At 42.3% G+C, this 72,089-nt stretch overlaps 1 protein-coding gene across 1 annotated transcript; it reads right to left on the reverse strand.

Moving 5' to 3' along the window:
• Positions 1-2,101: 2,101 nt before the first annotated feature.
• On the reverse strand, positions 2,102-36,129 carry SLC30A5 (solute carrier family 30 member 5). The gene is made up of 16 exons (XM_006119161.5): positions 35,836-36,129; positions 35,469-35,591; positions 29,780-29,846; positions 27,212-27,297; positions 23,576-23,663; positions 22,624-22,711; positions 19,031-19,107; positions 17,218-17,388; positions 16,258-16,546; positions 15,670-15,878; positions 13,832-13,989; positions 12,798-12,927; positions 9,099-9,330; positions 7,350-7,576; positions 5,423-5,551; positions 2,102-3,807 (listed from the first exon to the last, which is right to left on the reverse strand). Exons 1-16 carry the CDS (start codon positions 35,907-35,909, stop codon positions 3,637-3,639), a joined length of 2,319 nt encoding a protein of 772 aa, XP_006119223.2. The 5' UTR covers positions 35,910-36,129; the 3' UTR covers positions 2,102-3,636.
• Between the last annotated feature and the right edge of the window lie 35,960 nt (positions 36,130-72,089).

Consider the following 72,089-nt stretch of genomic DNA (forward strand, 5'->3'; position numbering starts at 1 on the left):
GCAGCTGGGGCGCTGCCGATTGGTCCTGCAGCGCCCGTGGGCACTACTGGACCAACCCGGCAGCACCCCAGCTGCTCTGCCCCAGGTCCTGATTCAGCCGCTGCTGGTCAGTTTCAGCAGCGGCTGTATCAGGACGTCTGGGGCAGAGCAGATGGGGTGCTGCTGGGTTGGTCCAGTAGCACCCCAGCTGCTCTGCCCCAGGCGTCCCCAAGTCAGCTTCTGCTGAAACTGACCAGCGCTGACTACAGGAAGCCCCAGGCAGAGTTGCTCTGCCCCGGGCTTCCTGGAATCAGCTGCTGATCAGTTTCAGCAGCAGCTGACTTGGGGACGCCTGGGGTTCTTAAGTTGATTCTGTATGTAAGTCAGAACTGGCGGTCAGTTTCAGCAGTGTCTGAATCTGGACGCCAGTTCCGACTTACATACAGATTCAACTTAAGAACAAACCTACAGTCCCTATCTTGTATGTAACCCGGGGACTGCCTGTATTTATAAAAAGTCTTCGTTTCCCTTTATTCCCGTAGCTAGTTTGAGCTTATTTTGTGCCTTTGTCTTTCTAATCTTGCCCCTGTATTCCTGTGTTGTTTGCCTATATTCATCCTTTGTAATTTGTCCTACTTTCCATTTTTTATAGGACTCCTTTTTTATTTTTAGATCATGCAAGATCTCGTGGTTAAGCCAAGGCAGTCTTTTGCCGTATTTTCAATCTTTCTGACGTAGCAGAATAGCTTGCTTTGGGCCTTTAATAATGTCCCTTTGAAAAACTGCCAACTCTCCTCAGTTGTTTTTCCCCTCAGTCTTGATTCCCATGGGACCTTACCTATCAGCTCTCTGAGTTTACCAAAATCCACTCAGATATATATACATATAAATACAACATATACACATGTGTAAGATTACCGGAATAAGGAAATGCCATTTTTACATTCTTTCGGCCATAGCTACTTTTTAAACGATCAGTCCAGTAACTGCAGAAATTATTCTAATTCAGCACTATTGGAACTGAAGGAAATGGTACAGAATAGGAATACCAACATGTAGATGACTACAGGATTAACCGATAAACCTAGTCTTATCCATTCATCCTGTTGACTACATTCATTCTCTCCTTCCTTGCTGCTTCTGTATCAGGGGCAACAAGGGTGGGGGATAAGGTAGGAGCTGGTGCCTGTGGGGAGCCAGCTTTAAGCACTGGATCCACCTGCCCTCCACCACTGCTGCCTCTGATAGAGAGGCAACAGTGCAGAGGATGAGAGGGAAAGCGGGAGCCAAATTTTAACATGCCCTCCCCCCCCCACACCACCCCAGCTGCCTCTGTAGGAGGCAGCAAAGTTGGGGCAGGTAGATCTAGGGAACCAGCATGCGGGGAGAGCTGACTGCTCCCACTGTGCTGCTGCTGAGCAGTCGCCTTGATTCACACCGCGCTTGGGTCCCCTGTGGACAGGGGCTGATGCCACCATGCGCTGCTGCCTCTATATCAGAGGTAGCAGCACGGGGCAGCAGGTGGGAGCTGATCTGCATGGGAAGCTGGTTTTGCATCAGAGGCAGCAGTGTTGGGTGGCAGGGGGCTTCCTGGGAGCACACTGGCTGTTGCCCTGCCCTCACGACTATCAAATAGTCATGTAATTGCTAACATTTGATCCAGTTACATCACTATTCATTTACATGCTAGCTAACATCCCTAGTATGGAACTTCATTGTTTAAACACACACATGCTGGAAGTTAATGAAAAAGGCAAGAAAAATTCTGATAGCATGAGAAGCTGGTTTGCTAAATGATATTTTAAATTATATTGTTAAATTTGATATATAATAGTTACTATGTCATTGTATGCTAAATTCCACCAGAACTAATTAAAAAAAAATTTTTTTTTTTAAATGAAAGTAGTAAGAATTCTGGTATTTTCCCCAAAATGTAGAAACAGGACAAGCTTTGTGCCACAATAAGAATAATGGGTAAATGTAAACTAAATGATGAAAGAACTACATTAACAATTGCATTCAGTGATTGCTGAGGTTTAAAGGACATATTTATGAGATTTTAGTTTAGAAAGGCAGCAAGTATGAGTATAGCACTCGGAAATAATAGGTTTAAGAAAGTCTGTCTCCAACAATATACATTTTATTACCATGGCCAGGCTCCTGCTAAACAGAATGGTGAACTAAAGTTTTTCCTCTTATGTATATATTTGCTAAAATAAATATTTCACCTATATTTACACATTTTGCCTTCTATTGCAAAGCCCTAGATTGTTAATATGGATTAAGGGACATCTTCCTTAGTACTGTACATAAAATGTTATAACAAGAGACACCCACAGACTGGAATTAAGGTTTTTTGAACTAGGTAACAGCTTTAGGATAGGCTTCATTATCTAGCCACAACAGAAAGCCTTGCTTTTTCATCTATATGTGATACATTCTCAGTTGATGGAAAAGTACTGTTGAGTGCCTGAACAACACTGTGAGCTTCTTCACACCTAATCCAGAGTCTTCAATTATAAACAAGACAGTGAAGAATTCACTACCAGCTCATTCATCTGCTCCTCTCAGACATGAATTATCCTCCCTCCTTATGAATCAACTTCAGTTGACTATGAAATAGCTCTTGGCACAATAGTAAGATATTCCACAATTTTCTGTTCAATGCCACAAAAACTTACATATCTCAATTGCATGAAATTCCGCAATTAGTTTTCCTGAAAAGGAGGAATTAATCTACTAATCTAAAAATAAGTGGATTATACTAATTTCAAGAAAAAACACAGCCAGAGGAGAGACAGAGAGAAAGAGGATTAGGATGTTTAGTGATGAAGTACTTTTTACACTTCAAACAATAATATGTCACTTGCAATTATAAAAATGTATAAAATATTTATTTTACATAGTGGTTCAATTTGATCTGCAGCCTCCCCAGAAAATAAGAACACAAAATAATGCAAGAGCAAAACTTGCAATTCTGTTCTTCCCTACATCCACACTGCTAGCATGAGTACCACTTGATTTTTTTTCCTTACAAAAATGTGTTATTTTGATATAAATTTAAAATGATAGCCTCTATTTGCCTTGATGTAGTAAAATTTTGGTTAGAAATCAATATTATATACAGAGTGAATAAATAAAAACAAACTGTATATTCCTTTTTGTACCTAAAATGCAAAAAACTTGACTTCATATACTGCTTAAGTTTTATCTTCATTATAAATGTGTAAACACACACATTCTTCAAAAGAATTTTGAAGGAAAAAATATTTTTGGAGGCAATTTTGTTTTTGTTGCGAAGCATTTTCTTTTCCCATTAGTTTTGACATGAATATGATTCTTGATTTGATGTTCCATTCTTTAGGGAAGCTAGGGAATACATTTGTGCCCATCCACACACACGTAGAAAGTTTTCTGTTTAATAAACACCAACTACAGTATTCAGATTTACATTATTTCCATATATACAGCAAATGTTCTAATCCATCTGATTTCCTTTATAAAAGCACCCTGATCCAGTCTTAAGATATTAAGTTTTTTTAAAAAATCAAATATATAGTATATTTTTTTCTGTACATTTATGTGCAAGTTCTCCTGACAAAATAATACAAATATTGAATACTACAGCTTTATCCCAGCAGTGAATATAACTTCACATTACATGATGTAAGTGCCATCTTTGTAGTATTTCATGGATTCCATTTGTTGTGTCATAGCAATGACTTCATGGAATCCTGTACTGAGGCCAGACATATGTTGAAAATAGGCTTCTTTTTCCACCTGGACAGTTAAATTGTTCACTCCAGCATCTTTCAGAACTGCTGTTACCTGAGCATAACAGAAATTCAATATTAAAGCTCTTGTAATTGTAACTTGTGGTTATACTCAGACACTAGAACAGTAGTTAGACTTGAGAAAGAAGTCACATCAGTTTCTAAATACTACATTTATTATGACCCAAGAAATTTTTTTTTTAATTGACTCAATTTTTAGCTAGAATTTCTCAAGGAAAATATAATCATTTATGCCATCGTGTGCTTAACGTGTCCATCTGCTATGTATATTGGACAAACTTCTCAGACACTTTGCTAAAGAATCAATGCACATAAAATAGACATCAGGCTCTCTCACAGAGGGAAAACTTATTTGCCATTTTAACCAGACTGACCATTCTCTCAATGACCTTAAAACATGCATATTGCTTCAAAGAGATTTTAACTCCAGACTTCAAAGAGAAGCCTCAGAACTGTCATTCATGCTTAAATTTGACACTTTACGTATGGGTCTTCACAAAGATGCTAAATATCTCACCCATTACAAAGATAGCTTCCCCAATTATCACCCCTAATGTCATTACCTCACAGACACTAACCTTCACCCCTCCTCTGTTCTTAAATCTGATTCGTCAATTTTATATGTGTTCACTTTTTTTTTTATTGTATCACTTTGGTATATATGGTCGTGCCAGTTTTCTTCCACAAATTGATCTGAGGAAGTGGGTCTGGCCCATGAAAGCTCATCACCTAATAAACCATCTTGTTAGTCTTTAAAGTGCTGCATAGTCTTGTCTTTTGTTTCAGCTAGACCAGACTAACACGGCTGCATCTCTATCACTATAACATAAAAAAGATGGCCTGGAAAAAAAAGTTGCTTTAAAAACCATTATAATTCTGGTCTCATCTAACCTGGAACAGTTTACAGCATGAAGAGAACCAGTGAAATTGTATTTACAAGAATAAAAATGAGCTGTTGAAAAGGTTAGGAATTTTTATTCAGATATTTAAAACTGTTTCTTATTTTTGGTACCTATTTAACTATACTAATTAATGAACACTTTGGAGAGAATGTTTTAAAAACTCATTACTCTTGCCCCTTCATTTAAATGAGAGGATGTAAAACATCTCTCAGACCCCCAGGAACTCCTCCAACAAAACAAAACAAAACAAAACAAAACAAAACAAAACAAAACAAAAAACAACAAAAAACAAAAAAACAAAAAACAAAAAACAAAAAACAAAACAAAACAAAAAACAAAACAAAACAAAACAGGTTTAACACACTGATATTTTAAAGATTAAAAACAAGCAGAAAAAAGAGCCCCATCCCACCACCCATTTTTTTGAGTAATTTGTTCAGGCTTTTGTTATATCATGAAAAAATGGCACAAAACCAGTATTCCCCTAACCTCCCTTCCTTTAGGCATGTCACCTTTCAAGCAAGGCAAAATAAACTTGCTGATCAGTTTTCAAATGTTGAAAGACTACCGCCAAACGTACATTTTACAGGATAGCAGCAGAAAAAGGATCAGAGCAATATTGACAAGGCCTATCCTGGAACATTATGTACTTGCTATAGAAATAGTTACAGCAGCAGCTTCAAACTAAGGTTAATCAAGAGGTGGTAAAATATGAAGAGCCAAAGATTTCTGAAATTGTACGGTTACCTGCTGAATAATTCTCTGTTCCATCACATCTGACATCACCTGTACATGTATAGTGCCTGCCACAACAGTAGCAGAGTGACACCAGAAATGAGGATCTCTGTAGGATATTAAACCATCTATTTTCTGGATCTGTAAAAAAAAATTGCATTAACAACAAGAATTACTTTTGCAGTTTTCCACTTTATGCCTTCCTGCACACTTAATTATTGGTGGAAATTATTTCATGCTGCAGACAAAATACTATTATACAGTAATAATCTACCATCATTTTACATAATGAGAGAGAAATTGTGGATTTGGGACAGTGTTCCATCCTGACCAAAAATAGAAGGTAAAATGAAAAATTAGTAGGGAGTGGCTAAAAAGGAGGGACAAAGACACTGAAGTGGAATCTCCAACTGATAGACTATAGTAGCATCAAAGGAGAAACTAGGAGAGAGTGGCTTTGGGCACCCAACCATTTCTAAGGATCTATCTCCAAGATAACCAAGAAAAACAAGTTTCAGAGGGTTAGCCATGTTTGTTGTTTCTGCAGATGTAGACTAAGAGCCTTGTGGCACCTTAAAGACTAACAGATTTATTTGGGCATAAGTTTTTGTGGGTAAAATACTTCCAGGCACCTGGTGAAGTGGGTTTTATCCACACAAGCTTATGCCCAAATAAATCTGTTTGTCTGTGTAGTGCCACAGGACTCCTTGTGGATTTTGCAAGAAAAATAGGCACTTCAGTATCCTTGTTGTACTCAATATGTACACGTTTCCTCTCCCTCATTGTTCACTTGAGTTTTTTTCCAAAGTGAACCTCATTAGGATATTTTTTGTAAGATTTCTTTACTACGTTTCATATGAGTTAATTTTTCCCTCCCCACTCCTAGCATTCTGATTATTTTCTGATTTTGTTTATTTTTATTTATCCTGCCTCTAGGTCACCCAAACCTCAATTCCTTCTTCTATCTCCTCACTAAATCCACAATCCTCATCTTCCTCCTCCTCTTGCTCTCTATGGATCTTCTTCACCTAAATTTAATTTTGTCCTCTCATACCCTGTTCACTGGAATCCATCACCACCATTCCCTGGTGACAGGCAGTGTTAAATATTTGCTGGAGTCTCTCTCTTACTCTTGCTGATGGAATCCTAGAACATCCTAGGCCAGTTTCCCAATTTAGAACCATCTAGCAAGCACTCAATGTACTTCAGGATTCACTTCTGGACTATGCCTATGGGGGTTCTGGGCATGGAATTCACAAGAGCTAACACTGGGAGTGACAATTAGTAGATAAAAGTGAACAGTGAGAGAGGAGTGCTGCCACAGGCTATAAGCTGGGACTGATTTAGTAGCAGAAAGTCTGGATTGAAGGGGAAAGAAAAACATCAATAGAGACTGCAAATGGGAAGAAAAGAACCAGCTTAAGTGTTGCAGTACCATTCACTACAAGCCACCTGTCCTACAGGAGAAGTGGAAAACTGGTCAATCTGAAACTACATGCCCAGGAAAAAAAATATTGCAGTCAAAATTATATCTGGTTTAAAAAAAGATTTATTGGGTTTAATAATTACAATTAAGTAGTAAACAGTCCTCCCTTATTCTGCTACCTACGTACAGAGTTACCAAATCAGTCTAGAATTAAGAGCTGTCCATAAAAGCAAAAACAACATACCGCTGCCACTGTTATTTAAACACTTTATTCTGCTAAAGTCAGATTTTAAAAGCTGTAAGTGCTGAACTAATAAATAAAAAACCTTATGTACCTTTATGAAGCTGATGAACATAGAAAAACCATTTAGGATGCCCAAGAGTCCTAGTCAAAGGACACTGGCAGAGTGAAGAATGATTCCATATAAAATGAATCGTTCTCAGAAATTCATTATAAATCTATATTTTATATAAACAAACAAAGTAAAATAAAATACAAGTTTAACTTCCAACCTTTTCCAGAGCAATGTGCAGATCTCTCTCACATTCCAGTGGTATCCTCAGCAAAAGTACTTGACAGGCATCTTTTATCAGTGGGATAACACTGAGAAAAATTAATGTAGCAATAAAAAGAGAGCACAGAGGATCAGCTATCAGCCATCCAAACTGTTGAATAAATATCGTAGATATGATCACACCAACACTACCAAGGGTGTCTGCCAACACATGTAAAAACACACCTGAAACAAAATAAGACTTTGAATGATTGAGTACCTGCATTTAAATGCCATCAGCACATGGCCTATATAGCATGAGTATTAAAATAAAATCTCTCAGTACAGGGATAATTTTCTCAGAGAATAAATTTGTTGTAGTCTTATCTAAAACAGTGTGTTTTGACTAAAGAGCTTGGGGAATCTCTATTCAGGCCAGGTCTATACTAGAGCTGGAAGGTCGTCTTAAGGCACACAACAAATGTCCCTAAAACTGAGCTTAGCACTGTGTCCACAGCGGGAGGTTGATGGTAGCAAATATTCCCATTGACTTTTCTTACTCCTTGATTTTCAAGGAGTACCAGTACTGACTGGGGCACCCTCAATGTTTGATTTCATAGGTCCTTATTAGACCCACTGAATTGAATGCCAGAAGATCGATCTCCAATGCAGTAAATATAGACATGGCCTAAGTTTAATAAAGACTGGTGTATAATAATTCCCTCTGATGGAATGACTTATTGGGGGTGAAGGAGCACTGAGTCCTAACCAGTGCAAGAACACATTTCTGGGATGCAATTGCCAGGACTAGGGACTTTGTGGGTTTTGCATAGTTCATGCTGGGAGGGCATTCGTATTTTCAGCTGGGTTTGATTTTGTACATTGAAGGCTCTATAAGCAGGCCAAAGTGGCTGTTCTGACAGCACAGCAGTCTAAAAGCACCTCAGACTAGAGAGTTTGAGACACAGAGGCTCCACAGTCCAGACTGTATCCTTTGGGATGTCACATCATAAGCAGCAAGTTAAGTTTTAAAAACCTCAACACTAACTGAACCAAAAGTTCAAGCCTATAGACACTATCCCAAGTACAAAAATTTAAATAGGTGAATGTATCTAAATAGAGTACCTATTTAAGTGTATTGCGGTTAACCTTGGCTCTTCCACTCTCTATCCCTTTTCCTAGTTATTGCAACTAACCAGCTGACATGTGTCATCTAAAATTAGATGAAGGAATCTTGGAGTACTGTATGTCTTAAAGACCAAGTAGTACATTTTGGGTACTGTAAAAGAGTTATGGATTAAACAATAATGAAAACAAAACATTAAGTGCCTCTAGGACCAGTAGCACTGCAACTCTGAGAACATTAAGCATGAAATAAGAAGGTAGTGCAATATTTCACTAGTAGGGTGGTAAAGCACTGGAATGGGTTACCTAAGGAGGTGGTAGAATCTCTATCCCTAGAGGTTTTTAAGCCCCAGCTTGACAAAGCTCTGGCTGGAATGATTTATAGTTAGGGTTGGTCCCGCTTTGGCCAGGGGACTGGACTTGACCTCCTGAGGTCTCTTCCAACCCTATGATTCTATGATCCCAAATTATGTTTTATTCTTTAAAACATTTTAGCTAGAAAGTGTTTCCAAAAAGTTCTCTGTGCAATATAAAAAGACTGCCAGACAACAAGGTTTAGTGAGATTAAATAGACAAGAGGATTTGATTTAAAAGGTTTTTTCAAAGATTAGGTTACTTTCAAAATTAAACAATTTGTACTTACCTCTCATGTTAGTATTCATGCCTCCTCCAGAAAACCCATGAGAATGTCCATGACTGTGACTGTGCCCATGGTCACTGTGGGAATGGCCATGACTGTGTCCATGTCCATGACTATGGTGTGAATGGCTGTGATCATGTGAATGACAGCCTCCACGAGAACCTCCATGGGAGTGGGCATGGCTAAAGGCACAGATACCAACAAGGTTTACTATCAGCCCTCCAACTGAGACTGGCTATGAGAGGAAGGAAAAAAAAAAGAAACCTTTAAATCCAATATTTCTTCCTAATTAGATTCATTTGCTTGATAGAAAACTATATAGTTTTTCTGTTAACTGCGTCCAATATACTTCCAAAGCATGTCCAATTAGCAGCAGTTAACAATGACAATCACAAGGACTTCTCTTTTCTTAAAATTTTAGTATTCACAGGTATAGACATAAAAACAACTTTTGCTTTCAACAAAGTGAGACAGTTTCTCCCATAAGAAACAAAGCAAACATTTCATAACCCTCCAGGATCACTCATCAGGTAAAACACACTTCACCTTAAATTGTAAATGTTTTGGAGTAGGGACTCTCTCCTTATGGTTTTGTGCAGTACACTGTGGGTGTTACCAGAATACAAATATTTCTCCACTGATCTTTCATGAAGGGACTAGAAAACTAATGGGATAATGCCAATTAGAAAGGAGACAAAGAAACTCAACCTCCTTTCAGAGGGTACAGGGGTTGGAGGTTCTCCTTTGGAGAATATGGCTACAAAGCTCATCTGAAAGTAGTACAAAAGATAGCAGAGTGATATTTTTAACAATAGGCCTCAACTCCAGCTAAGTATCTCAAATTATACACTACATTTTAATAGTATAATTTTAGTGTCATATAAACATAGAAATTCAATTACTTACTTCAAGGAGAGGAAAGATGTAACTCTAACATTTGTTGAAAAAAACAAAAAAAGTAAATTTTATTTTTTGCTAAGTCTAAACTTTTGCTTCTTTAAAAAAAGGTAAAACTGAAAAAAGGCTCTATGGTTTTGATCTCATGATTTAAGGCTGCTGGCGGTAATCAGCACCTGTTTAAACTGTAAGCCAACGATGACAGGACCTCTGGAGGGACGGTAACCACAGTATCAATGTGGTCATGAGCTGGCCTGTAGGACCCTTGCCAACCAACATAAGCACACGCCGCCATGTGGCTCAATAACCTCAAGTAGTGCCTCACAGTTGTCATCGGGGTGGCCTGGAAGCACTGAATAATGTCTTTTAAGGCCAGAAATCTGGAGCTCGGGAGGGACACTGGCCCCATCATGGCGTCTAACCTTGCCCCCATGAATTCTATTATTTGAGTGGGGATAAGGGTCGATTTTGTTTTGTTCAACATAAGACCCAGCTGGGAGAAGGATTTCCTGACTAGTGCAATGTGGGACAGTACCTGATTTCTGGAACGACCTCTGATGAGCCAGTCGTCCAGGTAGGGGTAGACATGCAGCCCCCTCCTCTTTAGGAAGGCGGCTACCACTGCCATGCATTTGGTGAACACCTTGGTGGCAATGAAAAGGCAGCACTGCAAACTGGTAATGGTTCCCACCCACTAGGAAATGCAGGAACTTCCTGTGGTGAGGGACAATTTAAATGTGGAAGTACGCATCCTTCAAATTGAGGGCAGCGTACCAGTCTCCTAGATCAAGAGATGGAATGATGGAGGCTAACGTCAGCATCCTGAACCTCGAATTCCTTATGAAGGAGTTGAGCCACCTGAGGTCTAGGATGGGGCAAAGGCCCCCTTTGAACTTCAGGGTGAGAAATTAATGGGAATAAAACCCCTTTCCTCTGAATGAAAGGGGAACCTCTTCTACGCCCCCAAAGACAAGAGTGAAGAGACCTCCTGACAAAGCAGGTACTCGTGAGAGGGGTCCCTGAAGAGAGATGGGGAGCGGGGGTGGAAAAGGAAGGAGGAGAGGAATGGGATAAAATATCCCCTTTGAACCATATCAAGGACCCACCGGTCCAAAGTGATGGAGCGCCAAACACGACAGAAAGGAGGCAGCCTGTGTGAGAAGGGGTGGTCTAGCACTGGGGCTGGTACTCTGTCCTCGGGTGCACCTTCAAAAGCCTGAACTCGGGCCCTGGGACTTATTAGGGGGCCCTTGGTTTTGGTTCAGGGACTGGAATCAGTGATGCTGAAGAGTGCTTCAATGCATGTCCAGCGTCCCGGATCGACCCCAGTGGGCTTCTCACTGACAGTGCCAACACTAGTGTTGGTGGTCGGAGTGCTGACTCTATTAGGAGTAGCTTGAGTCTAGAATCCCATTCTCTCTTAGTCCTTGGCTTAAAGGACTTCCAGATCTTGCAAGAGTCCATCAAATGGCCTTCCCCGAGGCACTCCTTGTGTGGGTCACCACAGGGCATAGGCTTAAGCACTGCAGGCAGGGTTGAAGCCCTGGGGTCGACATGCTCCCCCCTCCTCCCGTGGGGTGTGTGCACGACAATGGGAACCAATTATCTACTAACTATTCTAACAACAAAAAACTCAACAACAACACTAAAGAATTATTTACATGAGATAAGAGTGCTATGGGCACACTTGCGATTGTAAGCCAAGAGTTCCGATGGTAAGAAGGAACTGAGAGGATGGAGGGCCCAGCAGGGGAATATATTTGGGGTTATATCAGCACCACTGCAGGGGGCTCCCTGGCTGGCCCAACAGGAACTGCTAAGGATAAAATGCTTCCGGAACCTATGCATGTGGTGAGCACACACTTAAGTGGATTGGACATAAGCAAGCACTCGAAGAACTACCTTTACCATTTCTACCTCATTCACAAAGCTAACCACCCTATTTCCCTTTACAACCCACAAATACCATTCACTAAAAAACTATGATAAGAAAAAGGAGTTACTTTTGTAATTTACCTTTTGAATAGGTTTTGAAATACTTTTTTTACATCTGGAAAAAAGTATTTGGAAGCAGGCAATAATAAGTTTTTATCTTTAGACTAGTGTTTCCCAATTTTATTTGGCCACAGAACCCTTTTAAACTTGAAAGAATTTTGCGAAATCCCTAATAACAGTCTTATATTTGGAGCTGAAAAATAAGTACAAATAAGACCACAAATAAAACATTCCCATGCAAGCAACTGGTTTGATAGCTAAAGCTTCTACCTTGTTTGATGCGTGTCTAGTATATTTGTATTCAGCAACCCACGTGATCCCCGCTCCCCGAGAGTGAGTACGGGGATTTATGGTTGTATACAACAGGGAATCGCACCACGCAGTGCTCGGTAGTGACATTATCATCCCCATTCTCTGGCTAAGCTGGCATTACACAGGGACACTTATCATGGCAAACACACATGAAAATTGTTTTCAATAAAAGAAATGCTTAATCTTTTTTTAAGTCATAAAGTGTTATTGTAAAGGAATTTTCATGTGGAACCCTTATTTTCACTTTGCGGAACCCTGGGATTCCACAAAACACCATTTGAAAAACACTGCTTTAGACACATGGACTAACTGGTTTCTTTTATATAGTGACTGAAAGAAAACAAACATTCTGAAGTCATACTGAAAACAAATGCTTGACATTATATATTTCGAGTCCTCACTATTCAGATGAGTGGACCTAAATTTTAGTAATGGAATAAATATTCAACAGGAGTAACTAAAATTGGTTTTAATATAGAAGAAAATGACAAAACTTACGGTTAACATGTTTGTATCTATGTCTGGAGGATCAACCAGTCTGGCCACAGACTCCATGAAGACGAAGAAAGCTATCACCATTAGAAAAAGGCCATTAATAAATCCAGAGAGAATTTCTACACGACCATACCTGAAAGTGAACAAGAGCTACGTAGATTTAAGTCAGACTAAGGAATAAATAAATTTAGCATATTTGAAAATATTATTTGACATTCATGCTTTCAATACAGTCTTTTCTTTTCAAGGTAGTTTGATTTTTTCACTATTAGAATACAGTTCCATAAATAGATGGGTTACACAATTATTTTTTGCTCTGTTCTGTGATAGTACTCACAATGTGGCGTGTGCTTTCCCTGTACAGCACAATCTACCCCAAAGAGCTTACAATCAATACCAAAATAAACAGATGGTAGGAATTTCCATTGACTACTGGAGTAGTCGATAAGGGCAGAAACTGCACAGCAGCAACAGGGTTAGCTCCTGGCCCCTGACAACTCTTAATACATTTGAAAAGCAGAGGTACAGTGTATGGTACCGGGCGCAAGCTGGGACAGCTGATTATAGACTTGCATCCGGTCACTCCCACTACTCCTCTGCCTTCCCTGTCCCCCACTGAGACGGTACTTTTAAGCCAGCTCCCCCGGCACTGGCTCCTGCCCCTCCCTTGTTGCCTCTCTGCAGCAAAGGTGGGGGAAGAGACAAGTCGAGTCACTACTTGACTACCCAAATAAGTATATGCTTATCAGATAGTTGATTACATACCTAATAATAGTTACTATTTTTCACATGTAACCACATTTTGTTTTTGAAAAATTGACTTATCTAGATTAACACAATGGCTTATGGCAGCAACAGACATTTTGGGGGGGGGGAGAAAGAGGGGACAAAATAAAGTGTTGAAAAATTAAGTGCAATGGAAACATTCCATATTAGGAACACATCCCCAGTCCCTTGCATTTAAGAGAAAAAATGAGGGCTTACAACTAATTAACAGCATCTCTTCAAAATAATTATCTAAAAATCAGTGTACGTACCCATATGAAAATATGCGTGTTGCTTTCCATCTAGTCATCAGAGATGCGAAAAGTCCCATAACTAAAGCAGAACAATCAAAAAGCATATGAAATCCATCTGAGATTAGACCAAGGCTATTGGTCCACACTCCATAGAAGAGTTCCACAAAAGTGAAGGCCTAAAAAAAGAAAGAAAAATCTTAACTTTTTTTTGGTATCATGTTTTGAGATTAAACTGCACTTTTATTTAGCATATGCAGTTTCATGAAGCTCTGCCTTAAGAGCATTATTAATTTTAGAAAGCTTAAATATCTTTGTGCCAGTTTTACTCTATTCTCCCATAAAACAAAACAAAGGATCATTGTAGTGGGGTGATTGCCCCACACTGGCATGGAAAAGGCAAAAGCAGCCCTGGAGAGGTTGTACAGAGCCCAGCCAATGGGGAAAGAGCTCACTAAGAGCCAATCAAGAAAGGGCCTGTTGGAGCCGCCCAGACATAAATCGCTGCTCAGCAGAGCAGAGAGCACTCTCTCCCTGGAGGATAAGGGAGAAGAATTGTCTGCTTAGAATAGTGTTGGGCAGAGTCAGGGGAGCAGGCAAGAGCTGCTGCCTGAGTAGGGCACCTGGTACAAAAGGCTGGGAAGGTACTGAGACTACCCAGAAGCGGTCCAGTGAAATGCATAGAGGGAGTTGCAGGAGACATAGCACATGGCTACTGCCTACACAGTCCCCGAGTTGAGACCTGGAGTAGTGGATGGGCCTGGTATTTCCCTACCCCCACCCCTGCAATTGCTGCTGAGAAGCATGGCCTATCCAGACTATAGTTTGTCCCTGAGGCGAGGGGTTTGGACTTTGGGCTGCAGTTTAACACTGTGGCATGTGCAAGGACTGAGGACTACCAGTTGCCCCAGACTAAGAGAAAACAGGGCTGGAGCACAACCAGAGGGCTGTGCCCTGAAGAGACTGCTGTGGTCTGGGAGAGATGTGGGTCCAAGATCTTGAAGAAGGTGGAGGCAGTGGAACAGACACCACCCAAAGAGAGCAGATGGGAGCTGGACTGAACTTATTCCCAGAACGACCAGCAGAAGGTACTGCGATGGTGAGTCAGGACCCCATTACAATCATGATACATTTTAATGCAACAGTTAATGTAAATGCAGACATTTTACATCCCCCCTCTCTTCTGCACAAACTTTCTATAAAAGGGACATGTGTATGGGGAACTAGAATCTTTATTTACAGACTGATAAAAACAGTACTGAGCAGGGAGTTTCAAGCCCATTGCCATGCCAATGTAACAATTTTGATCTGATCTAAAAGGTCTAGAGAACATGACCTATGAAGGAAGGCTGAAAGAATTGGGTTTGTTTAGTTTAGAAAAGAGAAGATTGAGGGGGGACATGATAGCAGTTTTCAGGTATCTAAAAGGGTGTCATAAGGAGGAGGGAGAAAACTTGTTCACCTTGGCCTCTGAGGATAGAAGCAGCAGCAATGGGCTTAAACTGCAACAAGGGAGGTTTAGGTTGGACATTAGGAAAAAGTTCCTAACTGTCAGGGTAGTCAAACACTGGAATAAATTGCCCAGGGAGGTTGTGGAATCTCCATCTCTGGAGACATTTAAGAGTAGGTTAGATAAATGTCTATCAGGGACGGTCTAGACAGTATTTGGTCCTGCCATGAGGGCAGGGGACTGGACTCGATGACCTCTCGAGGTCCCTTCCAGTCCTAGTATTCTATATTATCCTTTCAGTTCAAGGATCATAATCAGCAAACCCATTTAGCCTGGAACGTGTCTATCAAAGCAGTCAACAAGGGAGAGAACTACAGCTTGTCATTAGGGTTAAAAAAAGTACACTTACCAGATTTAGGCACAGGAAGTAGAAAATCTGTCTAGAGTCATACTCCTCAAGGATTTGTTTCAGTGACTCTTTAATAAACCGGGGTAATGACTGAGAACTATGCTGCAAAGCATCACCCATAAAATTATAGAGAGGAATGCCATCAGGAGAGTAGCCAATAAGAGTGCCTTTCTGCCCTTTCCTGGAGGGGGAGGACAGAATATTGGCAGCTGCAAAGAGAGGTAGATGTTTTTGTTGGTTAACCTTTTGTAGCAGCTTGATGATGCAAGTGTTTTATCAATGATTAAAGCTTCAACAAGCATATCACTGTGGTGAAAGCTACCAGCTTTATTTTCAAGGCTACCACTACATTTTGTTATACTAGATTGGATCAGTTCCACAAGCAAGCAGTTTTATTGTATCCTTTTTTGTAGGCAATGAATTATGAGTGTACCTGCAAGTCTACAATACCATGCTGTTTTCCCTCACCCAATGAATCCACAGAAGCAACAGATGTGGAATTCTATAGGGAAATATTTTTTGTGACCTTCCATTAATATACAATTATTTTTATCTGGTTTATAATTGAAAGGAAAAAAGAATACGTACACAAAATGAAAAAAATGGCACTCACTACCACTCCTCCAGAAAGCACATGCTCTGTGATCTCATGGTGTGCTGGCTTGTTCATAGCTCGAAGCTGATCTGTTATTGGATGCGTCCAGAAGCTGCCAAAGAGCAGCGCACTAATGAAAATGAGCAGCGATCCATAACGGGCACACTTTGAGGCTTCCATCTTGACAGAACATATGGACTCCACATAAAAATCCAAGATCATGACGAAAAAGATAACTGTTATGAAAGGCATGATGAGAGAGGACCAGGATTCTACTTTACTCTGTGATAAAAAGAACAAATTCTTAGTAGCACTCATCACAAGTTGGCAGAGTGTCACCTACATAAAGTACCAGTTTATGTATCTAGTATTTAGTCTACTTCACTTTCGCTATACATTACACACTTTAAATAAACAGTTGTCCACAGATTCATAGATTTTTTAAGACCACAGGGGACCATCGTGATCATCTAGTCTGACCTCCTGTACAACACAGACCACAGAAATTGCCTGAATTACTGCTTCAAATCCAACAGCTGTGGACAAATCTAGAAAAGCACCTAGTTAGGAAATTAATGAAGCTGATTTGCTATACAAATGTTTTCTATTAATCTATCTGTACAGAGATAATGGTGAAAAGCCTGAAAGCTAGAACAAACATGTATTCCCCAAGAGAAACAATTTCTTTCCCGAGAGAAACAATAATATCATCACTGACTGGTTAGTAGAGAAAACAAACTACTGTGCGCAGTCCAATATAGCCTCTTCTTATGACTTCCCACACAAGTAGGTATCAGAAATACTATGCATATGAAAACTATTTAATCAAAAATCTTAAGGAAAGTAAAGTTTTGATAATGTAAAATTCTTATAACAAAAAGGTATATTTTGAAGTTCACAAATGCAGTTAGAATATCATTCACTTTTGCTAAAGAACATTCTTGTGCAGTTACCTCAGTTGTCAGAGATAGGACGATGACCCATGGGCACAACAGAAGAACGGAAACAAGATGAGACAAAGCTTGAAGACGCTTTGCTCCACCTACATCTACAGAGAGCTTGCGTGAAGCCATATGAAAACCAACTTTGCAACACAATGCCAGTACCAGCAACAGCACTCCACCCTGGAATACAGATAGATATTATTAAAGGCATTTACAGTCAACTCTCTCACTCCAATATAACTAGTATTTATTAAAGAGTACTAATTTTCTTTCCCTTATCTCCTCATATATTAAGGAAAAAGACAGAAAGGGAAATTCTCCTTCACACTCCAGTTAAAGATAAGATTTATTTTCTAACAGTAATGTTTTATGACTTTTAGTTTGCAGCTCCTGGTATTTCTAATGTGAACCCCATCTTTAATTTCTCTTTGTGTGTGGAAGAAGGGACATTGCCCAAAGTAGCACATGGGAAACACGTGGAAATAAATTGGAATCAAAGTTACTCTAGTCTCCATCTTATGTCTTCCATACTCTTTGAATTTATCTACCTTCACTAAAGCCTTGTGTCATTTCTTCCCTACCTTTTCTTTGGCAATTGTTTCCTAATCTTTGTAAAATGTATTTGCATATACAAAATTAGCTTCTCATTTCTTAAGTCTAATCTACCCTGTACTAGGCTAACCAATTGCACTTAATTCAATCGGTCTGATTTGTTTTGAAGTAATGCTGATATTTTCTAGCTGTGCCATAAATTTAGAATTTTCTTTTTGGTTTTTTATTTGCCAGTACAGAAGTTCCAGCAACAGAACTAACAAGAGTGTGACAAGCAGTTCCAAAAAACACAGCAATAAGCATGATTCTGATACTTTACTCAGTTAAAATTCCACTAATTAAAATAAGGCTACGGGGAAAGTTAGGTACCACACAACTCAAGAAAAGGTAGAAGAATATGGCTCATGGGCTCCAAGTGGGAAAGAAATGGAGACACAAGATTATGACTGGTTAGCTATGCATAATCCTTAGTAGACAAAAGTCACTCCTGAAATAGTTCTATTTCAAGTAAAAAAGGAGTAAATTTAATAGATACTCTCAGATTTTATACTATAACAAAATACTAATAAATAATGGAGAGGACATTTTGAATTGACGCAGCTCTCCTCAGATCCTTTTATGAATACATCAGTCAATAATTCACTACAGGCAGTCCCCGAGTTACGCGGATCCGACTTACATAGGATCCGCAGTTACGAACGGGGATTTTCTCGCCCTGGAGGACTGTAGCGGCGGGATGCCTGGTCCCGCTGCCCGGCTCCTCCAGGGCAAGAAAAGCTGCTCCCCGTCTCCCTGGTCTGCTGGGGGAGCCAGCAGACCAGGGAGATGGGGAGCAAAGGGGCGGAGGACCCGGGGCCGGACCCGCGGCCGCTTCCAGATCAGCTGGAAGCACTGCGGGTCCGGCCCCGGGTCCTCCGCCGCTTTGCTCAGCGTCTCCCTGGTCTGCTGGGGGGGACGCAGTTAGTGCCCCCCCCCCCTCAGCAGACCAGGGAGACGTGGAGCAAAGCCTGGGGCCTGTGGCAGAGCAGGTGGGGCGCTGCCGGTTGGTCCTGCAGCACCGCTCCTTGGCGCTACTGGACCAACTCGGCAGCACCCCAGCTGCTCTGCCCCAGGAGTCCTGATTCAGCCGCTGCTGATCAGTTTCAGCGGCTGAATCTGGATGCCAGTTCCGACTTACATACAGATTCAACTTAAGAACAAACCTACAGTCCCTATCTTGTACGTAACCCGGGGACTGCCTGTATACAGATTACAGAAGAAAGCAATTTACCTTGTGATCTGCAACTCCTAGGAAAGCAATGATTGTATGAAGAACATGGGTAAGAGCACTATCATGATGTCCCTCAGCTAAACAAATTAAGTTAAGGAAGATTTTCCCAGTGAACCCTCTTTCTATTGCCCAACCACATCTCAGCAGAATTAAAAACATCTCATCCTCATTAGGATCACTAGTGATTTACTGTTATTTTAAAAAATATAGAATACACAGCTACCGGTACACAAGATATCCAGAAACTGTAAATACTATAGATCAGTAATAGAATCAATGTACCTTTAAAGAAAGTACAATTTGAATCAAATTAAGCTCTGAAGTTTAAATAATTTTAAATATTTTAAAACTACAGAGTCTGTTTCACTAGGGAAATACTCAAAATGTTATCCAATGACAGAACTGTAAATATTTCACATAAGACAGTCTTAATATTGGTGTTCAATCTGGCAATTGTATGGACTTAAGAGGATGAACAGGATACCAGAAATAAACTTTTATGACTTACACTGGAAGATTACAATTTTTTTAATCAGTGAAATATCTAAAGTATGAACAATTCTATTCATAGACTACTTTTGAAGAGTTTCCAAACGAAAATTTAAACTTAAGAAAATTAATGAAATTGATAGAGGTGCAATCAAGAAAAGATTTTAAAAATTATTCCTTTAACTAGCAAAAGAATTATTTTAACTTAGACTAATTTCACTCATATTGGGTGTGGATGAGAGACCATGCAAAATAAACTTGAAATTAAAGAAGTAGAGTTATCTTGAGTTTGGTTAAGAAATTAAGTATTTTAAATAAAAACCCTTATCAGAAAATAGGAGGAAGGACTTGAAAATAACTTAATGCCAGAAGGAATGGAGCAGACAGACTGTTTGGCTGAAAAAAATAATTAATGACACAAGGGAAAGCTTCTAAAATGTTGTCCTTTGCACAATAGGAGTGACTGCAGATGGTTTTAAAAAAGAAAAAAAAGAAAAAAGAAGCTATCCTAAAAGGAGCCAATATGGACCCTCCTAACCCACATCCCAGTGCTATCTTAAAAACAAAGCCTACGTAAACCCACATGCAACGAAAAAGCTGTTGGTCAGCAGGAAAGAGGGGAAGAAATAAGAAGAAAAGAAGTTATAAATCTTACCTGGATTAAAACTGAAAATTAGTGTGTCAGTTTCAGATTGTTAGCTGAAGTGGCAATTGGCTATGGAATCATTTGTTTATTAAAGGGTACACCAAGAGTTAAGAATCTGAGGGCCGTCTATCCATGCTGGAGCACATCACCATGAGACAGTTTTCCCTACATGTGACCTAACTTGTAAGTACTGTGTACTGATTGCATGCTTACAAGTACTTTTGTTGTTGTATGGGGTGTAGTAATTGCTTACTTTTAGACTGATAAGTATGTTTAGAGCAATTACATGAAATACCATTCCGCCTTTGGAGGTAAAGGAATTTGTGGTTAAATTAGTATCTGATCTTCTACATTAATACTTTACAATATAACTAATAATTCTAATAGACCAGCCAAATGAAGTTCAATGCAGATCAGACTGAAATGATGAAGGTTTTAGACAAGTTAATTAGGAGAAATGGTGACAGCGATGTTTATCCACTGTGTTACTTTGGTTCATTTTCCAGGAGTCTTGTCTGTTACCTGTGTCACCAACAATGAATGAAATATGCTCCAAACTGGGCCATATTTGAAGACTCTTAGGAAACTTTAGTTTGTACAGAACATCCCACTAAGAGGTATTTCACATAGAAAGCAGATTAAATTAACTTCCAACTATAATTCAAAGTGCAGGTTTCCCGAGCATCTTAGAGGCCATCAATTCAAATTGGGCATTATCACCTGAGGCATTTAAGCAAACTTTCTTCTCCCACATCTGAAAGGGCCAAAGATGGTTGATCTTCTGAGCATGCTGCAAGATGCTCAAGCCAAAAGATACTAGATGCTCAGGCCAAAAATGTTAATAGAGGGTGACTAAACTTAGATCATAATTCAAAATGATCTGGACAAATTGGAGAAATAGTCTGAGGTAAACAGGATGAAGTTTAATAAGGACAAATGCAAAGTGCTCCACTTAGAAAGGAACAATCAGTTTCACACATACAGAATGGGAAGCGACTGTCTAGGAAGGAGAACGGGAGAAAGGGATCTAGGGGTTATAGTGGACCACAAGCTAAATATGAGTCAACAGTGTAATGCTGTTGCAAAAAAAGCAAACATGATTCTAGGATGTATTAACAGGTGTGTTGTGAGCAAGACACAAGTCGTCATTCTTCCGTTCTACTCTGCGCTGATTATGCCTCAGTTGGAGTATTGTGTCCAGTTCTGGGCACCACATTTCAAGAAAGACATGGGAGAAACTGGAGAAAGTCCAGAGAAGAGCAACAAAAATGATTAAAGGTCTAGAGAACATAACCTATGAAGGAAGACTGAAAGAACTGCGCTTGTTTAGTTTGGAAAAGAGAAGATTGAGGGGGACATGACAGTGGTTTTCAGGTATGTAAAAGGGTGTCACAAGCAGGAGGGAGAAAACTTGTTCTTCCTGGCCCCTGAGGATAGAACAAGAAGCAATGGGCTTAAATTGCAGCAACGGATGTTTAGGTTGAACATTAGGGAAAAGTTCCTAACTGTCAGGATGGTTCGACACTGGAATAAATTGCCTAGGAAGACTGTGGAATCTCCATCTCTGGAGATATTTAAGAGTAGGTTAGATAAATGTCTATCAGGGATGGTCAAGACAGTATTTGGTCCTGCCATGAGGGCAGGGGACTGGACTCGATGACTTCTCGAGGTCCCTTCCAGTCCTAGTATTCTAGAATTCTATGATATAGATGTCAAAGCAGTGTGGTTTTCTGTTGTCATGTTTATGCTGCACATTTAGCTAATGCTATTATCTTGGCTTTAACCTCATTGTCCACATAGAAAATACTTTGATTCAGGTTTGGAGTTGCTTTAAGGATGGCCTGTCTTACCTCGTTGCATTTGTAGAACTCAGGATCCTCTAACTTATGCTGAAAGCTAATAAATTTGCAGTGAGGAAGCACTCAAGTGCCGACAGTCTTCTAATGCCCTTCCCACAATTCCTCCCAAAGGACAAACTCTCCTGCATCTAAATCAATTGCCTGAAAAAAATTCTTTGAGCACCTCAGAACAAAAAACCATGGCATATATCCCAGACACAAAATTGAAACAGTGAGGTTCAGCTTTGAAGTGGGGAGATTTACACCAGCTACCAATCCACAAAGATATACTATGAGATTCTGAGAATCCACAACTTCTGGGACATATGCTTCAAGCTTTCTCTAAGAAGGAAACTGAACAGAGAAGATTCTAGTTATTTGAAGGGACGTGATAATCAACTAAATTGGGATTTTTCTGTCATTATTCATTTAGTTGGTAATTATTTATAGCAATATTATAAAGACTAAAGTTAACTAATGACATGCATTTGACTAGATTAGTTGTTCAGAATGATTATTTCCTATTTTCTTTCCAGTCATGAGTACAATGCTCTGGATAGGAAAACGCAGCTGAAACAAGGCTAACTACACTTTTACTCCTAACACATAAAAAAGGATACGATGTTCTGCAATTTTAGCCATGAGATCATCATTATCAAAAAGCAATAAGCAGATCACAGCTACGATGAAAAAGGCAGCACCCCTTGTCTGAAAAGACAACAAAAGGCAATCAATATAAAACGGCTTATTTGGATAAACACTAAAAATTGCAAAAAACCCCAAAACAAACAAAAAGCTCTACAAGCCAGGCAAAGGTATTTCCCCTCCCCACGTATGAGCATATAAATATAAACATGAGAAAAACAAAATCCTTCAATTAAAAGTTACATTTGGAGAAACTGATCTTGGTTAAAAAACAAAACCTATATTCAGGTTTTATCTGACTTGTTAGGTGACTTTGAGCAAGTCACAGCAATTCTGTGCCTCATTTCCTCTGCCCCATCTGTAAAATGGGGATATTTTTTGTTTCCCTTACAAAGTACATGAGAGTTACAGATGAAAGGTATATATAATTTGTCTTGAGAATATGGCTATGGCTGCTGTATGATCGTAGGAATGTCACCTAATCTGTCTGTACTTCAGCTGAAACATCCTTAAGATGGGAATAATATTTCCTTGTCTCTCTGCTCACAGAGATATGAAGCTTAATTTACTATAGTTTGTAAATCACTTTGAAGTCCTTGGGTGGAAAGTGCTATCAGAGTGACAAATACTGCATTTTAAGTTTCTTCTGCATGCAAATGATAAGTCCTTGCATGTCTTTATCACCATATATCTCAAATAGCTTTCTATATTGTTACTCCCAGTATGTGCAACCATTACATATTTAATTTAAAAAAGAAAGTACAAATTGTAGTTCATCTACATTTAAACTTAAAATATACTTAATTTATCTTATAAATTTGTGTCTGAAATAATTAGGTTACCTCTACTGCATTTTTAAATACCTGTTATATTTAGAACTCTAATTTTATAATATGTAACTATTTCCAACAAAAAATATTTAAATACCTTTGCTGGTCCTCCTCCAGAACTTGTGAACAACACACTAAGCAGTGAGACAACAACAACATCACTGTGTTCAAACAGCAACAATGTCCTACAAAACAAGAAAGATGCTAATTTTTATCATGTGCATTTTAATATGGTGCATGAGCTTGATATACCTATCTGACATACCTTCAACTAACATTAAATGGAAAGGACCACAAGGATTTGTTCTATGGCTTCATAAATAACATTGTGCAATTCAAAAGATGGAAGGGAAACTGATGTCTAGTCCAGCAATCCACTTGTTGTGAAACTCTACCACACTGACAAATCACATAAAAACACCCTGTTTTCTAGCTCAAACATACATCATGTACAGTAACTGAGTAGTAACAATGACCTAAACCTTTTTTAAACAATATCATGTTTTATGAGAGCATCAAGAATCAAACTGCTCAAGATGGAATTAATGTTAACATAAAAAAAGGTCTGATAAATCTGAATAAGTATTTACCCTGTTCTCTGGCTGGGAAGAGGACCTTTTATTTTTGTTAATGTCTGATTATTGACTAGCTGATTTCCACTACTCTCCTTTCTCAAACAAGCGCTTCAATGCTGACAACATATAGTTCTCACTTTTGGATTTGGAAGTACGGGTAGCCATACCGCAACTTTTTCTACAACGGGGTGGGCAACATCTGGCCCACCAAGCTGTTTGATACGGCCTTCTCCGCCACTACCAGGCCAATTGAGACTTGGGGCCAGAGGAATGTACAAAGTAATTCGCTATTCAAAATGGCTTGCAGCTCCATAGAGGAAACCGCCAGCCATTTTGAACAGCAAATAAGTATATGTACTCTCCCACCTGCAGATCCTGATTGGCATGGAGGCTGCGGGAGTGTGTGAAGTTTCCTCCCCCCGCAAGGGGCACGTGGCACCTAGAGGGAATCCACTTTTCACCCAAGTCCCTGCCCCTTATGAGTGCCTGGCACTTGACCACATACTAAAGTTTATGAAGTGGCCCCTCTGAAAAAATTATTCCTCACCCCTGCTCTACAACAATCTTTTGAGTCCCTCCACTACTCCTTTTTTTTGTTTTTGTCAGGACTCTTACAATTACAGGCAGTCCCCGACTTACGCGGATCCGACTTATGTCGGATCCGCACTTACGAACGGGGCTTTCTCGCCCCGGAGGTCGAGGTGGCGGATTGCTACCTGCGAGCTCCGGGGCAAGAAAGCCCCATTCGTAAGCTGCTCCGGTGCCTCTGGTCTGCTGGAGACCGTCTCCAGCAGACCGGGGCACTGGGCGGGTTCCCGCGCTTCTGAGGCTTTGCCAGAGCAAAGCCTCAGAAGCGCGGAAACCCGCCGCGGCTGCGGCTTCAGTCCCGGTGCCTGTGGCCTGTGGGTCCCCAGCACCGAGGAGCGGTGCTACTGGAGCAACCCAGCAGCACCCCAGCTGCTCTGCCCCAGGCGTCCCCAAGTCAGCCGCTGCTGAAACTGACCAGCGCTGACTACAGGAAGCCCGAGGCAGAGTTGCTCTGCCCCAGGCTTCCTAGAATCAGCCGCTCATCAGTTTCAGCAGCAGCTGACTTGGGGAAGCTTTGGGTTCTTAAGTTGAATCTGTATGCAAGTCAGAACTGGCGGTCAGTTTCAGCAGCGGCTGAATCTGGACGCCAGTTCCGACTTACATACAGATTCAACTTAAGAACAAACCTACAGTCCCTATCTTGTACGTAAACTGGGGACTGCCTGTACACAACAGTAAAATATAAGAAAGATTTAGGTATCTGAAATCATGATATTCACAGTTTTAAAAATTGTATGACCATGAAATTGACCACAATGAACTGTGAATTTGATAGGTCCCTAATCATCATTGAATGATGCAAGGGACTTTTTCTTTACACCAGTGGTCTCCAACCTTTTTACACCCAAGATCACTTTTTAAATGACAGAACAAGCCAAGATCTACCACCCCACCCCTTCCTTGAAGCCCCCCCCCCACCCTCTCTATTCTTCTCCTCTCCATCATTTGCTATCTCCAATCCTTATACTGCTGCTTTTTTCCCCTAATTCTTCTGTAAGTAGAAGTTTTTCCAACATTTGGCCTGTCTAGACTGGACCAAATGTCAGAAAAAACCCTTCTTTTGGAAGCCCCCTTATTCCACATGGAACGAGGAATATAGGGCTGACCGAAAGATCATGTTTGCTCTTCCACTAAAAGAAGTGGAGGAACAAACGTATCCCTGGATGCAGAAGAGTTTTTCCTGGGATATCTCCGGAATCCTGAAAAACTCCTGCAGTCTAGCCTTACCCTCGCTGGGTTGAGAGAGGATGTGTGACTCCGTGGTGAGAATGAGGGATTTGGATGTGGGAAAGGGTGAGAGGTGCAAGCTCTGGGAGGAAATCTGGATGCAGGAGGAGGTGGATAAGGGGACACTGGCTCGGGAAGGGGACTCCAGGCCGGGCAGTGTTGGTCAGATGGAGGGTTGCGGTACTAAGCAAGCCACAGACTTCTGGATGTGAGGGTTCAGGAATTTGGGTTGGGGTATGTGAGGAGCTCAGGGCAGGGGGTTCCAGTGTATGACAGGTTCAGATGTAGGGTCTGGAGGAAAGGGGAGTGCAGGAGTGTTATGATGCTGTGGCCAGATGGGGGCTTGGCCCCAACTGGGGGTTTGTTGGCCAGGCTTCATTTTCAAATAAAATACTATGTCAAACACAAAAAGTTTCTGCATTGTCTCCTCCACCCCTCCCAAGCTCCACTAATGTGGTCCCAATTGTGTTGGTGGGAGCAGGGGACATAGTACTGGGGAAGGGTGCTAGTGGGTGCTTCAGCAGGGGACAGGGTGCCAGTGGGGACAGAGTTCTGGGGATGGGAAAGGGGACAGGGTGCCAGTGGGGACAGGTTTCTGAGGCTGGGGAGTGGGAACTGGGGAGTGGGGGACAGTGGGGTCAGACACTCCCTTGCACCCGCCTCCTCCCAGGATTCTCCTCCCCCTACCCCTGGGAAACGGGCGCGTGCCTCCGCCGGGGCCAGCGCATGCCTCCCGCGGTGCAGCCAAACCCCTGCGGGCGCCTGTCCCAGGGCCAAACCCCCCTCTCGCAGCGCAGCCAAACCCCTGTGCTCGACTCACCCCTCCTGCGGTGCAGGGAAGCCGCCGCACTCCTCCTCCAGTGCCGATGCCCCCTCCCGCAGCACGCCACAGAGCTGTGGGAGGGAAGCAGCCAGCACACTTCCGGAACCCCTGGAAGTTCTGTCCACCCCGCGGGAAGCCAGCACTACGTTGGAGGTAGATAGTGGGGCTTCTTGGGGGTGGGCGGAAAATGGGGGGGACCAAACGCCTCGCAATCGACTGGTCGAGACTAGTCGATCGCGATTGACCGGTTGGTGACCACGGCTTTACACAGACCCTAAGACTATTATCACCACATATGCTCAGCCTCTTCACACTAAGAATAAACTAGGATGTCCTGCAGCAACCCAGCAACTGAATAATGGTGCCCGTCTGAGCATTTATTTTTATAAACAAATACATTCCTCTCAAACATACTTCATTTAAAAGGAAATTACACATGCAAAGTTGCCATTTCAAATAACTATAAAACCAATTAGGCTAGTTCATACAAATAAAACATGCTTTCAAGCATGTACGTTACCTGAGGGGTCCACAAAGAGTGAGGCCAAAAAACCACAGAAGTGAAATGATACAGCCAACAACAGCATGTTTAACTATTTTGATCCACTATAAAAGAAAAACATTTTAACATTTTCTGTATGCTTTCCAAACAAACATCTTACATTCATTTCACATACTGATCACTATATTAAAGGAACATTAAAATACATGGGACAGAGTATCTTCAGAAATTAAAACAAACTGACCGATCCTGACTATTTCATAGTGCCCCATTATATTTACCTTTGGATGGACATTTTATGGCTGAAATTCTTTACTTTTATCATTTTCTATCACAACAGCAAGTACTTTTAATATAGTTTTACTGCCCTTAAAAAAAAAAAAAAACCCCTATGGTTTGCAGTACCGTATTTTAGCAAATATACCCTGCACCTGAATATACCCTGCGGTTTTTGCTATCTGAGTAAAAAAAAAACCCTGTATACCCCGCACACAAGTATAGCCCATGGGGTATACAAGACTTGTATTTCAAACTGTGTCGGGGGGTATATTCACTAATTTATGGTGCCGGGGGGGGGAGGGGAGAGGGAGACTTAGCCAGCCTCCAGGCAGGGGAGCACTCACCCCTCTGGTTCCCACGCAGCCGCACTCACCCCCAGGTAAGTAAAAAAAGTTTTGTATACCCCGCGCACGAGTATACCCCATGGTGTGTGTGTGTGGTTTGTTTGTGGTTTGTAAAAACGCATATAACCTGTGGGTTATATTTGCTAAAATACAGTAGTTAGGCTGATGTCAAATTTTCTTAGTAGTCCCTAAATGTGGTGCATTATATAATAAAATACATCTGACAAACATGTATAGCGATAAATAAAGCTATTCAAAGTTATAAGACTAAAGGCCTTGACCCTAGAAATACTTACATCTGCTTAATTTTATCCCAAGGAATAGTTCTACTGAAGTCAACTGTGACTACTTTTAAGCACAACAGTGATGCAGCTCAATTTTATTAATATAAGACTATTTAGGATGTATTTTAGAGAGATAAAGGTGAGTGAGAAGTACTTTTGGTTCAATAAAAGATACCACCCCCAACAGGTGTGTCTAAATTAAGAAAATAAATCTGTTGCTTGCAGTATTGATGAAGCTATGTTTATTCCAGGATATTATACGAGAGAATATTAGATGCAATTTTTATTTTTAGATAATATAGTCAAATTATTCTTATGCCAAAAATCTTAAAAATCCAATATTTTTGTTAAGACTAAATTAAACCTTTAAGCAGACAGATTTTTTTCCCCCCATGTATGACAAAACCAAGAAATGTGGTCCCCCTGTAACTCTCCTTAAAGTCTGCCATGAGCTTCCTCAAGCCAAATTTACTTTTAGGATACATTTTCCCCTAATGGGGGTGGGAGGCTTAGGGATGAGTCTGTCCCCAGTGAAGGGGGAGGAAGGGGCACAGCCCCAGCCAACCCCTTTCACTTGCCTGGTGATTCTGTCTCTTTCTGTATGGTTTTATAAGTCATCCCATATTCCAGGCACATTCAAACCCTTACTTTGCTTAAAGATATGATCAGAGGAAGCCATATACTGAATTTTGTGGTCCTGATAGTAGATATGTTTGTCTGTTTGATCAAGAACACCTCCTAAATATTAACTAGGACCACCAAATTTGGTGTACAGCTTCCTCGGATCATAACTTTAAGCAAGGTAAGAGTTTCGGTTGTGCCAGGAAAATGGGATGTGCTTGGAATGGGATTACTTATAAAATCAAACAGAAATAGAATAATCAAATCAAATATAGTCCTGAAAGTTAATGTTGAAAGAGGCTGAATCAAGATAAGCCAGAGAAATAGGATGAATTTAGAATTAGGATTGCTTCTCAATAAACCTTACAGAAAAGAAATAAATGAAGAAATGTGGAATAGTGCTCTGTTTTGCTACAGCTAAATCAATGCTTAAGGTTTGAACTATAAGCCAGTGCTATTGGAAACCAAATTGATGATAGCTCTTTTTTGGTGCAATTCCCATTTAAAAAAAAAATCACCAAAAGTTTAATGGAAAATGTTTAATAATCCCTTTAAGAAATTCAAAATAAAAAACACATTTCATAAAAATAATATTACTTTTGAAAGATATAATTAAAATAAAGGATATACATTTTCCTTTTATTGAAAAAAAATTAATTGAGCTACTGGCCCAAGCCAATGCTGGCAAATCTACTAGTTTTATAAAAAGATGAATGTGGGGAAGAGGAAGGACAGATGACAGAAGTTCTCTCTCTCCATATTTAAAGCTCCATTCTGATAACTGCTCTCACTTTCTCTGCACTGTGGGAACTGCACACAGGGGCTGAAAAGCTAATGGCTCAAACCCTCCCACACAATATAGGCCCCTGTGGAATATAGGAGGGACTTGCACTAAGTCACTAGTGTCATTCTGAAAATCCCAGCCACATTTTCCAGATGAAACAAGAAACATCCTGTGATTCCACCCAGCAACTATATGTTTTACTAGAGTAATTTATTCATATTGTCCCAGAATATCTAAAAGTGTGTGGTTAAGCATTAAATATAAATCAACTCACCTGGCGCTTGGTCACAGTTTTTCCAGAAGAAAATGGCTTTTGAAACAAAACCATAAAAAATGCAGACCTATTAGGGGGAATATTCTCCATTAGTGTACTAATTCAAGGACACTTTCGGTCACAGTTCAAATGTAGATACTTTACTATTCAAACTAGTTTTAGGCAATTGTTTCTCCCAATGTAAATTATACAACTCCACTTATATTTTAAATTAATGTCCCCTCTGCCGCAAGACTTTTTCCAGAGGAGAAAAACAGTGATTTTCTATTTCTGTTCACCAAAGCCTATTTCAGCTATTCAAGTAGCCATAAACTTCAGTAAGCTATTTTGTAGCAAATGAATTTTAATCCTAGCCCACTTTGCCGTAAAAGTCTGGTAGAGGATAGCCAAATGGTTATTAATGCATACTCAGCTGGGATCAAAATAAGAAAACATGTAGATAAGAATAGTTTTGAAGGGGAGCATAATTATATAATACTGCTACATTTTCATTTATAAGGTGCACCATCTGAAGGGTTCTGAGTGCATAAGAACTAAATCTAGCCACTCACCCCTACTAAAACTGGAAACATTAAATTCAATCTCCTATATTCCCAACAAACATTAAAAAATGAACTAAAAGAAAAAGGGATTATGTTGTTTGGGACTAGGCAAGTAAAAAAAAAAAATCCCTGAAACAAACTAACTGATATTAGTAAAAGTTGTCAAGTTACAGAACAGTTTTTACAGCTAGCTAGAAACAAAGAAGAACAAGAAATAATTCTACAACTATATTATAGGTCGAACCTCCCTTGTCCAGCACCCTCGGGACCTGAATAGTCTCAAACCACAGAATTTCCCAGACAAGGAGGAGAGGTCAAGGCTCCCTACCCAGGTGTAGGGTTCTGCTCCCACTTGGGGCTGTGCTCTGTACCGCCTGCCCTGCTGCATCTAGCCACCTTTTCCCCCATACTGCACCAGTCCTGGACAGAGGCCACCCCACTACCTCCAGCACCGGGCCAGGCTGCACACCCACGTGCTGGCACCATTGACTCCTGCCCCTACTAGGGCCCCGCACCACTCCCATTGACTCCAGCCTCTACCAGGGCTGTGCCCCCTGCCGGCCCCACTGACTCCAGCCCCAATCAGGGCAGCACTCCCTGCCACCAGTGCGGCCGGGGCTGCACTTCCGAACCTGGCCAGCTTGCCAGACCACAGATGTTGCTAGACAAGAGGGTCCCAGATTTTAGAGGTTCAGCATGTAGGAGCAAGAGGAGGAAGACCAAGGACAAGGTAGGCCCGTTACTCAATTAAGAGGGGAAAAATAATGAAAACGTGGAAATGCCAGAGGTGCTCAATACTGGCTTCGGTTCTAACCAAGAAGATTGGCGGTGATTGGATGCCTAGCATGGCGAATGTAGAAATGGAGAAAATGAGGTAGCTTCAGAAGTTAAAATAGGAAAAGAACAAGTTAAAAATTGCTTAGAAAAATGTAGGTTTCTTCAAGTCACCAAGGTCTGATCAAATGCATCCTAGAATACTTAGGGAGCTGATAGCTAATGGCTCACATATGTCCTCTATCATCTTTGAAAGGTCATAGATTCCAGAAGACTGGAAAAGGACAAATACACTGCTCATCAATAAAAAAGGGAAATAAAGACAACACAGGAAACTACAGACCAATCAGCTTAACTTCTGTGCCAGGAAAAATAAGGGAGCAAATTAAGGAATCTATTTGCAAACATCTGGGAGATAATAAGGTGAAAAGTAATGGCGAGCATGAACTTGTAAAGAACAAATCACATCAAACCAACCTGATAGTTTTCTTTGATAGGAAAACAAGCCTTGTGCATAAGAGAGAAGCTGCAGATGTTGTATACCTAGACTTTAGTAAAACATTTGATATAGTGTCACATGACCTTATAAATAAGCTAGGGAAATACAGTAGATATAGGGCTACTATAAGATGGGTGCATAACTGGTTAGATAACCATTCCCAGAGAGTAGTTATCAGTGGTTCAAAGTCACTCTGGAAAGGTATAATGAGTTCTGCAAGGGTCAGTTTTGGGACTGGTTTTGTTCAATATTTTCAAAAAGGATTTAGATAATGGCATAGGAAGTACACAAAGTTTGCAAATAATACAAAGCTGGAGGGGATTGTAAGTGCTTTAGAGGATAGGATTAACACTCAAAATGGCCTGGACATAGAGAAATGGTCTGAGGTAAACAAGATGAAATTCAATAAGGACAAATGCAAAGTACACCACTTAGGAAGGAACACTCAGTTTCATACATACAGAATGGGAAATGACTGTCTAGGAAGGGGTACTGCAGAAAATGTTCTAGGGCCGTGGTCTCCAACCTGTCAATCGCGATCGACGGGTCGATCCTGGAGGCTTGACCAGTCGATCGCGAGGCTTTGGCCCCCCATCCCCTGCTTGCTGCCCTTCACCCCCCAAGATTAACGCCGCGCTGATGCTACCTCCAGGGACTACGGAAGTAACGCGGGCTTCCTGCAGGGTTGGGGGAGTTCTGCAGGTGTGTGCCAGGTCCCGGAAGTGATCGGGCTGCTCTCCCTCCTCCCCTCAACAGTGGCGTGGTACCTAAAACACCGGTCCCTCATGTGCTGGGGACTTTGTTCCCTTGCTGCCTTCCTGCATGCGGGGGAGGGCTGGGGATTCGGGACTGCACCAGCTCCAGCTGCTTGGGTGGCACGCGCTGCCATGGGGAGCAGAGGAGCAAGGCGTGTGCTGCCCAAGCGGTTGGGGCTGGCGCGGTCCAGGACTCCCCTTCCACCCTTCCCCTGTGCGGGAAGGCAGCGGGGGAATAAAGTCTCCAGTGTGCTGGCTCCAGCTACTCAGGCGGCGCACGCTGACCCAGCAGTTGGGGCTGGCGTGGTCCAGGACTCCCCCTCTTCCCAGCGCAGGAAGGCATCAGGAGGAGCAGTCCACATACTTCCAGGGCCTTGGCGTGAATCTGCAGGATCCCCAGGTACCGGTCCCTGCCCCAGTAACCTGTCCCAGCACCCACCGGCACTCTGTCCCCTGCCCCAGCATCCATTGGCCCCCTGCCCAACCACCCTGTCCCCTGCTTCCACCAACACAGTTGGGGCCACATTAGTGAGGTTTGGAGGGGTTGTGTTTTTATATCTCACTTGTGTGGCCCCGACAGACTTTTCTGTGGGTCAGTGACCCCTGATTCAAAACAGGTTCCCCGCCCCTCTCATAAATAAAGACAATGCTGAAATCTTTTGTGTTTGACATAATACTTTATTTAAAAATGAAGCCCGGCCAACAAGTCCCAAGTTGGGGCCAAGCCCTCATCTGGCCACAGCATCATAATACTCCTGTGCCCCCCACCTCGACCCCAAATCTGAGCCTATCATAGACTGGTACCCCCTGTCCTGAACCTCTCTCATCCCCAAACTCCTGCACCTCCACATCCTCAGTCTATTACCACAACACTCTTATACCACTCAGTCTGCAAATCTGTATCCTGAGCCCATCATACAGCCAACCTCCCTGCCCTGAGTCCCTCACACACCCTAACCCAAAATCCTGCACCCTCATATCCACAAGCCTGTGGCTTGCTCAGCACCCCAACCCTCCACCTGAGCCCAACACTCCCCAGCATGGAGCCCCCTCCCTGAGCCAGCATCCCCTTCTCCACCTCCTCCTGCATCCAAATTCCCTCCCAGAGCTTGCACCTCTCACCCTTTCCTACATCTAAATCCCTCATTCCCACCCCAGAGCCCACACATCCTGTCTCAACCCAGTGAGGGTACGGCTAGACTGCAGGAGATTTTCCTGCATATATGCTCTTTTGGCAGCCCCTGTATTCCTCGTTCAACGAGGAATGAGGGGGCTTCCAAAAGAAGGGGGTTTTCCGATATTTGGCCCAGTCTAGATGGGCCAAATGTCGTAAAAATTTCTTCCAACAGAAGAATAAAAAAAAGTGGCAGTGTAGCCGTACCCTGAGAGTGTATAAGGGCCGGGAATATCAAGTGATGGAGAGAAGAGGAACAGAGAGGGCGGGGCCTCAAGGAAGGGGTGGGGTCTTGGGGAAGCAGCAGGGTAGATCTTGGCTTGTCCTGACATTTAAAAAGTGATCTTGGGTATAAAAAGGTTGGAGACCACTGATCAAGGGTCACAGTGGACCACAAGCTAAATATGAGTCAACAATGTGACACCATTGCCAAAAAGAAAAAAAAAAAGCACACCAAACATCATTTTCGGATGCATTAGCAAGCAAGACACGAGAATTATAATGTCTAGTCCTGGCGTCACATTTCAGGAAAATGTGGAAAAATTGGAGAATGTTCAGAGAAGAGCAACAAAAATTATTAAAGGTCTAGAAACAATGTATAAGAGAAGACTGAACAAACTGGGTTGTTTAGTCTAGAAAAGAGAAGACAGAGAAGAGACATAGTAACTTTCAAGTCCCTAATTGGTTGTTAGAGAGAGGAGGGAGATAAATTATTCTCCTTAACCTCTGAAGATAGGACAAAAAGCAGTGAACTTAAATTGCAACAAGGAAAGTTTAAGTTGTACATTAGGAAAAACTTCTTAGCTTTCAGGGTGGTTAAATCACTAGAATAAATGCCTCAGGAGGTTGTGGAATTCCCATCACTGGAGATATTTAAGAGCAAGTTAGACAAACACCTGTCAGGGATGGTAGATGGTGCTTGATCTTGTCATGAGTGCAGAGGACTGGACTTGATAACTTATCAAGAGGTTCATTCCAGTTCTAGTATTCTATGATTCATTATGAGTTAAGTCAGTATTGGTCTTGCTACTAGCAAAGCTATTAATGATGACAATGGATATATGAAGTAAGATTCTAGAACGGAGGGCACCTTCCAAAGAAAACTAAGATCTTACTTAGTTTTACTTAATGAAATATTCCAGATACAGATTTACTTGCTTTACTCGGTATTTCTTGTTATATCATCTGTCTGAAAGAAGCAACTGCAAGCACTTTAATCAATGAATTAAAAAATTCTCCTTCCCTATAGTTCTTCAAATGTCAGTTAGTATGTTTAAAGGAATAAGGTTTTAGATATTATTGATTCCAATGAGACAGTCCCTGTACTTAACAAGATTACCAAAACTGGGGATGATCAATGCATCTACCATTGTATTTCTATTAATTAAATGATAGTTTTGTAGTTTCATACGGCTGTGCATCCCAATACAAATCCTTTTTACCATACATGATGAGAACATGCTTAGACTCCCCTTTATCTAAGACAGTCAAACCACAAAAGCAACACACCATCCATCAGTACCTGTAGTTTGGGCACTGAAAGTGAAAACCCAAAAAGGGGTAAAGGAAAAGCAGGCCCAGTAGCTGGATAAGGCAGCAAAAGCATCTCAACTTTTTTCTTGCACAACCATGTCAGGAGCTGTTAATATTTGTCTAAATTTACATATCAGAAACAAGGAAGGTTTTTCTTTTTAACAACTTATTAGGCAGCACATAAAAGGCACAAGCTCCCTTGACTTACTATGAATTAAGCTTTTTTTTCCCTTTCAGAATGAATACTTTATAAAACCAAATGAGCAGAAACCCAAGTATTCAGGGTCACAACACTCTCTCAAGGGAAAGACGCTGCAGGACGGTTAGTAAAAGGGTTATCATAGAATACTAGGACTGTAAGGGACCTCGAGAGGTCATCGAGCCCAGTCCCCTGCCCCCAGGGCTCACTTACCCCAGCTGCACTATGAAGATAAATTGGACAAGGTGGACCACTTTCAGGAGATCGTAGGATTCAAAAAGTCCCAGCGCCTTTAAAACCTTGGTGAAACACAGCAGCACGACGTATCTGGTCAGCCTGCAAAAGAAGCAATGATCACTGGCCCTTCCTAAGCAGGGGGCAACAGGGACCGAGACCCGTCAGGAGACGCCCCTCAGCCCGCCCAGGCTCTGGGTGAAATGTAGCGGGCAGCGCCCCCCAGCAAAGCTGCTCCCCTCGCCCCGCGGCTGACGGCCTGAGGAGAGGCCCAGGCAGCACCCGCTCTAGGGCAGGGACCCGCCCCCCATCTCTGACCCTGCCTCGCGCTCGGAGCAGCAATTACCGGGCGCTGGGCACATCCACGGGCCCCAGCCCCCCGCCTCCGGCCAGGGCCTCGCCGCTGTAGGTCTCCTCCATGCCGGGTCTCAGGAGCCGCGGAGGCCGCCTCCCCCGCCGCGGCGCCTCCTCATCCTCCGCCCGCTGCGAGCGTGGGTTGGGCGCGCTCCCGCGCCGAGCTCGGGGGGGAGGCAAGGCCCGCAGGCCGCGGCCCGCAGCGGAACTTGCGAAAGCGGAGCCGGGGCAGCCACGTCCTCAGAGGCCGGAACTACTCGCTGCAGGGCGGGGGAGCGCCCCCCCCTCCCCGGCCCAATGCATCCGCCCGGCCAGGGACAGCGCCCGGCGCGCCGCAGCGCCACCTATTGGTCTGGGGCGGGCGCGCAACGCTGCGAGTCTCCCTCCCGCTGAGGAGCAGGGGGCGGGTCACTGGTGCCTCATGCAGCGCAGGCAGCTGGGCAATCCCGTCCTGTGTCTCCCCCCCCCCCCCCGCGCCCTGCTCCGCCCCCTCCTTCAGCTTGGGGCCCTTGCTCTCGTCCTGAGCCTCTCCCTTTCCCCCACCCACACTTGGAATCTGGGGGGAACCCCCTGCCCTGTACCTTCCACCTTATGCTCTGGGTGGGAGCCTGCGCCCCCCCCCCCCGTACCTCTTAAACTGTGCAGCTAGCTCAGCCTCCTCCCTGTGTCCCTCCTCCTACAGGCACCAAATCCTTGGGAATCAGGGGCCACAGCCACGGGTGGGCCGGATGCAATATGTCCCACCCACTTTTCATCCCTGCCACCCATCCCCGCAGGCTGGGTGTAGGGGGCTGATCCTGCGCCACCAGTGCTCTGGACTGGAGAGTGGCCAGGTAGCAGAGCCAGGGCTCACCCCTCACTGCCAGCACTTCATGGGGCTGACCCTGCACCACCACCAGTGCTCCAGCTGGGGCCCCCATCATTGCTCACCTACCCAAAGTTGGGCCCCACCCAAGTGGGCCCTTTTGGCTATGTCACTGGTTGGTACTTTAGGGCTAGAGCACCTGTGGAAAAAAATTAGCAGGTACTAAATGCCTACCTGCAGCCAAGCTTCCTCCCTCCCCACAGCAACCCTGCTGCTGTTCGCATGGGTTCAGGATTTTCCAGGAGGAAAGGGGAACAGTGGGGAGGGGGCTTGTGGAAAGAGATAGGGCAGAAGTGGCTTGGAGGAAAGGATGGATTGGAGGCAGGACGGGGCAGAGACTTGGGGGAAGGAGTCAGAATGGAGGAGTGGGGTAGAATGGGGTAAAAAGCAGGGCTTTGGGGTAAGAGGTAGAGTTGGGGTGGGACTCAAGACAATGTGTGCGTGGGGGGTCGAGCACCTCCTGCCTGGTGGGGAAGTGGCTGTTTATGCTTCTTCCCATCTAGGGATGTTAAATATCAGTTAATTGAATAGTTGATTAATTCATGAATTCTTATTGGTTACTTGACTGTTCTATAGTTTAAACTCCCCTCGCAGTCCTGTTGCCTGTCGCCCTGTTCTGCTGTCTCTGATACAGAGGCAGCAGCATGGGATGGCAGGAGCCCCTGTCCGGGGAGAAGGGAACTGAGCTCCCAGATCCAGCACGAGCCAGAACTGAGCCAGTTTGCCTGCCCTCCTGGCTCCTAATACACTTTAAATGCAGAGCCACAGTGGGGGTAGGTCGCAGACCTAGCGTGAGCCAGGACCGAGCCAGGCTGTTGGTCAGCCTGCTAAAAATTTTATTGATGGGGGGAGGGGAAAGTGTGCAGTCTACAGCAGTGTCCCCAATGCGGTGCCCGCGGGCACCATGGTGTCCACCGGGGCACTTATATGTGCCTGCCGAGTGATCTGGGCCGGCCCAAGACATTCTTGCGCCCCAGGCTCTGGGTGCGCGGCGCACGCGCAGCCCAGCTCCCAGGCGCCCGGCAGCCCCAAAAGGTTGGGGACCTCTGGTCTACAGCATTAACCTATACGCTTTTGCTTATCGGTTAATCAGCTACACTACTACATGCCTATTCTCAGCCTAGGTGTTCTCATGCTGTCTGAACCAAGATGCAGGTCAGACCTCCCAAACTGGTGGTATGATTTATAATTAGGTTTCACCAACGCAGTGAAGATCTGCTCCTGCCATTCTGCTTGGATCTCCGCCACAAGGGTGTGCATGCTGTCCATCTGCTCTCTGGACATCTCCCTCATGCATTTGTGCCTGCAGATCAGAGGCAGGCAAACAGATGTAGGAGGATAAGTAGGACGCCGCAAGATAGCTATTGTCCCAGCTGTAAAGAAAAGGTTCCAAGGGAAGATGTGACAGGAGATATATTGTGTGAAGCCTAATCTATATCTCTTAGAGTTCACCAGAGATCTCTAAAGACAGTGAAGATGTGTTCCGTGCAAGGCCAAATGTTTGCTTTAAAGTGGGTACTTTACAGCAGGTGCCTAGATGTCTCGGGGGAGCATTGGTACACACTAGGTCCAGAGGCAGGCAGGCACGATAAGGGGTCTGCCAGTCCAGGAGCCTACAGGCAAGAGGGGGAGGGTATCATCAGAGTGTGGCTTCCCGCTGTGTCCAGTATATGTGGCTTCCTGGGACAGTGCTACTTTCCCAGCCAGGGCAGGAGCCTGCAGGTGGAGAGGGGTAGGTTGGCTTGTTGCTGTGTCCGGCACATGACGGTTCTGGCACATACAGCCTCCCAGGGATACTGGTTCCTTTCCTGCCTACGGGGAGAGGAGGAGAGGGTGATGTGTGTGCAGCATATGTGGTCTCCCAGAGAGAGTGCTAATAGGTTTCTCTCCTCCTTCCTGCAAGTTGTCAGGGGAGATATCAGTCTTCTCCAAATCACAGCCAGTGATCGGGAGCGAATACTGACTGAAGCTAAAAGAATTCTTTGCTTCAATCTTCACAGCTGAGGATATTGGGAAGATTCCCAAACCTGAGCCATTCTTTTTAGGTGACAAACCTGAGGAATTGTCCCAGATTCAGGTACCATTAGAAGAGATTTTGGACTCTAGTAAGTATGCAGGCAGCATTTTTCTTCCTTTGCCTATCTAAATTTTGACATCAACATTTAGTGATAAAAATAGAAATCTTCCATGCCTGCTCATAATATAGAGATCTCATTTTCATGAGGATCCTAAAAGAGCTGATAGAAATACCATCTATTGCCAGCATTATAATACAAATACCTAGGTAGGAGGAGACTCAGTGTAAAATAGTAGACAATATGGAATTGTCACATTTACAAGCCTAATGGAGAATACTTACAGATATCTTAGATCAGTAAGACTGAAAGCTCTTTGGGGGAAAGGGACTTTTTTTTTCATTGTATTTGAGTTTAGTGCCTACCCCTTGATTGTGACTTCCCAAGTGTTACTGCAATGATAATTAAGAATATTGCATTATTGCCAGGCTCTCTCAGGGTATGTCTATATTTGCATCCTAGTTCAAACTAGGGATGCAAATGTAGGCATTCGAAATAGTCAATGAGGCTGGGATTTAAATATCCCGTGCTTCATTAGCATAATCTCGGCCGCACGCTATTCCGAACGCCAGCGGATTTGAAAGTGAAAGTGTACTCCAGGCCAGGTTAGTTCGAATCAAGCCCCTTGGTTCAAACTAACGTTACTCCTCATTTTTTGAGGATTTTTAAGTATTGCGTGCCCATTCATATGCTCTTGTCCCATTGCAGAATGATGATAGTTATTTACTTGTTTTAACACACTGAATGTGCATTCACCTGAAGCCACTGATGCAGGGAGACCAACAAAAATATGCAATGCAATTGTGATATTAGGAAATACAGTCGACAGGCCGAGATTGAATATTTCTTGAAGCAGTTCTTTTGGCTTGCAGTCCAATTTAAAGTTGGTAGAATGCATACATTTCAGGAAGACGAGCTTGTCGCGGAGATCTCTTGAAATTTCATTGTTGTACCTTTGTTGAAACAGTTCAGCTGCTGAATATAGATCTTCGTCATTTAATTCTCTAAACTTCCAAAGGAATCCAAAAAGAGTACAAATTTGTTGAAGGAACTCAAATGAACATGAAAGACCAGATTTGATGGAGTCAATAATAACAAAAAACCCCATTGACTCGATAGTGCCTTTCTGCATCAGATTGAGATGTTAGTTTTGCACCAATTGCAGCCTCAGATTGGTGAGTCAATACCCTGTGCTACTGATTTTGACTCAGAAAGCATTGTCTCCCATTGATCTAGAATGTTTTGAATATCTTTAAGAAGTCGTTCAATGTTATCCCTCTCAACATCTAATGTAGCATTGTGTGCTTCAGTGATATGATTAGTTTTGTGGATCATTTTTAGCAGCTTCCTCCACAAGGATGACATTAAAATGCATTCAAATTTGAATGTCTACTTCTTAATTGACTTAAGCTTAGTGCGAGCCTGTGCTGTGAGAGTAAGAGATTCAAGCTCACTTAAAGCTTTTAAACAATGCTGTGCAATTGGCTTAATGCCATCAATTCATGCTGACCATCTGGTTGTTGACATGCCGTGAAGTGAAATGGGCAGATGCTGCTTCAGAATTTCCAGCTTTTGAGGACTGCTACTGAAGGGATTGTACAATTGCTGGATTATTCTAAAGTATGTGATTGCTTCCTTGCATGATTCAGAGCAATCAACACGATTTAGTGTGTGGTTGCCACAACTGGAGAAAATACAGTTTGGATTTTGCTCAAGAAGGACAGCTTGTACTCTGTTGTACTTCCCAGCCATATAGGACCCATTGTCATAAGCTTGGCCAATGCTGATTTGAAAATTTAATTTGAAGCTTTCCAGAATTTCTAATACACGAGCAGCAATTTCTTTTCCAGTTTTTTTCATTAAATTATCAAACAAATCATTCTTCAATTGAAACCTTTGAACTTCCTGCAATTTTAACATATCGAACAACCAAGGTCCTCTGTTCTTTATGCGAACACTCTGGAGTTGCATCAACAATAATTGAAAAGTACATCGCATATCTCATATCTCTTCAAGTTATGTCTACACTGCAGAGCTATTTTGGGATACTTCCGGTATCCTGAAATAGCTATTCCACGTCTTTTGAGCAAACCTGTTATTCTGACATATAATGGGCTCATTATTCCGATGTCCCACTCATTCCATGAGGAGAAAGGGATGTTTTGGAATAGCGTTCTATTTTGAAATTTGGCGCAATGTAGACAGTGCCAAATTTAAAAATAAATTATTTTGAAATTAACTCAAAATAAGATATGCAATTTGCATAGCTCAAATTGTGTAGTGTATTTTGAGCTCTGGGTGCAGTGTAGATGCACCCCAAGAATTATTGTGTGCTCAAATATCCCAAACAGCTCAAACTCATTTTGTATTCTGGTAGACAGACAATGAACTTGCATGCATTTTCCACTCTCTTGTGATTCACAAACACACTGAACATAGCTTAATAAGAAGCTCAAGTATGCCAAGAAAGTTTCCATTTGTCAGGTCACCAGTATGTTGACTGGAACCAAACAAAGCCAATCTCTGTTCAGAAAGAAAAAGAATTACATTCAATATGCATTCAAGGTTATCAGTTTCTGTGTTCATTTCACTCGCGAGTAAGTTTTCAATTGAACTGTCAGCTAGTGCTGCTCTACTAGCTGATTTCCATGGAACATAGTTATCTTTATGAAATACTGAAGTTTCATGTGCAGGTATTCAGTTTTTCAACTGCCTCTACCCTTTCCTGATGCTCCATCTGGACAGAGCAGACAGTACTCATGCATTTGAAGTATTACTGTTAAAAATGAAACAGGGTATACAGTACAGAGCCTGCTTTTCCATGCTCCACAAAGCCAGCTTCCATTTGGAAGAGTTTTTGTCAGCAGACGAGTGAGAACAGATTGATTTTCAGCATCTTTTGGTATATTACTTGGAATCTGAAAACAACTAATTTTGAGAAAGAACTGAATTTGAGCAACATTGTTCTTATTAAGAAGTCCAATATCAGTTTCTGATGCTGCTGTTGTTTCACTGTGTCCTGTGCAAGTTCTTGCTCTTGCTGTGCAGCATCTCTGAGGTCCTCATTTTCTGCCTGCACAGCCTCTAAATCGAGCATAGATTCTACATCTATCACTACTGTTGGCATTTCTGTGTCTTGATTAATGACCTCCTCATTTTGAGGTAGTGACATTGAAATGCCATTTGAAGGTACAAAGTTTTCATCGTCAGAACTGGAAGTGTCACTGTCAGTATGGTCACCGTTTAATGGCTGAGGCATTTTTTCTACGAGAAATGATGTTATTGGCTTTAAACTTTTAACTGCTGCTTCACTATGTTGCTTTTGCCTTTTTACTTGCACCACTTTTAAATCTTTGCTTTATTTTTATAAAGGGGTTCTTTTAAAATACAGTAACACACAAATTAATTAGTTAAAGGCTATTGGTTATACAATACTTTAATTGTATATACTTCACAATGAATATTATATAATAACAGTTTGGGGTGTTATTTATTATGGCCCTTATAGCCTTATTTCAAAGTCTTGAAATTTTGTCTGCTAACATGTACCCATTATTAAATTCCTCTAATAACTGGTGCATTATTATCAATATGAACATGGGGTGATTTGCCAGCTTGGCTATAAAGTTTATTAAACAACTAGAAGTAAATATTTATTATCACATAAAAAGCCTTTAAAGATTAATCTAAAACAGGATGAAGAGGTCACTTACATCTGAGCCTGGTATGGTTATTGTATCCGAAGACACATAAAAAAATACAGGAATATGAAAATATCCTATGCAGAGATAAACATCTAATTTAAAGGTTAAGCTCACCCACAGACCAAGCAAAATCACTTCAAAACCTGTAAACTATGCAAAGACTGTAAACAGCATTTCCTAACGTAGCATCACTAATCACAGAAGCTACTCCAGTCTCCAGTCATGCAGATGAAAACTTGGATGTGACCGAAAAATTGGCAAAGACCCGAGGTCCCACAATGATTTAAATAATTTTTTGCAGGTATATATAGCTTCTTTTGTTGTCTCTGTTATAATTGCAAGGTGTATAACAAATAGAAATGACTTGGTAGAAAAATGTCAAAATTTGAGGCACCTTTGTCTCCTGAGGCCCAGGCAAAATGGCCCTCCTGACCCGCCTCTGATAGGGTCTGATTAATGCAGCACCAGATTATCTTGTTTGGTTCATGACAAGTTGTACCACAGTGCCAGCTATGGGACACTTACAGAAATTGCAATAAATGGTCTGGTAGCACTTTATAGACTAACAAAACATGTAGATAAAGTGCTACCAGACCATTTGTTGTTTTTTAATTTTATCCTGTACAGACTAACTCGGCTACCCCCTGAAGCTTCAGAGATTTCCTTATCAAGTTCTAATGTATTATATCCGTGGTCACCAACCCGTCTATCGCGATCAACTGCTCGATTGGGAGGGCTTGACCAGTCAATTGCGAGGCGTTTGGGGCTCCCCCCAATTCTCCCCACCTCCAAGAAGCCCTACTGCCTACTTCCGAAAATGGAGGTAGTGCCAGCTTCCCATGGGGTGGAGGGAAGTCCGGCAGCTGTGCGCCATTTCCGGGGTTTCCGGAAGTGCGCTTCCTGCTCCCCTTCTCCAGGTCTGTGCATGCTGGGAGGAGGTAGGAGTCCTGGAGGAAGGCACGTGCTGGGGCTTCAGGGGGAGGAGGGAAAGAGAGGGGAGAGGAGACACGCACCGGAGCTCCCCTCCTCTGCGGGGGAGGAGGTAGGAGTCCCAGGGGGAAGCGCGCGCTGGGTAGAGGGGAGGAGTCCCAGGGGAAAGCACACACCGGGGAGGGGGTAGGAGTCCTGGGGGGAAGCGCGCGCCGGGGCTTCCCTCCTCTGTGGAGGAGAGGTGAGGAATCCCGGGGGGAAGCACGCACTAGGGCTTCCCTCCTGGGTGTGGCGGGGGGGGGGGGGGGAGAGGGGAAGCGGAAGGGAGGCACGCTCCAGGGCTCCCCTCCTCTGCCAGGGAGGACATAGGAGTCCCAGGGGGAAGCACGCGCCGGGGAGGGGGGAGGAGTTCTGGGGGGAAATGCACCCTGGAGCTTTCCTCCTTTGCAGGGGAGGGGGGAGGAGTCCCGGGAAGAGGCTCTTGCTGGAGCTTCCCTCTTCCGGAGGCGGAGGGGGAGGGGGAGGAAGGCACATGCCGAGGATTCCCTGCCCCAGCCAACACCTTGCCCCTTGTTCCCACTGGCACTCTGCTCCCACTGGCATCCTGGCCCCTGCCCCTGCTGACACCCTGTCCCTATCCCAGCACTCTGTCCCTTGCCTCTACTGGCACCCTGTCCTCTGCCCAGGCCCTTGCCCCGGAACCCACTGGTCCTCTGTCCCTTGCCCCAGCCCCCTGTCCCTTGCCCCAGCACCAATTGGCACCCTGCCCAAGCACCCTGTCCCCTGCCCTGGCACCCAGTCTCCTGCCCCAGCACCTACAAGCACCCTATCCCCTGCCCCAGGACCCATTGGCACCCTACCCAGCACCCTATCCCGTTATCCCCTGGCACCCTTCCCCAATACCATGTCCCCTGCTCCCACCAGCACAGTTGGGGCCACATTAGTGAGGCTTGTGGGGGTTTTGGAGGAGTTTTTATTTTGCATCTCACTTGTGTGGCCCCAACTGACTTTTCTGTGGGTCAGTGACCCCTGACTCAAAACAGGTTCCCTGCCCTTCTCAGAAATAAAGACAATGCAGAAACTTTGTGTTTGACATAGTATTTTATTTGAAAATGAAGCCTGGCCAACAAACCCTCTGGCCACAGCATCATAACATTCCTGCACTCCCCCTTCCCCAGACCCTCGATCTGAACCTATTATACCCTGGAACCCCCTGCCCTGAGCCCCTCACATACCCCAACCCAAATTCCTGCACCCTCATATCCACAAGCCAGTGGCTTGCTTAGTACCCTAACCCTACATCTGACCCCAACGCTGCCTGGCCTGAAGCCCCCTCCCTGACCCACCGTCCCCTTCTCTACCTCTTCTTGCATCCAGATTTCCTCCCAGAGCTTGCATCTCTCACCCCTTCCCACACCCAAATCCCTCATTCCCACCCCAGAGCCTGCACATCCTGCCTCAACCCAGCGAGGATAAGGCTAGACTGCAGGAGTTTTTCAGGATTCCGGAGATATCCCAGAAAAACTCTTCTGCATCCAGGAATGCATTTGTTCTTCTGCTTTTTTTAGTGTCAAAGCAAACGTGCTCTTTCGGTAAACCCTATATTCCTCTTTCCACAAGGAATAAGGGGGCTTCCAAAATAAGGGGTTTTTCTGACATTTTGTCCAGTCTAGACAGACCATATATTGGAAAAACCTCTTCCTACAGAAGAATTGGGGAAAAAAGCAGCAGTATAAGGGTTGGGGATAGCAAGTGATGGAGAGGAGGAGAATAGAGAGGAAGGGGCGGGGCTTCAAGAAAGGGGCAGGGTGGTAGTTCTTGGCTTGTTCTGTCATTTAAAAAGTGATCTTGGATGTAAAAAGGTTGGAGACCACTGCATTATATGATGTGATCCAAATTAGAAGTCCCCAGTGCTCAGCTGGCTTTAGAATTTGATGTACTAAACAAGACTAGACATTTATGTACCCTATGAAATTTGAAAGATTTTCTGTGGTGTCTCTTTTGCTTTGCTTTCACACACATATCTCTAAACAATAGCTGGGTCACAGGTTTACATTCGGACACCAGTCAACTCTCTCACAGTTCACATTACTTGCATGGTGATATTTATTATTTCAATTATCTTATTACTTAAAGGAGTTTGTTATTTACATTTATCAGCCTCAATAAGATATTACTCCCAACATAATAAAATCTATGCACAAGGCGTACTTTATCCACTAATGATAAATAACTCTGTATTGGAAAAAAGACGAAATATTTTAGTTTACATGAAGACTACTGAAGAGTTTAGGACAAGAGAAGATTACCATTACCAAATGAAACTTTAGGGGGAATTTAGTCAGTCAAGGTTGGGCTAACAATGCTACCTCTTGCAAAAAGTAATGTGGGATTAATGATCAAAAGAGGCCAGGATTTTGGTTTTAGCTCATCCATATGGTATCTCCAGCACTGTGGAACCTTCCATCATCATTTTGCGGCACTGGGTCAGTACTGATTACAGAAAGAGCATCCAGCTATAAATTTAAGATCAATTGATGAATGGACTGGGGGAGGGACCATAGAAGGGCTCTCTAGGGCCCTTCAACAGGTAAAGAGCATGAAAAGGGCAGAAAGAGAATTCAATCTACATTTGTTTATTTTACCCACCATTAAATCTATTCCTGTGGTTACCAGTTAGTAAATGACTCAGCAGTGTCCAGTTGTTTCTTGGAAGCTTTCTATCCAAGCAGTACGCCAATGTTTAGCTTGTGAAGTATGATGAAGGTATCATTCAAGAGTACATAGCAAAATGGCTGCTGGAAAGTGAAAGATTTAGGGTTTCACTTTACAGAAACAATGGCAATAGAACTTGAGCATCTGGTTGCATTAATAAACAAGGACATGAACATATTTACTTATGCAAGGTTCAATTAACATGTTGTAAGTCCTATGTCCAGAAGGGGGAGATGTTGCCAAATGGCATAAAGTTTAGGTAGAGAACTGTAAACTAGACTGAAGGCAGCAACATGAAAGTTGAAAAAGTTGGTGAATGACCAGGGTGTTGAGAGAGATGGGCGGGCGGGGAAGGAGGGAGAGGCAATGTGGAAAGGGAGAAGAGATTAAAAAACTTGCTGTTTCAAGGAAGTTAAAATGGGGAAAGCAAATTGAAAGGAAGTAGATAGGTACAGGGAATATTTTAAAAGGACCAAAAATAGGAGAAAATCCACATAAACAATAAAAACCAGAAACATCAAAAATAAGTTTAAAACAATGAAACAAAATTATAAAGACACTGGAATACATTAGTTAATTCACAGCATTCTAAAAGATTCTAATGGATGGGTATGTATTCCAGGTCTAAATTGTTCAAGCAATGCTATCATTATGTATTGTGTTCTGAAATGAATTTTATAGTTTTGTGTTTGTATAATGGCAACTTGGACATCCATTTCGGGAAAATTTGCTGGGACTAACTGAATAACTAAAATAACAGAGGATTTGTCTCTCTTTCCTCTGATTCAGTTTGAGGGAACACAATTTGCTATGACTTCACTTCTTATTTTTCTTCCCATTGTAATGCAGCTACCCACACTTGCCCTTTTCAGGTATGAAAGCACAATTTAGCAGAATAAATCACTTCTGAGAAGGATGCAGAGGACTACATTCCAGAGACTTCAGCTCTTAATGCCTGCATTCAGTAATGAGATCTACAGCAAGCGGAGGAGAATTCCAAGACTGGCATCTGTTTAGGGTGGAGGGAAGAGAGGGGGCTGTCTCTAAAAAAGGATTATAATGGCTTGGTTGACAGTGCATCTGATTCTCTTCTCACTTACAAATCACTTGTAAATCAGGCATAACTGTTGAACCTGGTGGAGTTCTACTGCTATATAGAGCCTGATTTTTCTCTCACTTATAATTTATTTAGGAAAAGGAAACCATTTAATAAGAAATCTGTACTGTAACATCCGACTTTTGTTTTATAAAGTTCCAGTATTGACTAAGAAGCAATAGCAGATTGAGGAGGCAAAAGATTTGATGCAAAATCAGAAAAGCTCCTGAAAATCAGTCATTTGAGAGTTTTTTGTGATTTCCTGTAATGTGACATAACCCATTCATTGTTTTACTGAAAGTTACCAGTTGAAGTCAACATAGCAGAAAATAAAACAGTAGAGAAATAATGCACAGACTTGCTGAGATGGTGTGTGAGCCTGTTCCTTATAAAATCAGTAGCAGACTGTAGTGCCAGATTAAATTTACATAAGCAAATCTTGCAGCATTGGTCAGCCCACTTTTTAACATGTGTGTCATTTCCTGTTAGTCTGATATCGTATTATCAGAAAAATTGTTTAAGAATAAGATAATCAATTTTCAATCCTGCCTGCTCATATACAGCATGATGGTCAGAGGTATTAAGTTTTTGGCCCAAATCCTGCCTTCCTTGCCTAGGGGAGCTCTGATACTGAGTGGGTCTACTAGAAGACACAGAAAAATTCCCCAGCTACTCTGGAGTCTGGATCTGCTGCATCCCAAATGGTGGACAGATTCCCTCTGCCCCCTACACCTGCCTTTTGAGGGTCCTAATGCTCTCTGTTACAAAGGAGTCCAGAGATTCCTAGGGTTCCATGAACCCTTGCAGCACAGCCTGTATAGGGAAGACAGAGAGCTAAGGATGGCTCAGACATAGCGTCCCCACCAAAATGATGTCTGGTTTGGTGGGCTCTAAAAACTGCTGCTCTTCCTTCTAGTTGTAGTATCCTGTGGAAGTGGGGCCTTAGTTTCAATGGTCCCCTGTTCCTAGGGTTGCCAGGTGTCCGGTATTGACCCGGACAGTCCAGTACTTTCGCCTCCTGTCCAGTAAAAAAATTCAGAAAATACCAACATCTAAAATGTCCAGTATTTTCTGATTTTTTTCCCGTCCAAGAGGTGAAAATCCCGGGTGCTTATCTGGTTCCGCAGGGGAGCTGTCTGGCCCAAAGCAGGAAGACAAGATGGCGGATGGCCACTGGCAGCCTGTTATGACCAAAAAGCCTCAAAAGCATTTTTTAAAGGGGCCATGCTGGGTTTTTTAATTTTTAAAAAAAAATTTTTTTGCTCAACAACTTTCGTTTCCCCCCTTTTTTTCTCAACAGAATTTTTTCCCTGGTGTGTTTTTTTTTGGGGGGGGGGGGAGGGAGGTTGTCCGGTATTTTTGGTTAAACCATCTGGTAACCCTACCTGTTCCAGGCTATCACCTCTGGTTTGGAGCTATCAAATGGCTTTGCTGGCAAAGGGCAGCAGTATGTGCCTGATGCTTATCATTTGGAGACAGTCTGAGCCATTGGAAGAGGTATTGCCTCTGATAATTCACTCCTTAGTAACTTCCATGGATATATAAGACAGCAGGGGGTGGAACTCGGCAGCTGTGAACCAGCTTTGCTGCTGAAAGAACCTGCCCTTTCAAGATAGAGACCTGCAGGTTCTGGCCACCAGCCTGCACACTTGCTCAGCAGCTGCTTCTGGATTTGACCATTGATGTCAATGTGAAATGTAAGAGTTCTGCACCTCTCAGGATCAGGTGCTCAGTTTACTAAGAAAACAATAACTGTCTTTAGCCAAGGTAGGAACTCATGATCTGCTAATAAGACAGGTCAATTAATTGACTTACAAGAGGTCACACAGAGAATCTATGGCTGAGTTGACAATTGAATCCCTGCCCTGCGTCCTAGTCTAGTGCCAGACCCTTAACCAGGAGACCAATTTTCAACTAGGTACCAGTCTATGATTTGGTGCATAAACTGAAATAATTGAAATCACCACCTGCTTTTTTTTATAACTTTGCATTGTAAACTGGGTTCTGAGACCAAAACTCCTACACCTTTTCTCTCAGTACACCCGGGCCATTAGAAATCAGTTGCTTCTCCCCTTAAAATTTAAAATATACATGTTTTATTACATCATATCACATGGTATATACATCCCATCCTCATTTGGGGCATGGCATGGTTATGATACCCCTATGGTTAGAGTCTTCCTGATAGCCTTTAGGCTAAAAGCTGCAAGGCCCAGAGGTTAAAGTCAATTACTTTGGCCCATAGGTCAATATGAGAGCCCACCAGTCCTGCCAACAAGAGATGTGGAAGGGGGCAGTTGCCTTGGGACCCAGCAATTCAAAAGAGCTTGGGGCTCCCAGCCACCACTACCACAGAAGCAGCAGCGGCTGGGGCACTTTAAATCACTGCCAGAGCCTCTGGATGGCATGCACAGGGAGGCTCTGAGGGCTGACTAGGGGGAGGGGGCAGCATGCGAAACTCCAGCCTTACCTCTTCTATCTGAGGGCCCAACCCTTCTGAGAGTAAAGGGTCAGGTCCCTCCCCCATCTTGCCCAGGGGCCCAGCAAGTCTATCAGTCCCCCTCCCTAACACTGGAACTATGGCCTAACAGCCAATACCCAGGCAGAGGGGTTGCCACCAGGAGGCAATGATGTGTCTATGGGGCCCAGGACCACCCGACTCCACCCAGCCCCCACCCAAGTCCCTACCAGTGGCAGTGGTCACCACTGGGTCAGCTCTGGGAATCTCACCAAAATATGCTGACCCTCCCTGAGTCATTTCCTACCACAATTCCAATTCCTGGGATATTGGGGTCTCAGAGTCTGGGCTCCTTAGTGCAGATGATTCCCTGTGGCTCCATTAGCTACAGACCTCCAATTCAACTCTCAAAATCTCCAGCTTCCACAGACTAGGTCTGTGATGACTTTTTAACTTGAGCCTCCTCCAAAGATCTTTCCTCTCCAGTAGTCACAACCTAGAATAAGATTGGCTGCTTCTTTCTATATTGAGGCAGCAGCTGAAGCATTCCCTGTTTGAGGGGTAGGATTTTCACCATTCATAGAATGGGGTTAACCCTCTCTTGTCCACTGTGTGGTAGACACACACTGTCACATACCCTTTTTTGCTGAGAGAGCTGAGTTCTGCTATAAGAAACTGATGAAGCAACGTCAGTGTCAAATAAAAATGAATGGCATTAACTCTGAGTATTAAGACTGTTGCTTTGATTTAGATGTATCTTATACCATTTCTCCATTCTGATATTTATAATTCTGAAATAATGGAGAAAACATGCTGTCTAGGAATTGAGCATCATGGGCCTGTCTGCACTACATTAGCCTTTTATTTCAACTATCTCATGCTTCCAGTATCACTGGCTATAGCAATGATGGGAACACTGGTGTCAGACAGCCACTGGCATTGTATACACCTCCTTCTTTAGACCTGTTCTGAGCATGGTTAGATGACTTGGTGGTTAACAGAGCAAAAGAGGCAATTAGAGACAAAACAGAAGCCTTTAAATATTGGTACTCAAATCTTTCTGGGGAAAACAGAAAGACACATAAACTCTGGCTGTCAGGTAAACAAGTATAATCAGGCAGACTAAAAATAATAAAAAAAAATTTGAAAAGAAAGTAGCAAAAGACAAAAACTAACTGCACATTTTTAAAGTACTATACATCAGAAGCAGGAAGCCTGCCAAACAATCAGTGTGGCCACTAGATGATCAAGGTTCTAAAGAAGTATCCAAGGAATACAAACAAGGTCATTGCAGAGAAGCTGAATGAATCCTTTGCATCAGTCTTCACTGCAATGGATGAGTGGGAGATTCCCATATCTGAGCTGGCAAATCTGAGGAACTATCCTAGACTGAGATGTCAATACAAGAGATTTTGGAACAAACTGATAAATTAAACAATAAGACCAAGTGCTATTCACTAGAGTTCTGTAGGAATTCAGATACAAAATTGCAGAACTACTAACTGTGGTATGCAACCTACAACTTAAATTAGCCTTTGTATCAGATGGCTGGAGGATAGAAAATGTAATGCCATTTTGAAAAAAGGGCTCTAGACTAGAGGTGATTCTGGCAACTGCAAACAAGTAAGCCTAATTTCAGTATCAGGAAAATTGGCTGAAACTATAGTAGAGAAGAGAACAAATGAATACATTAATTTAATATGTAAATAAAATACATTTGTTGGGAAGAGTCAACAATGCTCCTGTAAAGGGAGATCATGTCTCCTGAATCTATTGAAATTCTTTGAGGGTTTTGACAAACAAGTGGATAAGTGACAAGGAGTCCTGTGGCACCTTATAGACTAACAGGTATATTGGAGCATAACCTTTTGTGGGCAAAGACCCCCTTTGTTAGATGCATGTCTGGCATGTGGTCTTTGCCCACGAAAGCTTATGCTCCAATACATCTGTTAGTTTATAAGGTGCCACAGGACTCCTTGTCGCTTTTGCAGATCCAGACTAACATGGCCACCCCTCTGATAAGTGGACAAGCGTGATCCAATTGATATAGAATAATTAAACTTTCAGAAAGCCTTGGACAAGACACCATGCCAAAGACTTTTAAGGAAAATTAGAAGTCATGGAATAAAAAGGAAGGTCCTTTCATGGATCAGTACGGGTACATCTACACAGCAGCATTATTTCGGAATAACTGATGTTATTCTGAAATAACATAGTATGCATACTACAAGTCTTTATTTTGAAATAATGTGGAGCTGGAGGACTTCTTACTCCAACTCATGGTAACTCTCATTTCACAAGGAGTAAGGGAAGTCAAAGGAAGAGTGTTCTTACTTCAATTTCCTGCAGTGTAGATAGCACCAAAAGTCGAGTTAAGCTATTTTGACTTAAGCTATGCAATTGATGTTGCTGAAGTTACATAGCTTAATTCGATTTTAGCCCTGCTGTATAGATGTACCCTAACCGGTTAAAAGATAGGAAACAAAAGGTAGGAATAATGAAGAATAGTAAGTAGCTGGGTCCTCCAAGGAGCTGTACTAGAACATAAACATAAATGATTTGGAAAAAGGGATAAACAATGAGATGGCAAATCTGCAGACTCTTCAAAATTACTCAGATTAGTTAAGCACAAAACAGACTTAAGAATTGCAAAGGGAGCTCACCAAAGTAGGTGTGTGGGCAACAAAATGGAAGACAAAATTCAATGTAGATAAGTGCAAAATAATGCACATTAGAAAACATTGTATTAGTCCCAACTATATACATACAAAAGAATGGGGGCTAAATGAGCTATTAACATTCAAGAAAGAGATCTTAGCATCATTATGTATTGTTCTCTGAAACCATTTTCTGAATGTGCAGTAGCAAAAAGCCAACAGAATGAGTATGCCTAGACTGCATCCCTCTGTCGTCAGAGGGATGCAGATTAGGCAGGTTGACATTGCAAATGAGGCAGGGATTTAAAATCCCGCACCTAATTTGCATAAAAATGGCCACTGCATTTTGCCAACTCAGCACTTTGTAGGCAAAAAGCAGCAGTCTAGAGGGGGATCGGTCGAGAAAGAAAGCCTTTTTCGACAGAGCCTGTAAACCTCCTTGCAGGAGGCATAAGGGATCTGTTGAAAAAGGCTTTCTTTCTCGACAGATCCCCCTCTAGACTGCCGCTTTTTGCCTACAAAGTGCTGAGTTGGCAAAATGCGGTGGCCATTTTTATGCAAATTAGGCGTGGGGTATTTAAATCCCTGCCTCATTTGCAATGTCGACCTGCCTAATCTGAATCCCTCTGCTGACAGAGGAATGCAGTCTAGACATACCCAAATGATAGGAACCAGTAAGAAAGAGATAAATCAGGAAAAAGCAAAGTCACACCTCGATATTACATGCAATTCTGGTCATCCCATTTCAAAAAGATATGTTGTAAAATGAAAAAGTATAGGGAAGGGCAACAAAACTGAATTGTGATATGGAACAGCACTCATATTAGGAGAGATTAAAAAGACAGACTGTTCATCTTAGAAAAGAGACAAATAGGATAGAGGTCTATAAAATCATGAATAATATGGAGAAAATGCATAATACGAAACCAGGAGTCACTCAATTATATTAATAGTCAGGAAGTTTAAAACAAACTCAGGAAGTACTTATTCACCTAACACACAGCCAACCTGTGTGTATTTGTTTCAGTGAATGCATATGTTTTTTACTTAGTATTCTCAATAAATACTGCGTATTGCCTTTTCCCCTAAAAAGATCCCTTGTGCTTATGATAAGCATAACAGGGAGAAGCAGGGTGATGCAGCTCTAGCCTGCTCTGCTCCTGAAGCTCCCAGTTTCATTGTCTGGGAGAAGGAGTGAGACCACCCCCACACTCACTGGTGGAAGCAGAGCTATGTGGCTGGAAGCGGACTGGGTTGGGGTTGGGTTGCTCTTCTTCCTCCTGCCAACTGCTGATGAGTGCCCCTATTGCGGGTACCAGATCCCTGCTAGTCCCTGGGACCGTATTGCTTAGGGAAGGGCATTTGGGGGAAGAGGTGGGGCAGGGAGAGGGAGTTGTCCTAGTCCTCCTCCAGGGTAGGGGTGGTGCAAGGGGGAGTCACATAGGAGGTGTGTGATCAAGTGGCTGGTGCTTCTCCCCTGCCCTGTGTCCCTTTTCAGCAGCCACCCCTGCTGGTTTCAGAGTTATTTTTATAGAGAGATGTGTTGTGTGTCAGAGTCTCAGGCCAGAAGGGACCATTGTTGATTCTTTAGTCTGACCCTGTGTATAACACAGGCCATAGGACTTCTCCAATATAACACCTGGAGCAGATCTTTTAGAAGAAAAATCCAATCTTGATTTAGAAACTGTCAGTGATGAAAAATCCACTAAAACCCTTGTTAAATTGTTCCAATGGCTAATTATTCTCACTGTTAAAAATTACATCTTATTTCCAGTCTCAATTTGTTTAGCTTCCACTTTTAGCCATTGCATCATGTTATACCTTAGTCTGATATATTGAAGAGCCCATTTGTTCCCCATATAGATATTTATAGGCTGTAATTAAGTCAACCCTTAATCTTCTCTGTGTGAAGCTAAATAGAATGCGTTTTTTGTGCCTATCACTCTAAGGCATACTTCCTAATCCTTTAATCATTCTTTTGAAATCATTCTTCTCTGAACCCTCTCCAATTTATTAAGAACCTTCTTGAACTGTGGGTACCAGAACTGAACACAGTATTCTAACAGCAGTTGTACCAGTGTATATAGAGGTAAATATAAATATAGAGGTGTAATGGAGTGACACTCCCCTTTCACAAGCACCCTCTTCTGGCTGAGTGCATGGATCTGCACTCTCTTAGTTCCAAAAGCCTTTTCAGCAACTCAGTCCTCTGGCTGAGTCACACACCCTGGGTGGGAATCAACACAAACCCCTTCTGTGGTACACATCTATCAGGGGCCCGATCTCAGTGCCCTCTGTATAGTGTCTCTGAGTCCACTCCCTCAGTCTGTTCTGCACTTCAGAAAAGAGTGGTGCCCCCAGGACTTCCCCAGCTGGAGACAGCTTCCTCGCCCTCTTCTCAGGGCTTTATTTCAGGCTAGGTCTACTCTAAAGGGGAAGGTTAAATCAAGGTACACAACTCCAGGCATGTTAATTACATAGCTGGAGTTGGCACGCCTTGATTTGAGTTTCCCCGCCATACCTACAGTGGGAGATCCCCAGGAGCAAATTCTTCTGTTGGCTTCCCTTACTCCTCACAAGAGTACTAACTGCTGATGAGGGTGCTCTCTGCATTCAGTTTAGTGGGTCTTATCTAGACCCGCTAAATCAAACTCTGGAAGATCAATCGCAGCAGTATCACTCTTCCACTTAGTGAAAACATGGCCTCAGAGTCCCATCAGAGTCCATCAGGCTCACTAAGCACACCACATGGCGTTGTCCACAGTGCTGCTGCTTCCTCAGCCAACTTGAGATCTCCAGAGGCACTGACTGCAGTCAGGTCCTGCAGTTCCTTTTATAGATCTTCCTGGCCCCTGTTTGGCCACTTCTCTTGAGCCACTGGTTGGAGGACTTCTCTATTACATTTTGGGGTGGGATGTGGAAAGATCTCTATTACATTTTTGGGGTGGGATGAGGCCATCAGCCAGGGGCCTCAGGGCTGGGTCTACCCTGTCACAAGAAGCAAAATAATCTCTCTACTCCTCCTGAGATTTCCCTGTTTTTGCATCCAGGATTGCACTGGCTCTTTTGGCCATTGACTCATACATTGAGATTTATCTATTAGCCAGCCTTTATCCATTTTGTCTCAATAGTTCTGGTTGAGCCTATCATGAGTCTTATTTTCTCACATCTCTAACTTTTGGATACACATCCAAATCCACAAAGCCACATTTTAACATTCCATAAAAAGTTTGATTTTCATGTCTGTTAAGTGGGCTTTGTGCTGGCCTCCGTCCAAATCAAACATAAGCTTGGCATACCCAATCGCTGGATGAAATAGGCAAAGTTAGACAGTGAAGCACACTAAGTCAGCATAACTGGTTGTACTGCAAAGGCAGAGACTATTTCAGCTATGAAGGCAATTAGAGAGTCTTAGGCATTCCACGAAGACGGGTGTGTTATATTGCAGGGAGGAGCATGGAAAGGCATGTGTGCTTAATAAAGGGGAGTACTATGGACTGCGTTCTGCTATTCTTAAATTCAGTTGCACCTGACTAGGTGAATAGCACCCTGGAAATTGAGAAAGTCTTGTTCTTCTCATACCCATCCCAAAAGCTTTGATGGCACATTGGCCAAGTGCTTGCTACTGCATCTTACTCTCACAGATAAACCCTTTAGCTAGATGTTTCAGCTAAAAGGATCAGAAGTGAAATGATTACTTTTAAATGAACATAGTTAGGCTTCCAAGTTAAAATCCCAGGGCTATATCTGAAGCAAGTCAGACCTCTCTTACAAGTATTATTAGATTTGCAGAACCAGGAAGACAGCAATGCTGGGAAGGTTAGCTCAACCACAACATTGACTAGAGACCATATATTTTTTTAAATTATAGCACAGATTCCGGAGCATAATTCTGTGGCAAGCAGCAGATTCAGCAGCCAAGGAATCACTAGAGACTTGGGCTCCTGGATACTGATATTTGGCAACCATTGCTCTAAAACATAGGGTCAGAGTCTCTGTTCTGTTATGACCCTGTTAGCATAGACATCACAAAGGAGATGGATTCTGGCAGTAAAAAGCAGCAGAACACTCCTCTAGAAAGAGGAATTCCTTGTTGGCATAAAGCCCGCACAACGACCTCCTATGCCTGCTGTCTCATCTCCCTTTTTGCATAGGGACAAGGGTGGGTAGATTTGGAGACTGGAGAGAGGGATCATAGTTGAGCTCAGCTCTGCTAATTCCTCACTGATATAACTCAGAGCAGATCCATGATGGCTTTACATCATGCTGGTACTAGGCCAATGCAGAACCAGAGAACTATATAAACAGAACCATGAGAGTCATCTTCTCTTCCATGCACTGGACAAAGGTCAGATGTTCTAAAGGTGAAGTAGGTTTTGCTTTCTGAAAAAAGATCTCCCCAGACATGGAATCATACTATTGACAGGCTTCATCCTTCAGGGACTGTCCTATAAAACACAGTTCACTGAAGGGCACTGTCCCATTTATGTTGACATTGTTATATAATATCATTTTTTATTTACACTATTCAGAGTTTTATTGTGTTACAGAGTCTAAGGTTTCAGGGCATAGGGAAGGAATATGAGCTAGAAAAACAAGCAGGATCGCAGTGCAAGTCACGTTTCTTTACTGTAAACACAAAAATTCTTTGCTAGCAACACAATATGGTAAAAGCAAACTTTGATAAAACCAGGACTCAAGGATGGCTGATCCACTGCAGATAAAAGAATAGTTATGCTGAATCTTCAAACCATACTCTCTCAACCACACCCAAGCTTTCTTGGCTGTATTGCAGGGATCAGGCACATTGCAAGACAATTATATTTTCCTATTTTCTAGAACTGTGAAAAATTATTAGTTAGCATATTTTTCATTTTTGTATGAGTTTGCACTGCCAGATTTCAGGTATTACCATAGTGGAAAAAAAGCTCTCTGGGTACGTCTACACTAACCCCCTAGATCAATCTAGGGAAGCTAATGAGGGCAACTGAAATTACAAATCAAGCCCGGGATTTAAATATCCCACACTTGATTTGCATTTTCCCAGCCGGTCACCATTTTAGAAATTAACTAGCCTGAAGTAACTGCCTGCGTCTACACGCGGCAGTGAAACGGGATTCCGATTTAAAGCCCCTAAATTGAATTAGCAGGTAAACCTCATTGCAGGAAGAATACCAGCTAATTCGAGTTAGGGCTTTAAATCAGAATCCCGTTTCACTGCTGCATGTAGACGCGGGCAGTTACTTCGGGATAGTCAATTTCTAAAATGGCGACCGGCTGGGAACATGCAAATCAAGCACGGGATATTTAAATCGTGGGCTTGATTTGCAATTTCGATTGCCCTCGTTAGCCTCCCTAGATCGATCTAGGGGGCTGGTGTAGACGTACCCTCTAAGAAAGACTGTGATTATATTTCCAGCATAGCTGAAACAGGAGTGTTGGAAAACTGAGAAAATTTGATCATGCAAGGGTCTCAGTATTATTTCTAGACCAAAGAGGTTTGGATAAGTTCAGCAATGTTTTAAATTTTTCCCAGGTTAATGGCAGCTTTATGAATGCAAACTGTGAATCTTCTATACTAGACTATTGTGTTAACACGCTTAATGAATGTTGCTATATTACATGAGTATCTAATCAGAAGTGACTAAAATCCTATGGTCAGCTTCTCATTTACACACATGCCCCCTTTACATACCTCTGGAAGCATAAGCAGGTTCCTAAAAGTGGGAGTAAATTACATTTATATAAGGGCTAAACATTATTACATATAGAACAGCGTGATAAATGCAGCATTTCTATTTTATAAATGACAATCAATATATACATTTTTAATTTCCTAGTGAAGTCAATGGAAGTTTTGGGTGTGCAAAGAATGCAGGATCAGGCTCTTCTTTTCTGATCTCTATATTGTAAATTCAGGTTCAAGCTGTTACCTAAGGGCCAAATACTGATTACATGGAAGTCAAAGTTAGTTCTGTAATTTACTTCAGGGCAACAAGAATTTGGCTTTCAATCTCATTATGTACTGCATCTTTAATAGTTTTGCCTCTTGCAGACGTTTAAATTACCAGAGATCATAAGGTAAGCATGGGGGAGAGGAGGGAAGGAGTGGGAGGAGGAAGGGGGTGGAGGTAAACAGCATAATAAGAATGGTTTAATTTATTTCTGGGTCTACCAAACATTTGTGTTGATAGTATTTTTATGTTCTTAGTTTTCATTATAAAATAAACAATAACACTGTGATGGGAGATTTCCTAATTTCCTGTTAATAGAGTTTAAATTGAAATGCATTTTTCAATGGGAATGCTGCCCATTTAAATTATAGATGGCAATTTTGTTGCATTTTTTAAAAGCTCTTCTCTTCTGCCTGGAGATCTTTGAGTCATAAGGCAGTTATAGCTTCTGTAATAATATACAGCAGTGACAGAGTTGACATTTTTGCATCATATTGCATATATGTACAAAGATGTTAGCACATTGTGGTTTTAACAATATAACTCTGTGGCGATGCAGAGTGGGCAGCGCAACACACTTCATGGAGAGCTGTGTCTCCAAGGCAAAATGCATCTCTGACAGGGAAATCCTATCCCCCCTGAAGTCAATGGCAAAACTCCCTTTGACTTCAACATGGCCTCAGCACAAAAAGACAGTGAGAAGGAGCTGATTAGACAGTAGACAGCCTGATGATCAATGTCTGGGAAACAAAACAGAAAAAGTACATGTCAGCTTACTGAGGCTTTAGTTTAGCAACACAGTTTAGTCTATTCAGCGTTGATGCTTTGTGGCAGTGATTTTTCAACTCTGAATTTATTTGCATGTATTGGTTTTGTGTCACCATCATAATATTATTGTTTTTTTAAACAGTAGGACCATTAAAGGCCACTAAAGGCTAAAACTAGAGAAAGTAAAGTTTTATATATTCTGTTTATTTTGTGTATCAGACACCAGTGTTTCAGTCTAGGCTGTGATGCTGCAAGCAGTGTTACAAAGCTTGCTGAAACTTAATATATGTTCAGCACCATGGGCTGTGTCCAGACTCAGGGATTTTTTCGGGAAAAGTAGCCTTTTTCCGAAAAAACTTCACCGGCGTCTAGACTGCAGCCGCGTTCTTTCGAAATTAAATCGAAAGAACGCGGCTTTTCTTTCGACGGCGGTAAACCTCATTTCACGAGGAAGAACGCCTTCTTTCGAAAGTGCTTCTTTCGAAAGAAGGCGTTCTTGAATGTAAATAGGGCTTCTTCGAAAGAGAGCATCCAGACTCACTGGGTGCTTTCTTTTGAAAAAGCGGCTTGCTCTTTCGAAAGTTCCGCGTGCAGGCTAGACGCTCTCTTTCGAAAGAGGCTCTTTCGAAAGTATCTTTCAAAAGAGCCTCTTTCGAAAGAGGCTTGCAGTCTAGACATAGCCCATATGGTGAATGGAAAATGGGATAATATGAATATTCCTCTATTGGCTCACTTTTGGTATAAAGGCTTGCTCATATTTCAGATTACTAAAGCATTATAATTAGTGATAATGTGTCCTAATTGCAAATATGGAAGTGGATACACAGTAAATCATGAGAGACACTTCTTACTTGGCCCCAAGCTGCTGTGGTGAGAGAGAGCCCTGGGGTAGTCCTCTTTCTGGGGCAGCCTGCATCCTGAACCCTTCATCCACAGTCCCACCCCAGAGCAATGAAGCATGTACATTTTCATTTTATTTTCCAAAAAACAAATATTAATTGAGTTAAGGACAACAATGGGTAAATCTTCTAGTAATTATACAAAAAAAGTGCTCTTTAGCACCCAATCATTTCACTAGCTCATAGTCATTTATGTTTCCCAAAGAAAAAGTGCTTCAGATACATAGTTTTCCCAGAACAGAAATGGAATAGCTTTTTCCCAACTACTCCTGGCTCATAGGCTATGTCTAGACTGCAATTTGCATATCTTTTTCTGCTTTTCTTTTGGAAGAGGCTTTTTTGAAATTTGGACCATCTACACAGGGCCACATTTTGGAAAAACCTCTTTCAACACATCCCTTTTCCTCATACAATGAGGATTACAGGGATGATGAAAGAATGGGTTGCTTTATCGGAAATTGTTCCAAAAAAGCGGACGTGTTCCTTGGACATGGCATAGCTTTTCCGGGATATCTCCAGTATCTTGGAAAAGCTCTGCAGTGTAGAAATAGCCATAGAGTGGCAAAGAGAGACAATAACAAGTCTGTGGAGCTTGAGACATTTGTAACAATGATTTTCTTAGACTTCTGGGTGGTGGTCATGTGAATTGTGCTAGATGGGGTTGTGTAAATGTAGCAGAAGCCAGACTTCTCCAAGAGGAGAAGCCAAATATATTTCAGGCCCTAGAAAGTAGTTAGGGAGCAGTGAATCAGAGGACCATGCCCTTCCATGGTGTATACCTCAGTATGGTCATCAAGCAATCTCTCATCAAAGACCATGAGAAGCAACAGCACCTTTGCACAAAAGATAAGGCTCTGAGCAAGTATTACTTCCCTTCACACATTAAGGCAGCTGTATCAGCTATGACAAAATGTGTGGAACTCTGCCTTCAGCAACATCTCTCCACAAAGAAGCTACAGCCAAGTGCATAGCTCCAGGAGGTATGATAAAAGTTGTGACTGAAAGAATAAAAAATCCTTTTAGCACTGAATTTGGAACAAGCCCAGACAAGAGACAGTGACTTGAACATATAGCAACATCTACTGTGGCCTACCTGAAATTGCAAAAACTTGTTATGCATGGTAAGAGAGAATGACACAAAACAGTTTGCAACTAGTAGGTTATAAAGGGGTGAAATGCAATTTGTTTGTGGGAAATTTTGATTTGTTTTGTTTCATTCCATTCCAGAATTGAAGACATTTTGAAATTGTGAAACTGCTCCAGAGCAAAAAAAAATCTAGTGCCTGTACAGCCCTAGAATCCTTATTATTTGTTATTTCCATATTTGGAAATAAATATTATTATTTCCATTTTACAGATGGAAAAACAGAAGCATGAGAAGTTAAGGCCTACTTTTTTTTAGATTTAGTAACTTTGGGTGCCTAATCTTGGTCCCAAAGTTTCAGAGGGACTCACTTTCTACAATATCTATTGAAATCAGAAGGATCAGGGGGTTTTAATTGCCTCTTCAGTCATGCTCTATGTGTCTCAAACAGGGTACCCCAAAACTGAGGCATCTAAAATGAGTGGACAACTTTGAAATTTTAGTCCCAAATTACTTGGACACATCATCCAGGAAATCAATAGAAGACTTCAGACTAGAACCCAGGTCTACTTAACAGGCAACACCTGGGCTGTAACCACAAGACTGCCTGTTCCATGACCCTGGCCGATCTTCCATGTGCACTGACAATGCTCCTCCATTCTCATAGACTGAAAATTCCAGATAGGACACTCATGCAGTCCCTTTAGATTAGGAGAAGATTTTTGAAGTAGAATGCCACTAGGGGTGCATCTATACTTCAACTGTAGGTCAAAATAAGATATGTAAGGCAAATTGTATATCTTATTTTGAGCTAATTTCGAAATAGCTTATTTCAAAATTTGATATTGTCTACACAGTGCCAAATTTTGAAATAATGTACTATTCTAAATCATTCCTTAACCTTCATGGAACAAGGCTTACAGGGATGCCAGAATAGTGCACCCATTATTTCAAAATCTATTTCAAAATAACGGGTATGTTTAAAGATGTGGAATAGCTATTTTGGGATACTTCTGGCATCCCAAAATAGCTCTGCTGTCTAGACATAGATTAGGAGTTCTAATCTCATCTTTCTTGCTGGCTGGTGTTAATAATGTAGAGTTATTTACAGAGCTTCTTATTGAGCATAGCCTCATACCTCTGCCTTAGAAGAATGGCAGATGTGCCCTAGCTAGGTAATTGAGAGGTTACACAAGGTCACTTCTGGTTGTGCAAGCCTCTAAAGAAGTGTCTTTTGTGACCCCCTTTAGTGGTTGGTACACAGGGATAACAGCCTACTACGTCTAACACTTAATCTAGCTCAAGTGATAGAGGACAACAAAAGGCCTTGGTTCATATCCTGGTGCTGACCCTTGCAGAGGGTAGCAATATGTTCCACATGGAATTTCTGCCTTCTTCACAAAAAATGAGGAAATGACATAAAACAAGGAAAAAAACTATGTTAAAAGAATATTAAAGTTGCAAAGTCAAGCACACAATAGCTAAGAAATGCCAAGATTTGAAACAGGGGTGGGGAAACTCTTCACACTGTGGTCCAGAAGCTCCAGCATGTCTGTCAGGTCCTTAGATTCAGGGGAGATCAGAGAAGCACTCATGCTTCCCACACTTCCAAGGCCAGCTCCACAGCTCCCATTGGTCTTGAACCATGGCCAATGGGAGCTGCAGGGTCAGCACCTGTGGGAGTGGACAGATTGCATATTGCAGAGGTGCCTGGGCCCTTTGCCTAGGAGGGGGATATGATGACTGCTTTTGGGAGTTGTGAGGTGCCAGGGCACGTAGGGAACTTGTTTTAGCCCCATTGTGCTGCTGATTAGGAGCCTTCACAGGTAAGCACTTCTGGGCCAGAGCCTGCAATCTGAACCCCTTCCTCCAGATCAGAACTCTCTCCTCACTCACACCTCAACTCCCTCCCAAACTCTGCACTGCCATCCTAAACTCTCTTCCCCAAGTTCGAACCCTTCCCCAACCCTACCTCTCTCCGAGGCTATGTTTAGACTACAATGATCTACTGGAAAAAGGTACACAAAATGTGCTTCACAATTTGCATATCCTTTTCTGATAATTTTGTTGGAAGAGGCTTTTCCGAAAATTGACCCATCTACACTGGGCCAAATTTTGGAAAATCCTCCTCTTTTGGAAGAACCAAAGCTTCCGAAACAGCGCATCCGCTCTTCCGCAAAAAAAAAAGCGGAAGAGCAGATGCATTCCCTGGATGCGGCAGAGTTTTTCCAAGATACCTCCGGTATCCCAGAAAAACCCTGTAGTCTAGACATGGCCCCTGACACCACACCCACATCCCAACACCCTGTCCCAACCCTGAGCCCATTCCTGCACTCCCCACTCATTGGCTCCAGCCTAGAGTCCCCTCCTACACCCCAGACCCCTCATCCCCAACCTCACCTCAGGGGTTATACCCCCATCCAGAGTCCTCACCCCTTCCTGCACCCCAACCCTGTGCCCCAGCCTAGAATCCCCTTCTGCACCCTGAAAACATAATTCCTGGCCCCACCCTGAGCCTCTGAACCTCCTTGCAGGGCTGGAGCCACAAGTGCTGGTTTGCCCTGCTTCAGGGAGCAGCCCTGAGGTTCCCCCTCCACCCCGCCATAAAGTTGTGTGTGGCCCATGTTGATTTTTAATGTGGATTAGTGGCCCTTTTAGAAAAAAGGTTCCCCACCCCTGATTTGCAGTGACTGAGTGGAGCATAATAGAAAGAGTGTGCATGTTCTCACCCAGCTAAGGGACTACCTTGGGACTCAGGAGAGAGGTCATAGCTCACAAACACACTTCTGATCTAATGGGTAAGACTGTATCAAAATTCATTTCATAAGAGTGGCAAATGAAGGTTGCAAAGGCAATCTTAATTCTGGCACTTCCTATCTTTTTAGAGCTTGACATCACAAGCTTACTATTCTCTTAACACTTGTTTTAAATATACTATATATTGTTAAAAAAAGTATGTGGACCAGATTATGTTCCCCTGTTCTGGTCCCTTTTTTATTGTGGTCTTGTTTTGACCGAGTCAATCGAGTGCCAATTAACTCAAGTTAACTAACATGATTGTCAACATTAGTCTGGGCCTCCACTAAAGCTTGTTTCAGAACACAAGCATTTGTGGTTTACTCTCAGCCATTTGCTGGATCCCAGGCTATGAAATTCCACTTGATGTGGCCAGTGGGATGAATACTGTGAGAGAAAGGATTTAGCATCATCAAAGAAACAAAAGTTGTTTTTTTAAAGGCTACTATCCCTGGTAGTTTTTTCCGCCTGATCATCTGACTACCAACATGATGGAAGCAGGTAATGTGGCTAAGTAGCTCTGAAACCTGCCAGTCTCTCATACACTTATGCGCACAATCTGGAACTGCCAGAACAATTCAATCACTTAGCACCTTCCAGTCTTGCCTATTTTGTAATGGTATTTTCCCCTCTTGTTTAATATTCTGATAGAGGAGTCATCAACATGTACAAGTTATAAACAGATCAATATACCATAAAAGATGATCATTGAGAAGATAAGACCTCCCTAGCTTGTTGGCAATTATTTTATGATATTTCTGATTAATGGTTTTATTTTACCCATTATAGTGTTGAGCAGTCTTCATTTGTTAGAGTTGATTATGGGACTTCATGCCTTGCCTGAATGTGAGTAATTTTGACCAACAAATATGAATTAAAATCAATAGGAATGTCATTAGCATCCCAGTGCCATGAAAGAAAATATAACCATTTCTCATGCATTCGGTTTATTAAAATTTGCTAAAGTGTAAACTATGTATGACAAGTAATTATGTTTTAATCATTCACCAACGTAACAATTTAAAGCTGATTGATTCCATTCAGTAATTATAAAATCAAAATGATGGAAGATTGTAATCAAGCAGAATTCTGCCTCACACTTTGTGATGTCTCTGTGCAGGACAAAATTCTCATTTGCATCATTTCTTTTATCTGAAAAGAAATCAAACTCCTATTTGCTTTAGTTTAAATCCCATGAATGGCTAGATAATAGCTTTTTTGGGACTCGAAAGAGAAAAGAAAAGCAGCCTATCCCCACTGACTGAAAGTTTGGGTCCCCATGTGCACCAGTGTCTTAAAAAGAGCTCATCTCTATTTTCACTAAGTTCAGGTTTCCTCATCCCCTCCTGCAGGTAAGGTTGGCAGGGCCATTACTTCATTTTCCTTCTTAAGTGATAGACTGTAGCTAGCCCTAATGCATCTTTGTCTTGGAATAAGGGCTGCTTTATGACTACCTGCATTGCAGCCCTGAGTTCAGGTGTGAGTTCAAGGGCTGTACTGCTCCTCTGGTACTTCCCCAGCCCTACAGCAAGTGATGACAAATGGGTGGAGGCATGACTCTGCTCCACCCCTTCTATGTGCCATGAGACTCCTATTTAGTTTACAATCCGTCATTATCTCCAGATCTCCTTTTCTGCAATACTACTACTTAGGTAATCATTTCCCATTTTGTATGTGTGCAACTGTTTATTTCTCCCTAAGCGGAGTACTCTGTAGTTGTCTTTATTGAATGTCATCCTCTTTACTTCAGATCCTCCAAAGCACTTGCAACCCGAAACCCCTCCCCCCCCCCGTATTGGTATCAACCACAAACATTATATACGAACTCTTTAGTACATTATGGAAATTATTGATGAAGACCTGAACAGAACCAGATCCAGAACTGATTCCTGGTGCAGGAATTCTACTCCCAGTTACAGCTGTATAAAAGTGGAGTGAATCCACCAAAGGCAAGTTACTCTGAATTTACAGTAGCACAATCAGAGCAGAATTTATCTCTATATTTCTTGGAAAAGGGAAATTTTATTTTGCCATCAACTCAGTGCAACATCTTTTATAATAAAGACAATAAAGTTTCCTGCCTGTCCTTAGAATATTTTTCTACTTGGGTTTGTTTAACAAGATTCTTGGTATTCTATTCATTAGAAGCAGGCATTTACTTTATTGGCATTTCTGAATGAATGCATTTTATCAATTTACTACAGGTTTATTTTATAGGACTTTCCTTTCTTTTCAGCTTATTAATTTCTTTTACTCTGTATGTTAAATGGTATTTCCAGAACTGGACACAACACTCTTGAGCCAAGAACTGCATTTTCCTCCTGCTATGTGAAGGAAAATAAGTTCTGAGTGATTACAAACTCAGGTTTATCATTGGGACTCTGGGCTTCTCCCTCCAAGTCTGATCAGAAGCAAATTTGCTTTTCACTAGCTCAGAATGGCCAGCCCTCCCCCCTCAATGGTATACTTATTTATTAGTAATGTTATTTTAAAATGCTAACTTCCTTGCCTGCTCTTATGATGTTATCTTATGTGCTCCTGTGAAAATGTAAAGATTGTCAGGAATTAAAAAAAATGACATAATCACATAAAATGGAATTGACAAAATGTAATAAATCATTCCTGGGCTGAAGAGCAGAGCTGCATGTGTAATGAAATACTTTAGCATTACATCACTGTTTATGTAACATCTGGCAGTGCCTTGTACTTCAGTACTGCTTTGAATCAAGATGCTTTCTTCTGTGCGAAAGAGAGAAAAGCAAACCATTACATTTTGCATGCAGGGAATGAAAAAAAAAAAATCAATCTCTTGAGATACATGTGAAGTGTTCCAAAAGAGTTCTCTCCTCTCCTTATTTCGAAATAACTCCAGCCTCCCTGTCTATACATGCTCAAGTCCAAACATATGCACCGCAATTAAACAGCCCCTTAGCTTGAATCCCATAAGGCTGAGTCAGCTGGTGTCTAGTTGAAGTGTAGACATACCCTTTTTGAAGTCAATGGGCTTTTTAGATGATCATGCTCTCAGTGTATGGGTTGGACTGTGTGCAGATTATAGCTTTTGGACCCACCTACTGAACACTATGGATAAAAATAAACATCACACCTTTTCCACCACACACGGTTCAGCCTCTATAATGCACGAGGCTGAGGAAATAATAGTTTGTAATCATGGAGTGAAAGGCAGTATCACAATGCAGATCAGATCGCATACATGAGCAGATGAACAGCACTTTCCTAAAATGCTGAATTCCATTTATAGAGTAGCTACAGCTTTGTGGAAGGAACTATTGGACACCATATTACTGGGCTGTTTCTCACATGGTGTGCTTTATTTGCTGTGGTGGTGAATCTATCCAGAAACTGAAAGCAGGATGAAATGCTGGCCTCAATGGAAGTTTTGCTATTGACTTAAGTGAGACCAGGATTTCACTCTCTTACCTTAAGTATATGACTTGCTAACATTTGCTATTGTACAATCTTAAGAGAACCAGACTTTGAGACATTCAATGTAGGACCCTGGATACTTAGTGCTAGGCATGTTTGAGTACCTGAGCTCCCAAGGACAGATGGCAGAAATCATACAGATGACTCTTTCTTTCTGCAAGGTTTCAGCAAATGGCAATTGATAGCAATACCTGGCCAGGTAGCTGGAAAATAGTTGTGATATTTAAAAATATGGCTTTCTTTTTTTGATGCCTTATTTTGCAATGAAGCACTAGCCTAGGTTGCCAAATAAAAATTTCTGTTTTGTTTAGTTTCATTTTTGTTAATCAAATGCCATGTAGATAAGCCAGTCTTAACATAATCGTTCTTCTCCCAGGGATTTTCATTTGGTGTATTTATCCAGTAATATTGGTCTGTCTGGTACATTAACAGAGTTAGTTGTTACAGCTATTATATTCCCCTTCCCATTTTTCACTGGCTGGTGCTGAATGTTGGACCTTAATATGCTCTCAAGAAAAGCAGGATTTTAGAATTCAGTCTGTAAGAAGGGCAGTGATAAAGGAAAATAGTGTGGGACTGATAAAACAGTTAATGCTCTTGACACCTACCTCAGTTTGTGTAGGTGTCTTGAACATTCTGCCCTTTCTAAGTGACTGTTAGTTAGTGAAAGGTTTGTGGGCTTTGTACTTTTAATTTGAGCTAGTTTTTAAATGATTTTCATTTTTGAAGAGAATAGATGCTATGCAATATGAATGTTGCAGTGGGCGGAATGGAACAAACTTGGCAAATGCAGAGGAAGGAGACAACAATCTTGTGATTAAGGAACAGGATTGAGAATCAGCAGATCTGAGTTTTTATTCCTAGCTCTGACACTACCTTTCTGTGTGCTCCTGAAAAAAATCACTGGAAGGGTCAAATTCTAGTCTCACACAGAATTTTATTACAGAATTTTGTTATAGAATTACAGTGACTATCAGAGACACCAGGGGGCAGCAGTGTGCAGGCTCTAGCAGTCCCTGTAGAACTAGTACTTTTGGGGGTACAAGGCCAAAGTATCCTCTTCTCTCCCCCAGGAGCACCAGGTTCGCTGGAGCCCCTCCATGGAATTCCCCAGTGGGAGAGGGAAAACTGTGCAGGGAGGACACCCAATGGTATTTTTAAAGTTCTGGACACTGTGAGGTGCTGTGTAGGACTGGGAGACTGGCTGTTGTGTGGGAGAAGCCTGGGTATGGGACGAGAACAGAAGGATAGGTAATGGCCCCATAGCTAAGGGTATGATGGAGCAACCCCTATGAGTCCAGAGACTAAGCCTGTGTGGGTGGCGCAGTCATCAGGTTGCATATGTTATGTCAGAGTGATAGGCTAGCTGTGTATCTGGAGACAGAAGATTAGTATAAGGGAGGATGTTTACAAGCACAGAAGAATATGCAGCAGGGTTCATAAGTCAGAAGGGTCAATAAAGTTGTTGCACAATGCAAATGGCTTCCTGAGTCCAGCTCCAGGAAGGTCACAAGAGGAGCACAATGCATGTGCTGGAACAGCAAACTGGGCCTATACTTTCCCAGGGTAATCTGGCCCAAGCACGATTCCCTCCAGCTATCTCGTCATTTCCTGCTGCTCCCTTGTCTGACCCCTCAGCATGTAAGATACATTTGTTTTCCACACCCACTGAATGCCACCATGAGGTGTGTTACACTGCATCACCACCTACATCTATTTCTGGTGTTTGTCATCTTGGACTACAGGGATAGAAGCAGGGACATTCAGAGCTGCTACGGGGGAGCTTATAAACCTATTCTTTTGGTTTGTGGCTGTAACAGACTCGGACTCTCAAGAGATCAGACATGGAGGGAGAGCTGTAACATACCGTCATCAGTATCATGCAGTGTGTAACTCATACACCATTTATATCACAGTGGAATTTTAACCAAGACCTTATGAGTCTCCTTCAGTTCCTTGGGTACAATCAAATGCATGTTTGTTGATATTGTAAATGTGGCTGGGGAATGGATTGGTGAACACTGATTGGGTGGAAGAGAAAGAGAGAAAGGAAAGAGGGATTTAAAAAAAATAAAATACTGCTCTGGTTACAGAAGAGCTTTCTTTGTTTTCTCATAATTTCACTTGCCAGAGTAGCGGGGTCCCCTGTGGAAAACATGGGAACGGCCTACAGCCACTGATCTAGGCTCAGGTTCAAGGATGTTTTCAAGAGGGACTTGAAAACTTCCCATTTTGTCACTGCAAGTTGGGAAGATGCAGCTAGCCAACAGGATACTCTGGAGGGCAGTGCTGGGCCCGGCAGCTGGAGACTGAAGAGAGGTGGTTGAGGCACAGGGGAGCAAATGAGAAAGTGCAGTGGGCCTTGAGCACAAGGATTGTGCTGACTTCATCTTCTGTCCCTGCACCTTATGCCTGCATAATCCGTGCGAGGACTATTGCTCACTAATTGGACTGTTTAGCCACTGTGATGCTGCAGCTGAACACACAGTAATTGAACTGCTTTGGCGTTTTCACCATCATCTTTTGAAACAGATGGTTGCCATTCTATTCTTTTTGACAGTAATCTGTAGGCAGTTGGCTATTGATCAGTCTGTGAATGAAGCTTTAAATAGCACTAACTAAGAGTATGTCATACCATCATCAGTATACATGCAGTGTGTAACTCATACACCATTTATATCACAGTGGAATTTTATCCAAGACATTGTGAGTCTCCTTCAGTTCCTTGGGTACAATCAAATGCATGTTCATTAATATTGTAAATGTGGCTGCGGAATGGATTGGTGAACACTGATTGGGTGGAAGAGAAAGAGAGAAAGGAAAGAGGGATTTTTAAAAAATAAAATACTGCTCTGGTTACATAAGAGCTTTCTTTGTTTTCCTTCCTGCCTTATCCATCCACTGACTTTGATCTTTATCTACTCAGGTTTAGCACCCTTTCTCCTGATACTTTATGCATAGAGGTAGGAGGGTGGGCGACAGAACATCTTTCTCCCCTCCCCTTTCCTTCTCCTTTTTATTTTGAGTTTCCTTATTCTCTAATCATAACTCTGGTCATCTGAAGAAGTGGGCTGTGCCCACGAAAGCTCATGATACCATCTACATGGTAGTCTATAAAATGCTACCAGACCATTTGCTTGCTGTTTTTTTTCTACACATCAGAGATATCCCAAAATAGCTACCCCTCATCTTTTGAATGTGTCCGCTATTACGAAGTATAGCAGACGCGCTATTTCACCATTCCTGTAAACCTCATTGTACAAGGAGTAAGGGATGGCTCGAAATAGCACTGTATTTCAAAATTTGGTGCTGTGTAGATAAACCTTAAGAATGCATTTCTGTGCTAGAGGAGTGCATCTCATTGGTTTTAAGGTAAGTATACGCCAATGTCAGTTCAGAATTCACTTTCTGACAGCTATTTAGCATTATATGGCCAGCTGTATTGATCATTTTTGTTCATTACTTTTGTTGCAAGAAGCTATAGTTATTCACAGATCTATTCAGTTTATCTGAATAGCTTTTAATTGCATGTTTAAAAAGAAGTTTTGGGGTAGATATTAAAATAATTTGCTATTAATATAATTTACTAAAGACTATGACTGGAGATCATATTAATTGAATATGCTCTTGTCCTTAACTTGGGCTGTGTCCAGACTCAGGGGTTTTTTCGGGAAAAGTAGCCTTTTTCCGAAAAAACTTCACCTGCGTCTAGACTGCAGCCGCGTTCTTTCAAAATTAAATCGAAAGAACGCGGCTTTTCTTTCGACGGCGGTAAACCTCATTTCACGAGGAAGAACGCCTTCTTTCGAAAGTGCTTCTTTCGAAAGAAGGCGTTCTTGAATGTAAATAGGGCTTCTTCGAAAGAGAGCATCCAGACTCACTGGGTGCTTTCTTTCGAAAAAGCGGCTTGCTCTTTCGAAAGTTCCGCGTGCAGTCTAGATGCTCTCTTTCGAAAGAGGCTCTTTGAAAGTATCTTTTGAAAGAGCCTCTTTCGAAAGAGGCTTGCAGTCTAGACATAGCCTTGGGGAACAAAGTGTGACCTCTCTTTCTGTCATGTCATATCTATGCTAAATACTGTATGGGTGCGTCTACACTGCATCCTTACCATGAAATAAGCTTCTCAATTTGCTCTTCACAATGTACAAATAAATAAAATAAAGCGCTATTCCGAAATGTCCCTTAACCCTCATGGAACAAGGATTTCAGGGATGCTGGAATAACACGCCCATTATTTCAAAATCTATTTTGAAATAATGGTCTGCTTTAAAGACGCAAAATAGCTATTTCAGGATACTTCCGGTATCCTGAAATAGCTCTGCAGTGTAGACATAGCCACCAGTCTTTAAGAGTTCTTGATAGCTAGTATTCCCACATTCTTGTTCTTTCTATTGTGTATTGATCCTGATTCCTATTAAAATTATTGGGCCTGATTCTGATTCCTCTCATGCTGATTTTCCACTGGTGTGGCTCAGCTGACACCAACTGAATTACTACTGATTTATACCAGTGAGAGATCAGAATGAGGTGCATTATTATAAAAAAGTAATCTGAAGAAAAAATGGTGTGGGTGTTTATGGTCCTTTGGTATCTTCTGCTGGGGGTTCTCTTCCAGATATTCCTTCTCACTGAATTCCAGTAACAGTTTCTAACCTTACAAGGATAAATTTCTGATATGAACATTTTCTTCCTTGAAAAAGAGCCCCACTTAGAAAAACTGACAGTTCTATCTGTGTGTAGTTCTTATTTGCATTTGCTTGGAGGGGATAGGAACCCAGAGACAAGATTCTCATCAAACTAT

The sequence above is a fragment of the Pelodiscus sinensis genome, chromosome 6 (assembly GCF_052426305.1).
Source record: "Pelodiscus sinensis isolate ZL-2025 chromosome 6, ASM5242630v1, whole genome shotgun sequence".
Taxonomy (NCBI): Eukaryota; Metazoa; Chordata; order Testudines; family Trionychidae; genus Pelodiscus; species Pelodiscus sinensis.

Excerpts from the sequence above, each read along its gene's own strand:
- SLC30A5 (XM_006119161.5), bottom strand. The coding sequence starts at position 35,909 with ATGGAGGAGACCTACAGCGGCGAGGCCCTGGCCGGAGGCGGGGGGCTG. Across the intron at positions 17,389-19,030 it reads TAGGAGTTGCAGATCACAAG|GGTGGAGTGCTGTTGCTGGT; the intron begins GTAAATTGCTTT and ends TCTGTATTCCAG. Across the intron at positions 9,331-12,797 it reads TAGATACAAACATGTTAACC|CCAGTCTCAGTTGGAGGGCT; the intron begins GTAAGTTTTGTC and ends TTCCTCTCATAG.